Here is a 72,089-nt window from a genome sequence, read left to right on the forward strand (position 1 = left end):
TGTGTTTATTATTCTTTCAGAACAAGTTTTTTATACATATAATAGTGTATTTCTTTTGATATCAATAGGTTGTTGATCTCATAGTGACTTATCAAAGGGATAGAAAGATTAGACTTTTTGATGGAGCTGGTGTGGGGAAGACTAGATTTATTATGGAACTAATGACCAACAAGTTGGCATGAAAGAATCAGCAAGTGAGAAAGAGGATTCAAATGAAATCCTACAAGTTGAAGATTGTGATGGGACTTGGGTTAACAATAATTAAGTGCAATCCTACATGACATGAACCCCGCACCATCATAAGTTTCTAGTCTTTTAGCTATTTGTTCATCAGTTGTAAATGGAGTTTATTTGTTTATTTGTATTGGGATAAATTTTATTTGAATATGAGATATGTTTCTGTTAGTGCGGGAAGCATCTGATGATCGAACTTAAGTTTTGATAATGACAAAGGGTTCAAAGTTAAGGTTATGTGTGATCTAATGGGTTGAATGAGCTTGCAGGAAAGCCCTAACTATACTTAGGCAAAAGTCTTAGTTGCGGATAGGCAGGTGAAAACCCCTAGGGGGAGGTAACCCTAGGTCGTAGGAGGTGGTAACCTTAGGCGGAAAGTCTTGGCGGGTCGAGAACGTCGGGCAAAAGTCCTAGAGTCGAGGACTCTAGGTGGAAAGTCCTGGTGTCGCGAACCAGGTGAAAGATTAAGCGGGTTGTGGAGTGGGCATCCAGCGGAAAATCCTGGAGCCTCGGGCATTGAGCAAAAGTCCAGTTGGCCTGGAGGATCAACTAGCAACAAGTAAACTCTCCTGAGTGGAGTAGGTGGGAACGCGTTCCCCGGTGAGGGAACAGTAGGTGTCGGTTCGACCTAGGGTTTTCGGTCTAAAATTCGAAGTCAGAAACGGACAGTCCGGTGACAGTCAAATTCTTATGTTTAATTTATTTTGTTGTGCTAAACTCAGTCTTGCAGGGTGTGTTTTGTGTTTTGGACTAACGCATCTTGCAGGGGATGAAAAAGAAGCAAAAGCCTCGGATGAACAGTCCTGAGGCACCCTCTATGGAGCTTAGAGGCGCCTCAGGTCACTGGTTGAAGACCTCCGCGCAGCAGGGCAGAGGTGTGAGACCGATGCGGCCGGCTAGAAGGGGGGAGGGGTTGAATAGCCCTGAGTAAAACACAACCCTTTCTCGGACAATTAAGCTAACACTTGAAAGAAAATAGATTAATCAGAAAGTAAAGCATAAAAACGAGGCACCGGTTTTGACTTGGTTACAACCGGGGAGGTTGTTAATCCAAGGAAGATTGTTGCACTAAAAACTCCTTCAGGCGGAGAAGCCTCGTTTACAGCAGTGTAGGCACAAAAAGAAAGAAGCTAATCAAAGAAATGGAAGCACACAAGTGTTGTTTACAATTTCTGAAATGTGAAAGCTTCTGGACCAAGGCTGTATTTATAGCCTTGGTCGGGGCGCCTGGAAAGGTTCCGGGCGCCCTGGGGGGGGATAAATTTTATCCCCCAACGTTCAGATCGAGATAATTCTCGATCTGGTCAACATTACTGTTCAGGCGCCGGAAGGGTTCCGGCGCCGGATGGGTCCGGCGCCCGGATGGGTCCGGCGCCCGGACCGAAAGTCAACACGATTGACTTTTTCATCCGGACCGCTCGGTTCAGTCCCGCCTTGGTCCGGTTCTTCCGCTCGGATCCGCTCGTTTGGGTGATCTCGGCCTCCGGAAAGGGCTCACCGGAACCCAACTTCCGGTCTTCTCGGCGGGCTCTCCTCGGCTTCTCGTCCCTCGGAATTGCGCGTGTTTCCTTCTCGTCCGACGGTGTACTCATGCAATCTTCGTCCCTCGGTCGTCGACCTTCTCGCTACTGCGTCTCTTGCTCCCGAGCAATCTTCGCTCCGGCTTTCGTCCCTCGGAACCACCGCGCTTCCTTCTCGTCCGCCGGTGTACTCCCGCAACGCCTCGTCCCTCGGACGCTGTCACGCCCCGCTATGCGTCTTCCACTCGAGTACCTGTGTTTCTAAGCTCTTGCACACTTAGACACAAGGTTAAATACACAGGACCTAACTTAACTTGTTGATCACACCAAAACAACCTTGGGGTTCCAACAATCTCCCCCTTTTTGGTGTGATCAACCCAAGTTAAGCTAGGGTTAAAATAGACATAAAATTGAATTAAGTAAATTAACTTAAATTGCAATTTAAGTGCAAAAGGATAGAGAAAAAAAATTAAATTCTATCTACCTCCCCCTAGACTTATACTTTCCCTTCTCCCCCTTTGATCACAAAAAAATGGGGTTCCAAGAAAAATAATCTAAGGGTTAAAGACTTAGAAAAAATATTTCTAAAAAAAATCTAAGTTTTTAAGAAATTTAGAAAATTTTTCTAAGTAATTAAAGCTGAGATTTCTAGTTTCAAAAAAATTCTTAACTTAGGAAAAAATAATTTTTGAGAATATTTCTAAAAAAAATTCTAAGTAGGTAAATTGAAATAAAATGTTTTGAATAACCTTTTTCAAGCACTAATTAATTCTTGTATTAATGCTTCATTAGTAAGTTAATTAAACATTTATTTCAATATTTTGCTTTCCAGGTCGTGGCGAGGCACTAGGCCTTCTTGGTTATTGGAGCAACAACCACTTCCTTAGACAAAGCCTCATAAAGAAATTCTTTATTTAATTTTCTCACTTAAAGCGCTAATTTTACTTTTAAAATTAATTTAAGCATGATTTAGGAACCCAATATAGGTTCCAACCTACTGGATTAACTAAAAAGTTTTTAGGGACATATTTTCTAGAGATATTTTTAATTTGTCCCTGGTGATATCTATAATACCAATTCAAATTATTGAACCTTCTAAAATTGGTTTTAGATGAGCAAGCAGAGTTTTTCAAATTTTCTACTTGAAGAATTAAATTTTGAATTTCTAATTTTAATTTTTTATTTTCTAAATTTGATTTATCTAGCATTTCTAACGGACAAGATGTAGCTAATATTGCTTTTAAATCTTTATTTTCATTTTCTAATTTGCAGCAATCTTTTGTTAAAATTTTAACGAATTTAAACATTTTATTTGGAGGAAGAGATCGTACCTCACTTACCTTGTCGATCTCGTTGTCGGTTTCTCCCCCTGAACTGCTGCTCTCTTCGGACGTGGCTCCCCCTTCATTGATGCTTTCGATGCTCATTTCGGAAGAGCTTGATTCGCAGTCGTCGTCTTGATGACTCGCCATTAATGCGAGCCCGGAGAACTCCTTGACTTCTGATTCCGACGACGTATCGTCCCACGTCGCTTTTAGGGCCTTGCGATTTTGGATAGGCTTCTTACCCTTGTCCTTCCCGTTGTTCTTCAGTTTAGGGCAATTGTCCTTGACGTGCCCTTCTTCATCGCAATGGTAGCAGCGGATGGTTCTTTTCTTTCTCCCCTGCGGATGGTTAGATTTCCTAGATTTACAAATATTTTTAAATCGTCTTACCATCATCACCATTTCCTCGTCGTCGAGAGAAGATTCTGACTCAGGTTCGTCTCTCGAAGCTTTAAGGGCGACATTATTCTTGGGCTCCTTCGGACCTGCACATCTTGACTCATGCACTTCAAAAGTTGAAAAGAATTTGTCTAATGAAATTTTTTCTAGATTTTTTGAAATGTAAAAGGCATCTACTAGTGATGCCCATTTTGAGTTTCTAGGAAAGGAATTTAGGGCATACCTTAGCGAATCTCGGTTACTTACCTCTTCTCCGAGATTCGTAAGTCTGGTGATGAGTTCCTGAATCCTCAAGTGTAGATGTGCAATTGTTTCACCTTCTTCAAATCGGAGGTTTGTAAGCTGGTTACGAAGTAAATCCCGTCTTGCAAGTTTGGCTTCGGATGTTCCTTCGTGTAACTCAAGGAATTTATCCCAAAGCTCCTTTGCCGAGTTGTAGGTACCGACTCGATTGACTTCTTGTGTTGGAAGTACACTTAGCAGATGAAATTCTACTTTCTTGTTTGCCACGTGGTCAGCCTGCTCATTCTTTGACCATTGATTTCTTGCTTTGCCCTCTGGTGCTTCATAGCCAAATTCCATTGTTAGTAATAAATCATAATCTGTTTCAAGAAATACCTCCATTCGCTTTTTCCAGCTAGCGAAGTCCCCTTCGAATTTTGGTGCGTGGATATTGGATCCGGCCATCTTGTTGCTTCATTCGGCGGTTAGTCCTCCTGAAGCGCCTCGGCTCTGATACCACTTGTAAGACCGATGCGGCCGACTAGAAGGGGGGGTTGAATAGCCCTGAGTAAAACACAACCCTTTCTCGGACAATTAAGCTAACACTTGAAAGAAAATAGATTAATCAGAAAGTAAAGCATAAAAACGAGGCACCGGTTTTGACTTGGTTACAACCGGGGAGGTTGTTAATCCAAGGAAGATTGTTGCACTAAAAACTCCTTCAGGCGGAGAAGCCTCATTTACAGCAGTGTAGGCACAAAAAGAAAGAAGCTAATCAAAGAAATGGAAGCACACAAGTGTTGTTTACAATTTCTGAAATGTGAAAGCTTCTGGACCAAGGCTGTATTTATAGCCTTGGTGGGCGCTGAAAGGTTCCGGCATACAGAGATAAATTTATCCCCAACGTTCGATCGAGATAATTCTCGATCTGGTCAACATTATTGTTCCGGGCGCCCGAGGCGCCCCGACGGGTCCGGGCGCCCTGGTCGATTCCGGGCGCCCGGACCGAAAGTCAACACGTTGACTTTTCATCCGGGACCGCTTCTCTGGTTCGCCTCGGTCCGGTTCTTCCGCTCGGATCCGCTCGTTTGGGTGATCTCGCCTTCGGAAAAGGGCTCACCCGAACCCAACTTCCGTCTTCTCGGCGTGCTTCCCTCCGGCTTCTCGTCCCTCGGAATTGTCGCGTGTTTCCTTCTCGTCCGCCAGCGTACTCATCCGCAGTCTTCGTCCCTCGGTCGTCGACCTTCTCGCTAGCTGCGTCTCTTGCTCCCCGAGCAATCTTCCGCTCCGGCTTTCGTCCCTCGGAACCACCGCGCGCTTCCTTCTCGTCCGCCGGTGTACTCTTCCGCAGCGCCTCGTCCCTCGGACGCACAGCGTGCCGTCCTTCTCGCTAGCTGCGTCTTCCACTCGAGTACCTGTGTTTCTAAGCTCCTGCACACTTAGACACAAGGTTAAATACACAGGACCTAACTTAACTTGTTGATCACACCAAAACAACCTTGGGGTTCCAACAAGAGGGTGCCCTCATGAAGCTTGAGGGTGCCCTAGACGCTGAGCAGAAGGTGCCCTCATGGAGCTTGAGGGCGCTCTGGACGCTGAGTAGAAGGTGCCCTCATAGAGCTTGAGGGCGCCCTGGATCCTCCTCAGGAGGATCAGCCGTGAAGAAGTCAAGGCTTATCGACGCTACGTTTTTGGTGGGGTTGAGGGAGCCCTCCATGGTGTTGGATGCACCCTCCACAGGTTATAAAAGGCAGTCTCGAGCAGCAGCAAAAAACCAACAACGAAAAAGTGATCCATCTTCCTTGCACTGCTCAAAGAACCACCTGATAAAGCTGTAGCAAGACACCGACAATTTGAAGCCTCGAATTTCCTATTCTTAAAGTTGTTGGTATATTTTCTTACTGTACTTAATTGTTGTACTCTAAAATTGTACTCTTGTGAACTTATGTGACGTTTGGTTTAGAGGTTTGGGAATGAGGGAATGGATTCATTCCCAAACCTTATGTTTGGTTGATTGGAATGGAATCAAGATTTTGGAATGAATCCCAAAAATTTGATATGGATGAAACTCACCCCCTCCCTTGGGTTTTGATGGAATAGGAATAAAAATTAAGTTTGGACAAAAATACCCTTAGTATATTTGTTCAATTTTTCTTTCATTTCACTCTCTCTCCTTCTTCTCTCTTATCATACTTTCTCTCTCATCACACATTCTCTACCGTTTTCTCTCTATATTCTCTCTCATCACACACACTCTCTCATTATTTTCTCTCTCTTCATTCTCTTCTTATTTTTTCATCATACTTTTTCTCTTATCATATTTTCTCTCTCCTCAATTTCTCTTACCATACTCTCTCTCCATATTTTCTCTCATCATATTTTCTCTCTCTTCATTCTCTTCCATCACACTCTCTCATCACAGATTCTCTACCATTTTCTCTCTATATTCTCTCTCATCATACACTCTCTCATTATTTTTACTCTCTTCATTCTTTTCTTATTTTTTCATCATACTTTCTCTCTCATCATATTTTCTCTCTCCTCAATCTCTATTACCATACTCTCTCTCCATATTTTCTCTCATCATACTTTCTCTCTCTTCATTCTCTTCCATCACACTCTCTCTCCTCATTTTTTCTCATCACACTTTCCCTCTCTTCATTTTTTTCACATCACACTTTTTCTCTCATCACATTTTTTCATCATACTTTCTCTCCTCATTCTCTCATTTTCTCTCATCACATTTTCTCTCTCTCTTTATTTTTTCCTATCACTCTTTCTCTCTCAGCACACTTTCTCTCTCATCATATTTTTTCTCTTCTCAATCTCTCCTATCACATTCTCTCTCCTAATTTTCTCTCATCATGCTTTCTCTCTCTTTATTTTTTCCCATCACACTTTCTCTCTCATCATATGTTTCTCTCACATTCAACTTTCTCTTTCATCTAATTTTTTCTCTTATTTTTCTCTAAGGGTAAAAAAAAAAATTTAGATTCATTCCGATTGAAAATATTCAACTAACCAAACATTATTTTTAAGAATGATACCCAAGCTCATACTCATTCCCATTCCACTATACTATGATACCTATTCTCATTCCGATTCCTAGAAGAAAACCAAACGTCACCTTACAGTGATTGTCCAAAGTAAATGCTTAACGAGCGTGGACCTTGGAGTAGAAGTCGCCCCAAGCTCCGAACTAAGTAAAAAATCCTTGGTGTTTACGTTTGTATTGTTTACTTTTCCACTGCATTTACTCGAAAGTCTTCCGAAACGAAAGTGAAAGTCACGAGCACTATTCACCCCCCCCCCAGTGCTTTCGATCCAACAGTTTCTTCTTTTATGATTATAATTCTTGTATAAGTAACATTTTGAATGCCATTGATATGGGGAATATTCTTTCTTTTGTGATTATGAGTCTTTTATTATATATTTATATTGAAATATGATATATTGGTATTAAAAGACAACGGTTTAAAATTATTGTTGTTGTCTATCGCCCTCAAAGACAACGGTTAAAAATCGTTATTGTAGCCCCAAAAATTGTTATAGCTGGCAGCGTTATTAAAAGTACTTTAAACAACAACGGTTTTAAACCGTTGTCTTTTCATTCAAAGACAACAGTTTTAAACCGTTGCAAAACTGTTGTCGTTTTATTTTACAACAATGGTTTAAAACCGTTGTCATAGCCCCTACTTTTAATAACACTACCAATTACAATGGTTTTAAAGGGCCTACGACAACGGATAAAATCCGTTGTCTTTTAATGTTTTTGTTATAGTGCACCATTAGAGGAGGTAAAAGTACCAGGTGTTGATAAAATATAAATAATGAAGCATATCTCCAATTTCATGAAGTGTTGAGTGATGTAGATGAACTAGTGTGGGCTAGTTGTAACAGACACATTAAATTATCACTGCAAGACTATTGAATGTCAAGGCAGAGCATAATGTATCCGAAGATTGTTTTAATGATTTATTTAAGTTATTGGAGAGGCATTGCCACGTGATTAGATAATACCCAAGGATTTTTATAGTATAAAAAAACTTATGAAAGAATTAGGTCTTTCAATGGAAAGAATTGATATTTACAGAGATGGATGATGAAGATACAAATGTTTAATAGATGTTTATATGCGACCACTGATTGCAGAGCTGGAACAACTATGGGATGAAGGTTTTCCTACATATGATATTCATACTAATTATATGTTTGTAATGCAGGTTGCTCTTGTTTGGATCATAAATGACTTTTCGGCTTATGATATGCTATTGGGTTGGAGTACCGCTGGGATCTTAGGATGCTTAATATGTATGGAGAGATCAAAGTCAATCAGACTGAAACATGAGAAGAAGCCAAGTTATTTTAATTGTCATAAATAATCTTTACCACCAAATCATAATTTTAGAAAGAATAAAAAAAAATTCACTAAAAATAAAATTAAAATGTGAGCACCTCCGCCATTGAGATTAACAGGTGAACAAATTTGGTACAAAGTGTTTAATTTTCCATTTATTATTAAAGAGCGACATATTACAACATATGAATATGGAATTACACATAAATGGTCTAAACGGAGTATATTTCGTTATTTACCATATTGAAAGAGTCATTTGATTCATCATAATTTTGATATAATGCATATTAAAAATAGTGTTTTTGATAATATGATAAATACAGTTATGGATATCGTCGAAAAAATAAAAGACAATCTGAATGCAAAAAAAGATATGCGACTCCTTTGTAAATGACTCACTTTTGATGTCGATGAAAGTTAGAGGACCAAAGCCAAAGGCAATTTATACATTGAATTCACCACAATAAAATTACTAATAGACAACGGTTAAAAACCATTGTGAAAGACCAAAAAAATCGTTATTAATTGACACGTTGAGAAAGATAGAGGCTCTCAAAGATAATAGTTACAAACCATTATCTTTTTACTTTAAACACAGCAGTTAAAAATCATTGTCGTTTTAGGAAATAACCGTTGTCTTTTTACTTGAAACACAACAATTCAACTTGAAACACAAAAGTGAAAAACTGTTGTGTTTTAGGTGAAGAGACAACGATTTTTAACGGTTGTCTTTGAGCACCACTATCTTTCTCAAGTGTCAATTAACAACGATTTTTTTTTTTTTTGTCTTTCACAACTGATTTTAATCATTTTGTCTTTGAACACTCTTTCTTTTTCAATGCATCAATTTCCCATGATTTTTTTAGGTCTTAAATAATAGTTTTTAACCTTTGTCATTTGTATTGAAATATTATCATTTTAACCATTTCATTGTTGTCATTTCTCAACATACTAGAGAACAATAAATCATTTTCTATATATATATCATCCCATTTTAAATGATCACTTCTTACTATATATATATACACAAACTTGTAGCAAAACATATATACACAATTATATACAATTCTACAAGTTTACAAATCCTCTTTATCTTTTGGATTTTCAAGTGCAAGCAGATGTTTTCTGAAAGCAAAATGATGGTAACATGTCAATACCCATGCCAATCTCTAGTGATCTTCCTCTATATTGAGACCCTTCTTTGTTTTGACCATGCTTCAACCTGAGGTACTTAAGAAGTAACAACTAATCATAATCTTTATTATATGCAATCATGAGTTTTATATCTATCATGAACTAATACACAAAATATGTTATCCTCTGAATTATAAATATATAAAAAAGTTGAAATTTTTTCATTTTGTCAAATGTCAATGTGTTAAATGTTGGATACTAAAAAGAAAGAATTGAAATTCAACAACAAATAATAAAATAAATAGAAGTGCACCATATACATAAGCCCCTTATCTTTAAATTCAAATTGTTCTTATAATAATGTTGTTTGGAATAACCTTTCTAATCGAGCTAATGCAATATTACTTTGAGTAATTACTTCAAAAGTATTTTCTAAAGATATTACCAAACAACTAGAAGAACAAATCTAGACAAAAATTTATAGATAGTATACTTATGGTGCTTACAATTTGTTGTCTTTCATCTTCACGAGAAGGGCAGAGATCAGATGTAAGGGCCTCTACTTTACCAGAGCGACACAATACAGCACGACAATCACTAACATTGGACACTATCAGAATGTCACCTCTAAGCAAGGCAGTGACACAGGAAGCCCCTCCATCCATTCCTTTCTTCAGGAACTCTGAATCAGTTTTCAAGTATCCATCCCAAACAGCTCGATCTACATCATTGAAGCCTTCTTTGCTGCTCGACAACACTTCGTTTACAATGTACTCTCCCATTTTTTTCGAAGCAAATTCTGCAGCTCCCTTACCTCCATGGCCATCCAAAAGGCCAAAGTAAGCCTAGAAACATCGAAGAAATAAAAAATCAAATTCAAGGTCAAAGATCTACAAAGGCAACGAATTAACCATCCTTTAGTGAACAATTCACGAAAATCTTAACTAGCAAATTCATAGATATCCAAAGTCACAAATTTAAGTCAAATTTCAATTATCAAGAAAGGATTTCTATTCAAGGAAAAATATATAATATGTAATGTCATACTCCTTATCCATTTCAAAGAACCAAAAATATCCTATGCTCACCATATCAATTCCAAATATGCAAATATTTTTTATGAGGATACATTGCTAAAGGTTTAATGCGGTCAAATCTTTTGAAGTTGTGCCATGATGGACTCCGTACACTTGTTCATTTGTTATGCATCATCAAATAGTTAACAAGTTTGCATCCAAACTCAGTGAGGGATGCATGTCTATGAAAAAAGGGAGGAAACTTGGATTGTAGGTCAAATCATGATCTATACAAATATTACACAAATCTAGATTAACAATCATAAGGTGTGTCTACTTGAGTGAACAAAGTGGGGAACGAAAGGAAAAGTGGTGGTGAAAAGAGAAGAAGCTTTGTCTACATGAAAAGAAAGGAAAGCCAAGAAAATGAGATAAAAATTGACAAAACAAACTCTCTCATTTTATAATCCCAAGATATGGACAGTTAAATCTAGTCTTTTCCTCTCATCCTCCCTTATTCCATCCATTTTTAGATGGAGCCAAAAGTGGGGAAAGAAGCTCCAAACGCCCTCTTCCCTTGCTTTTACTGTGTCTTCTTCTACCAGAGTAGATAAGAGAACTAACGCTTTTCACCTTTCCTTTCCCTTTATCGAGCTCCCTTCCCCTCAAGTAGACATGTCCTTAAATATCAATACCAGTAATATCTTTTACCATTTTAACCCATTACAACAATTTTGAATAGCAGCCAAGAAATCAAAATCAAATCCACAAAATCATCAATTTTTTAAAATCACAAGCAAAATATATTTATCTTGAGCATAAAAAGCTTATAGAGAAAAAAAAGTTGGATGCAAAATACCAATATTGGGAAGTTGTTAAATAAACTAATCATTTGTTATAAGAAGAATGATGTCTAGTAAAAAATAATGATATTAAGTTTAAATAAGAAAATGATGATGGATTTAAAGAGATTACCTCCAAAGCTTTCTTAGGATGGCCAAAATGACTATGCGCGAGCCTAGACATAGCAAAATAGTTTCATATTTCCCAACCTAAAATTTAGAGGATGGAGCAGTTGATCTGTTAAAAAGTCCTTCCATCCATGCACTTTAGGGGTTCAAGTATCCAGTCCAAAAACAGGGCTTCTTATTTTCAAAGATACCATTATAAAATATTGGTTAATAGTAATGAACATTAAGAATATAATTCATGAAACTATACTAAATGTGATTCCCATTACATGCAGAATTACTGAGATGGAATTAATGAAGGGAAAATCTATTGGGCGAATTTGTAAAAATAGAATACACATGTTAAATTGATAAAATGAAGCATGCACATAAAGACAACACAGGATATTAAGAATACAAGGATGTGAATTTAACAACTGCAAGAAAAATTGAGTTTAAAATATTATATGTTTACTTAACTTTCAGAAGAAAATCAAAATAAAAATTTGATAGTGGGAATCATTTGATGCTATGATGAGACAGACAGTATCAATCAAAGATCCATTGTTAAGGGGAAATACTTCATTTGGTGAGAATAACTGAAACCAAAAAATTGCTTTTAATGGTTCTTCACTGTAGAAATATCTATATACGAAAACAAAACAAAAATCAGGAGGCTAGAAAATGATATAATAATGTACAGACAGTTAGTTTCTAAGTAAAACAACATTATTATAGCAATGGTATCTGATTCAATAGGACAAACAGGGATAGAGTTTATCATATTATTTAGCCATGCTATTCTTCTAGGAAACATGTTACCAATAAAAGATCTGATCATGAACCCAATTCTTCAGTTGAATAAAACTTCCATGATTTCTAACTTTCAGGTGGGAATAAATATCAAAATCTCATATCTCTAAAGTGTATATGAAGCTTTTCCTTAGCAACGATTGAGCCTTGTGCACTATCCCAGCCTTTTCCATGCTTCTTGTACTTCTACGATGATGTATTAATAATTAAGTTGTTATAATCAATTATAATATTTCTCGTACTTTCATTGACATAGGTAGTTCTGTCAATATTATCTTCAAGCGGGCATTCGAGCAAATGCAGATAGACCCGAGCGAACTCCAACCCATAGTGACTTCTTTGTATAGATTGTAGGATCGAAAACTAATGTTGGGGGGGGGGGGGGGGGGGGGGGAATATCACTCTTTCCAAAATTCTTTTCTTTTCGTAACGACTCATAAAACAAATAACAAAGAAGCAGCGGGAAACAATACAAAAGACTTGAGTGGTTACTTGGTTCGGAGCGTACGTCGACTCCTACTCCAAGATCCGCAATCCTTGATCGCACCGTTGGACAATTCACTATATCTCTTCTTTCCAAAATCCTCGGAAAGAAGTAGTGCGTACAAATATATAAGTAAGATAGTAATAGCCTACTATCTTACAAGTAAATAAGTACAATGCAAGTTAATAAATATATACCGATAGAAGATTAGGGATGCAACTTGTCGGCACTTCTTGGAGCAGTAGCTTGCTTATGAAGACGAGTAGTTGTAGTACGAATAGAGATCAACTTTGAATAGATTCGTTGTTCAGCCTCGAACCTCAAGCTTCACTTTTATAAGAATGGTCAACGTTCGATCGACCGATCCTTGGGTTCGATCAATCGAACCCGCTCCCTGCCTTCTTTGCTGAGATCCAATCCTCGGGCATTAATGATGTTTAATGGTTCGGTCGACCGATCCCATTGATCGGTCGACCGAACGGTGAGCTTTCCCCGTTCGTCGAGATTCTTCATTAATGCGCCATTAATGTCTTTGTTGTTTAGTCGACTGATCCCTTGGTTCGATCGACCGATCAGGCAGTCTTCCTTCTTTGCTTCAGCTCGATATGATCTGTGCTGAGTTATCAAGGTTCGGTCGACCGATCAGCTTGTTCGGTCGACCAATTAAGCTTAGATCACAAGCTGTGTCCTGTTCAGTTCTGATTTGGTCTGAGTCAACCTGGTTCGGTCGACCGATCAGGCCGGATCTGCAAAATAATATTAGACATATAATCCAGCAAAACAGATGTTAACACAGTAATATATATAATGCATGAGTAATATTAGACAATAGAGCTGTCTTGATGTCAACTTGAAAATCTTCCCGATTTCTTCAGTTGGATCAGCGACCTTAAGTTGTTCCTTTTAGGAACACAACCTCACTGTCGCTCCTCCAGTTGCATACCTACCAAACATTGGTCCTCCAGACCTGTTTGGACTTTGCTTACTCAGTGTCTGATCACCTGATTCACTAAGACTTTTCCTGCAATACTATATTAGCCAACAACAATAATAGTAATACAGAATATTATGGTAAATCTAAACTTAGATTTACTGAGATCTGTTAGTCCGGTCGATCGTGCGTGGCCGATCGAAAATTATCCGATCAACCTTGCTTGAAGTTCACTTCTCCAAGACTTCTCGTTACCTAAGGTTATCTCCCCCTAGGATTTTTTCCATCTAGCTTCACTCACTAGAACCTAAGGTTACCACCTCCTAAGGTTTTCTCCACCTAGCTTCATTCACCAAGACTCAGTATTCGGCTATCTAGGGATCAGGTCCTCAAAACCCATCGAATCCATCTGGTTTCTACGATCTATTGAGATTTCCCGTGCCTAACCTACAACTAGGACTTTCCATGCATAACCAAGACTCAGTATTCGGCTACCTAGGGATAAGGTCCTCCAGACCTATCGAATCCATCTGGCTTTCATGATCTATCGAGTTCTCCCTTACCTAGCCTACAACTAGGACTTTCCATGATCAAGCTCTATTAAGCATACTTAAACATATTTGTTGGACATTAAAACCTTGGAGGTCAATTGCACCAACATAGATTCATTCGTAATGAGGTCAAGCTTCTCGGCCAGATAAAATTGGTCATATATTTAGGGGTGGAGCCCTTAATGAGGATATGTTAATCAAACTTCATCATGGTCGACATGCCCTCAACTTATAATGCCATTTTGGGCCACCCTACCCTAAATGAATTTTGGACAGTGGTCTATACCTTCTGCGAAAAATAAAATTCTCTATGGATGATCAGGTTTGGAAAGTTTGAGGAGATCAACTAGTGGCACCCAAGTGCTATGTCAATATAATAAAGATTGAACCCACTCTGCACAGAAGATACAGTGGATGAAAGTCAATGTTATCCAAGAGGCTCCACCCGTCCTCGTCTATGAAGAAAAAGAAGAGGTACAGATTCAGCCCAGCCCGCCTAAAGCTACCACTCAGATAGCGGTTGACATGGTTCCTGATCTCAAAGAAGAGCTGATCAAATATCTGACGTGCAATAGTGATGTGTTCACCTGGATGCCCAAAGAAGTGACGGGTGTGTTGCTCGAGATTATGGAGCATGTACTTCATGTCTATCCAGAAGCTTGGCCGGTCAAGCAAAGGAAGCGGGATTTTAGAGTCGATCAAAACAAGATCATCAAGTATGAGGTGAATAAGTTACTGGAGGTGGGCTACATTCATGAAGCTTAGTTTCTGAGTTGGCTGGCCAACGTGGTCCTAGTGTCAAAGCCGAGAAACAAATGATAGGTTTGCATCGATTTCAGAGATCTTAACAAAGTTTGCCCAAAAGATTATCCTCGTATAGATCAGGTGGTGGATTCCACTTCAAGATGCGAGTTCATCTGTATGTTGGACGCATATCTGGGATATCACCAAGTTTCTCTTGCCAAAGACGACCAGGAAAAGATCAGTTTCATAACTACTAAGGGCACCTATTGTTATAATATTATGTTGTTCTGACTAAACAATGCAGGGGTTACCTACCAATGGCTCATGAATAAAGTCTTGCATAAGCAGATCAAGCGGAACATAGAGGTGTACGTGGATGACACCCTCATTAATTCCCTTCAAGCGGTCAATCTATGTGTGGATGTGGAGGAGACTTGCAACACTTTAAGGCAATATGGATTGAAGCTCAATCCTAACAAGTGTCTGTTTGGAGCCAAGAGTGAGAGGTTACTGGGCTATATTGTGACCGAATGAGGGATTGAGGCTAATCCGAGCAAGGTGCTAGTACTGCAAGATATAGCCCCTCCATGCAATCTGAAGGAAGCTCAAAGACTAACCAGTCATATCACTATCCTCTTTCGTTTCATCTCCTGTTCGGGCAATCAAAGCTTACCTTTTTTAAAGATACTTCGTTGGGCGACTAAATTTCAATGAGATGCTGACTACGATAAAGCTTTCGAGGAGCTGAAGAATTACCTGTCCGCCCTGCCTATACTCGCTAAGCCCATAGCGGGCGAGATATTGTGGGTGTATTTGTCAGCTTATGATCATGCAGTTGGATCAGTATTAGTGAGACAAGAGGGAAAGGAGCAACAACCTGTATATTTTTTAAGTCATCTAATAAAAGGAGCCGAGTGTCGTTATACCACACTCGAGAAGTTGGTGTATAGATTGGTGTTACATATCCGGAGGTTACGTCCTAATTTTCTTTCTCATCCAATCATAGTACTCACTAATAGTACTTTCAGTTCGGTACTATTCAACTCTGAGGCCTCTAGCAGGTTGATCAAGTGGACTACTGAGTTTAGTGAGTATGATATATAGTATCGACCCGGAGCAACCATCAAGGCTCTAACTTTAGCAGATTTTCTGACAAAGGTTCAGAATCTTGAGCAGGAGGAGACTTAGAAAATATATGTAGATGGGTATTCCACTCAGTAGGGCAATGGGATAGGTATTCTCATGATATCCCCCGAGAAGATAGAATGCAGTTGTCCATTTGGTTGAATTATCAGACCACCAACAATGACGCTGAATATGAAGCATTGATAGATAGCCTACAAGCTGCAAAACATGTGGGTGCCGCTCGAATTTTAATTTATTTCTACTCCCAACTAGCGGCACAACAGTTATCGGGCAATTTCAAAATTAATAACAAGTGGTTTAAGCTCTATGCGCAAGCATTCGAGAAAATCAAAGCGGAATTCCAAGAGGTAGTTATACAGAGGTTCCTCGATCAAAAAATCAAATGACAGATGACCTGGCCATGCTATAGGCTTACACTGTCCAGCTAGTAAGAACTTGTTTATCTTATCAAAAACATCAGAACATTCCTCATCATCCCACAGAATTGTTGAAAAATTCTATTATCTCTTGCCCATTTGATCAATGGGGTATAGATATAGTAGGACTCTTTCCCTTAGCATCCGCTCAAAAAAGATTTTTGCTAATAGCTGTGGATTATTTTTTCAAATGGGTGGAGGCAGAGCCATTGGCAAGGATAATCGAACAGATAATTATCAAATTCTTATGGCAGCATATCATTTGCCCGTTTGGGATTCCACATAAATTAGTCTCAGATAATGGAAGACAATTTCATGGCAGAAAAATCAAAAAGTGGTGTTCAGGCTATGGTATTACACAGGCCTTTACATCTGTGGCATACCCTCAGAGTAATGGCCAAGTAGAAGTAACTAATAGGGAGATCGTCCAAGGTCTTAGAACTAAATTAGAACATGCTGAAGGAAGTTGGGTCGATAAGCTCTATGGGCATATCATACAACTTCTCGAGAAGCGACAGGTATAACTCCATTTCATCTAGTTTACGGTGGTGAAGCTGTTGTCCCGATCGAGATTGCTGTGGAATCTGATCGAAGACGACTGTATGATGAAGACAATGACAGCGAGCGTTTAATAGAGCTCAATCTGATAGAGGAAGTCAGAGACAAAGCAAGAGCTCTATTAATGGTGTACCAGCAAAGGATGAGACAAATAAATGATTTATCCCTCAATTTTTTCAGGTCGGCGATATGTTCTGGAAGCGGGTCAAGCTAGTCAAAAATGTAAACAAGCTAGAGCCACAATCGGGAGGACCATTCAAGGTGGTACAAAAGCTCGCCTCTGGCTCCTATTATCTTGAGGATGCAGAAGGCAAAAGATTGGGCATACCCTGGAGTACAAATCATTTACAACCCTATCGTGCTTGACAAGTACACCTATAATTTACTCATGCATTATGTAATTTTTTTTTACACTTAATGAGAATGTACCCAAATTTATCTGAAGATTCTTACAAACTACATATTAAAACCCCGATCTAAAAGATCGAGTGAGTCCCAGACTCTCGAATTGATCGGTCGGGTTATAAGCGAGTATGCTCTTGCAACTCAGATAAATTCAGAGTGACTTAAAGATTGAAATCTTATAAATCCCCGAACCACTCGGTCAGGTTATATGAGAGAATTCACTCATGACTCAGATAAATCCAGAGTGGCTTAAAGACCAAAATCTTATAAATCCCTGAAGTGTTTATTCGGGTTATAAGCGAGCATTCGCTTGTGACTCAGATAAATCCAGAGCAACTTAAAGACCGAAATGTTATAAATCCTTGAACCGTTTGGTCATATTATAAGCGAGCATTCGCTCACGACTCAGATAAATGCAAAGCGGCTTAAAGACCAAAATCTTATAAATTCCCAAATCGTTCATTCAGGTTATAAGTGAGTATGCTCTCGCGTCTCAGATAAATCCAGAGCGGCTTAAAGACCGAAATCTTTTAAATTCCTGAATCGTTTGGTTGGATTATAAGCGAGTATTCACTCACAACTTAGATAAATTCAGAACAACTTAGTGACCAAAATATTTCCAGACTCCCAAACTGTTTGGTCATATTATAAGCGAGTATTCGCTCATGACTCAGATAAATCCAGAGTGGCTTAATGCCCAAAATATTTCCAGACTCTCGAACCATTCGGACGGATTATAAGTGAGCATTTGCTTGTGACTCAAATAAATTCAGAGCGACTTAAAGACTGAAATCTTATGCATCCTTGAACCGTTCGGTTGGATTATAAGCGAGTATGCTCTTGCAGCGCAGATAAATCCAAGGTGAATTAATGACCGAATTATTTCTAAACTCCCGAACAATTCGGTCGGGTTATAAGCGAGCATGTTCTCATGGCTTAGATAAATCTAGAGCGGTTTAAAGACTAAAATATCATAAACTCCCAAACCGTTCAATCGGGTTATAAGTTAGAAGCAAACATATATTATGGAGGAATTTTATTTATTCAACCTAATTATTTCTCTCAGCGTTAAGTCGAGGCCAAGGTTATTACTCAATCCAGTAATCAATTATGGCAAGTTTCTTTGAATGTAGTAATTTATTTGTTCGGTTGTTCTATTCTGTTTAGCGTTACTACCTCGGCCAATTTATTGTGCATCCTAACGTATACTACATGATGAGTGTGCATGGAAGTTACTTTATAAACTTACTAGTGGTTCTGAATATATGCACGAGAAACAAGTGTCATCTAACCTTACTCAATGCCTATTTTATCACATCTTAAAAATACATTTCAATACATCTTGGAGGATAACTTCGGTTCTTTTTAAGACCTGCATACCATTACACATTGGAATACACAACGAAGAAAATATTAATTGAATCTGCTTAAGAGGTCTACAGGGAGCTCGTTAAGAAGTCGATGTTGATCAATAGCTTGTAGGGGAGGATCTGTCGAAAGATAATCACCCTCCTGTAATTGTTGGACTGCTCCTTCGACAGAATGATTAGGTGTGTTCGTGTGGGAAGCATCCGACGATCAAACCTAAGTTTAATAATAGCAAAGGGGTCAAGGTTAAGGTTATTTGTGATCCAATGGGTTTGAATGAGCTTGCAGGAAAGTCCTAAGTGTACTTAGGTAAAAGTCCTAGCTGCGGTTAGGCAGGTAAAACCCCCTAGGGGGAGGTAACCTAGGTCCTTAAGGGTGGTAACCTTAGATGGAAAGTTTTTGCGGGTCAAGGGCTTCGGGCAAAAGTCCTAGAGTCGAGGACTCTAGGTGGAAAGTCCTAGTGTCATGAACCAGGTGAAAGATTGGGCAGGTCGTGGAGCAGACGTCAGCGGAAAGTCCTGGAGCCTCGGGCGCTGAGCAAAAGTCCAGTTGGTCTGGAGGATCAACTGGCAACAGGTATGTTGGGACCGATTATGTAGCTAGAGGGGGGGTTAATAGCTCGGTGCATTTTCGTGCTTGACGTTGCTTGTTTCTTCAAAGATATGCAGCGGAAATACAAGAAACAAAACATACAACACTAACAAAAGGATTTACTTGGTATCCACCTCACAAGAGGTGACTAATCCAAGGATCCACACACTCACGCACCGTCCACTATGAAAAATACTACTTTATGGTAACTACCAAAGGCGGAGAAGCCCTACAAGTTCACATTACAAGAAGAAAGGGAAAGGGAACAAAATACAAGCTAAAAGGTTACAAGTTAACACAAGTAAACCCTAACCCTAGATTTCTTCTTCTTGTTGTAGATCCGCCTCTTGACTTGGAAATGCCTCCAAGAGTCCTCAAGATCTGGCGGTGAGAACTTTGTGGAGTTGCTGTGAAGATCGCTGAAGAGAAGAATTGAAGTCGTCGAAGTTCTGCCGAGAGAACAGCTCGCCAGCAGCTAAATACGACGCCAATGGTCGGATCCCGATCGATTGGATTGCTCCCAATCGATCGAGGAGGCTTTGGATCGATCGGTTGATCGATCCAGAGCGCCTCTGTGCTCCTTGAGTTGCCTGGATCGATCGACCAATCGATCCAGGTCCCATCGCGTGAAATCGTGCCTCCCAATCGATCACCCGATCGATTGGGGGCTCTGGATCGATCGGTCGATCGATCCAGAGCTCTTCTGTTCGCGCGACACTTCTCCCCAATCGATCCACTGATCGATTGGGAGAAAGCTTGTCGCGGGGACTCACCCAATCTATCGGTTGATCGATCCAGCTTCTTGTTTTTGCCCAAAAATAAGTCCAAAGTCCCCTAAACCAACATCTGGTCAACCATGACCTGTTGGTTCATCATGTCTAGCATCCAGTCACCCTTGACCTGCTAGGACTCGCTCACCAAGTGTCCGGTCAATCCCTTTGACCCACTTGGACTTTCCTCCTCGTGCCAAGTATCCGGTCAATCCCTTTGACCTACTTGGACTTTCCACCTCATGCCAAGTATCTGGTCAATCCCTTTGACCTACTTGGTCTTTCCAACACCAGATGTCCGATCAGCCTTGATCCATCTGGATTTTCTCGTGCTTGGCTTCACTCATCAGGACTTCCAACTGCCTAGCTTCACTTACTAGGTCTTTCACCTGGCTTCACTCACCAGGATTTTCAACTACCTAGTTTCACTCACTAGGTCTTTCACCAGGATTTTCCTTCTGCCTGGCTTCACTCACCAGGACTTTCAACTCCCTAGCTTCACTCACTAGGTCTTTCACCTGGCTTCACTCACCAGGATTTCCATCTGCCTGGCTTCAGTCATCAGGACTTCCCATTGTCTAACTTCCTAGTTAGGAGTTTCCATCTGCCTGGCTTCACTCACCAGGACTTTCACCTAGCTTCACTCACTATGATTTCCAGTCAAGTATCCAGTCAACCTTGACCTACTTGACTCTCCTTCACAATCTCACCACATGAACAATTGCACCTGCAATCTTTATGTGTTGTCTACATGTATTGTCAAACATCGAAAGCCAAACATCAAGACTCGAGCTTGACTCAATTCAAGCTCAGGCAACCAAGTCAACCTTGACCTAGGGATATTGCACCAACAATCTCCCCCTTTTTGATGTTTGACAATACCACTGACAATACCACTTTTGAGTTAGGCTAATCTCATAACCTCAACTTCTTTCATGCCAATATATGAACGAGGATTCCCTTCATCCTTCCCTTTTTGCCATAGGGCGATGCACATTCTCCCCCTATTTAGGGAATGAAGGTCTAAATTAAACCCTACATTCTCCCCCTATTGACACACATCAAATCCCTACATGCCTCATCTTTGGGCACATAACAAAAACAAACTCTCCTCCTGAAGAGTTACCCTACGTTGTTCACAACTTCACTCATTGTTCACAACATAATAACGAAGGTCTCATACGCTTCATTATTCTTAACGTCCATCTTTGAGCATATACCACTTGGTATATTCACTTGTTGTATACAACTTCACTCGTTGTCTTCACACATGATTCAAATGAAGGTCTCATACCCTTCATTATCATCAAATGCTCATTCATGAGAATGCACCACTTGGAACAATGAAGATATCCACTCTCCATTGTAGTCAAATGCCCAACCTTGAGCATTTTCACGAAAGAAGGTTAACTACCTTCCAAGGTGTATGAAAATTAAATTTTCATGTCCTTAAAGAGTAACTCTCCCTAAAGATATGGTCGTGACTTCTGTCATTGCACCAACAACGACTTGGAATCACTAAAATTTTAGGAAACCCAAAGTTAGAAGTTTTGAGGTTCAAAAATTCAATATTGAAACCAAACCTCAACCTAAACCTCTACTTAGTCTTCCTTAACCAAGTCATCCTTGTTTTCATCATGAAAACTCCCCCTAAATATATGCATATGTGTTTTGAGGGGTTAGGAGTTGGTTACATAGACTAATAATGGTTTAGAATGCTGAAAATAAGCTTTCCCATCCAAAATCAGCATCCCAATCGATTGGAGTTGGATCCCAATCGATTGAACCCTGCTGAATCGATCCACTGATCGATTCAGACTGCTTGGATCGATCGGCTGATCGATCCAGTGAGCTTCTGCTCGTGAGAACTGCCTTCTCAATCGATCGCCCGATCGATTGAGGCACTCCAATCAATCGGGTGATCGATTGAAGCTTTGAAATTACTGAAATTTCATTTCAGTCAATTTCAGAAACCCCTAGAAAATTCTACAAAATCCCAAAAATCGTGAAAATTGTTGTAGACATTATTTAGGGCATATATTATCATAGAAAAATAGTTTTCTAAGAAAATACTTCATATTTTCCAAGATTGACATAAACTAGAAAACTTGTAAAAACTTTAGTGTTTTCTTTTAGTTTGTGTCTAACTTTTCAATGATGAGTACTATCAAAAGATAGTTTTCACCAAGGTTTTCCAAAACATTTTTGAAATCATTTTCAAAACCAATTTCCAACCATGTTCTTTGGGCTCAATGCACATGACTTGTACATTAGCTTTCCCAATGATTGGAAAACACATAACTATGTGTTTTGATGAACTTGAAACTCAAAAGAATGCACTAAATCAACATCTTGAGTTTTCTTCATCATCTTAACATCTCACTTGTATTTAATGTGTGGGAAACCACATACAAGTCACCTTATAGTTCTTAGTGAGATGTAAACTTTGGTTTTGTCATAATCTAGGGATCATGCATATCTACCTAGACATTTTGAGATTATGAACATCCACCAAGGATGTAATTTGTTAATAAATGTCATTTGTCCTTAAATGGCAAGGAATTAAAATAATGCATGATATGTTATGGCATACATCAAAAAGAAATAATTTTCAAAAGATAATTTCCTATAACTATATGATGTATGTATGCCATGACATGGTATTTTTATATTTTTCATAATAAGATATGAATGCCAAAGCAAATAAATATGATGTCATGACATATAAAAGGCAAGCAATCATGACAAGTTTTAGCATAAATAAAATACCTAGATTACCTATCTAAATATCCTAAAACCTTGGCTAACTTAAAATTTAAGTCCTAGATTGCCCTTAAGTCCCTCATAAAATGCCAAACTCCCAACTTGACATTTCTTTTACTCTTAATTTGTTGTGCAAATTGAAATTAACTATATTCCTCAAATTTTGGCACAATCTACTCTTTCCAAGAGCAAGCCATTAATCCTGATCATTTTTCAAAGGTTAACAATAACCTTGAAAATACTCTTACAGTGCCAACTTTATCATGATTGGGTTAACTACCCTTTCAATTAGAGTTGACACTCTCTAACCCATCTAAGGGGTAGAGAAAATGCTCCTAGGAACCCAAAACCTATTGGTGCTCCTTGGATGCTCTAGGTATTCACTAGGGATAACTTCCCTAGATACCTTCCTAGTGACCTTGTTAGGCTTCTTAGAAGCCTTAGTCACACTTTCTAGGTCAACTCTAGGGATTTCTTCACTTGTGACCTTCTTTGTGACTTTCTTGGACTTCTTAGAAGTCTTAGTCACTTCTGTTGCAAAAATACTCTTAGGAATAACCTTCCTAATATTTTTGACTTGACCATTTGACCTAGACTCGGTTCCATAGCTATATGAAACTCTATGGTAAGAAATTACATCCTTCTTAGCCTTAGGTTTGTATCTCAAACCTCTATGGCTCTTGGATAACCTTTGTTGTACTCCTAGACCTAAGTTTTTCTCATTTTACCCTTTTAGGATATTTTCCATCCTTTTTAGGGTCTTTTCCATTTTATTAAGTCTTGACCTCAAGACTTGATTTTCTTTCCATAAATCCTTAGTTTTAAATTTATCATTAAGTCCATGAGCATTTCTAATTCTAGGCTTATAACTAAAATCCTTAGAGTTATTGCCTAAATTCTTATCTACCTTCCTAACCCTGGATGTGGTAGTTTTAGCATGAAGAGTCATATGATTTCCCTTAATGCTATCATGCTTCCTATGTTTATGGTAAATAGCATTAAAATGATATAAATTAGAACTAGTATACTTTTTGTCATTATTTAAAGGGGTAGGCTCAATAAATGATACCTTTCGTTTTACCTTGGATGCTCCCCCTTGACTTGTGCTTCCTTCTTGAGCCTTGACCGCTTTCTTTCCCTTGAGACATTGACTTCTATAATGTCCCTTTTGGTTGCACAAAAAGCACACAATGTGCTCCTTGCTCTTCTTTGTTGAGAGAGCGGTCTCTTTGGCCTTCTCCTTACCCTTTGGTGCCACTTGACTATTTTTCTTGGCCAATTTAGGGCATTTACTCTTATAATGCCCATGCTCCCTACACTCAAAACATATATATGATTTTTATTTTTATTTGAAACATTTATACCTTCATATGTAGGGATGACATCTTCTCCTTTTGATCCGGAGGTAGAGGCTTCCTCTTGATTTGATAATGATGCTCCTCCAATAGATTCGACTCGATTTGTGGAGGTGGAAGCTTCTTCATCCTCTTCTTCTCTTGACCCGGATGTGGAGACTGTTGGTGCAATCGACCTCCAAGGTTTTAATGTTAGACAAATATGTTTAAGTATACTTAAGTATGTTTAAGTATGGAGTTTGATCTAGGGAAGTCCTAGTTGTAGGCTAGGCAAGGGAAGTCCTAGTTGGAGGCTAGGCAAGGTGAGAAATCTCGGTATATCGTGGAAGTCAGGTGGATAGGTTTAGAAGACTTGATCCCTGGGTAGCCGAATATTGAGTCCTAGTTGTAGGCTAGGTAAGGGAAATCTCGGTATGTCATGGAAGCCAGGTGGATAGGTCTAGAGGACTTGATCCCTGGGTAGCCGAATACTGAGTCTTGGTGAGTGAAGCCAGGTTGAGAAAATCCTAGGGTGTGGTAACCTTAGGTAACGAGAAGTCTTGGAGGAGTGAACTCCAAGCAAGGTTGATCGGATGGTTTCCGGTCGACCGCGTGCGGCCGACCGGACCAGCGGATCTCGGTAAATCTAGGTTTAGGTTTACCATTGTTTTCTGTATTACTATTATTGTTGTTGGCTAATATGATATTATAGGAAAAGTCTTAGTGGATCAGACGATCAGACACTGAGCAGACAAAAGACCAAACATGTCTGGAGGATCATGTTTGGCAGGTAAGTTAAGGTATGCAACTGGAAGAGCGACAGTGAGGTCGGGTTCCTAAAGGGAACAACCTAAGGTCGCTGATCCAACTAAAGAAATCGGGAAGGTTTCCAAGTTGAGATCAAGACAGTCCTAACTGTCATACTCATGCATTATATATTACTGTGCTAACCTTTGTGTTGCAGGGATACTTTGCTTAACACTGTGTTGCAGGTTTGGCCGGATCGGTTGACCGAACCAGAGGATCGGTCGACCGAACCATGATGACTCAGCCTAGCCAGTTCATCATCATCGATCAGCAGCAAAGGAAAGATGGGTTGATCGGTCGGCCGTACCCAAAGATCGGTCGACCGATCCAATCAACATTAAAGCTGCATTAAATCAAGATCACGGCAGATTCTGACGAACAAGGAAAAGCTTGTTCGGTCGACCGAAAAAGGGGTTCGGTCAACCGAATCATTAAAGACCAGTAAATGCAAAAGATCGAGCCAGCTTCGAACTTCAGTCAGGAAGGAAGGGAGCGGGTTCGGTCGACCGAACAGTGGGATCGGTCGACCGAACCTCCAGTAAACCTATAAATTCAGACTCGAAGATAGAGGCTATAATAAGAATCGTTTCTGATCAATTCTGGTGCTACTCTGCAAAATTACTTATGCAACACAACTCCATCAACACTGCAAGCTACTTCACCAGATAGCGCCGACCGAGCTTCGTCTTTCAATTACTTGTCGGTATATTTAATTTTAGCTTGCATTGTAATTTCATTTAAGCAAGATAGTAGAGTGTTACTTGTTGGAGCAATTTAGGTGCCCTAAGTTTTGATGTTTGGGCAAAGGTTTAAGTTAAGTTTATTGTTGTATTTGATATGCATTGTGAGTGTGCAGGATACAGGTACAACAAGGAAAGTCCAAGGGTGAGTCTTGGCGGTGTAAGTCCAATCATGTAGTCTTGGCAACGTAAGTTCAAGTGTGATCTTGGCAAAGGAGGAAAGTCCAAGGATGAGTCTTGGCGGTGTAAATCCAAGTGTGTAGTCTTGGCAATGACTGTAGGTGACACATGTGACTCAAGTTGACGACTTCGGGTCCGGTGAAGGATGGAGCATCCGAGGGACCGTGGACAAGGCAGCGAGGACAAGGGCCGAGGGAAGTGACTTCGAGGCATACGCGAAGGATGGCATTGGGGACAAGCCGCGGGCTTGGATGCATCCGAGGGACGAGAGCCAAAGGAAGTAGGTTTGAAGGCAAGAGGTCAAAGCTGCAAAGAAAGCGTCAAATGAGTCATAAGGGTGAGGGTACGAGTGCATGAGAGATTGTACTCGGAGTAAAAACCTAGTTTTAGGATTTTACTGTAGCGGCACTGTAGCAGTTACTGTAGCGCACTGTAGCAGTCGACTGGTGATGGATCAGTCGACTGATGCACTGTAGCATAGCCGTTGAGAGAGCCGTTGGGCTGGCACCAGTCGACTGGTGGAAGGACCAGTCGACTGGTAACGGGCAAATCAGGTTCTGATTTATTCCAAGCTCTATAAGAAGGAGCTTGGTATGACCGGCCAAGGTGACGAAATTAGACTTGGTTAAAGCCTAATTAGTAGTCACCAAAGTGCTCAAGGATCTCTTGTGTCCAAGTGTTCTTGGTTGAAGTTGTGGTGAGGTTTCTCCACCCACAAGGAGCGGTTTGAGCTAGCCAGAGTTTCCGAGGACTAATCCACCGACGGATTGAGGGATCGTCCACCTTACGAACAGTCGTGGAGTAGGAACATCATCTCCGAACCACGTTACATCGACGTGCATTGGTTTGCTTGTTCTTTTCTTTATCTTTAGCTTTCGTATTCATAATTTGTATTGTATTATTTCGCTTGCGCACTAACGAATACGTAGGAAGCCATCGATTTGGGTGAGACGCTATTCACCCCCCCTCTAGCGGCCACCGATCCTCCAACATTACTATCTTGCTCCATTGTACGATTCACTTCTTTCCGAGGACTTCGGAAAGAAAGATTTTAGTGCTTTGCCCATCGGTGCAGTCAAGGACTGCGGGCCTTCGAGTAGGAGTCGAGCTAGGCTCCGAACGAAGTAAATACATTGTCTCGTTTTCTTATTTCCACTGCACGACTTTGGTTTCAAAATAGGAAAAGATTAGTTTTAAAAAGCGCGATATTCACCCCCCCCCCCTCTATCGCTTCAAATGATCTATCAGAGACTTCTCCTTCTTCTTGATCTGGTGTCATCGAAAATTGCTCCCCCTCAATCCTAGAGGTGGAGGCTTCTTCATCTTCATCTTCCATAGGAAACAAAGAGTATGCACCCTCTTTGCCCTTTTCATTGCATTCCTTTGAAGATGAGGCTTCTTGGACTTCTTCTTCTTCGGAAGTTAAGCATCTCTCAACTTCGGAGTCCTCCTTCTCTTGGTCTTGCTCCAATGAGTCGTCCTCTTTGGATTTATCTTAATTTGGTACAATGGAGGGTTCTTCATGAAGTTTGGCCAACTTGCTCCATAATTCCTTTGCATCTTCAAATTCTCCGATTTTACAAAGAATAGTGTTTGGCAATAAATTAACTAATAATTTGGTTACCTTGTTATTCACCTCACACCTTCGAATTTGTTCTTGGCTCCATTTACTCTTCTTGAGGATTTGCCCTTTGAATTTCTTGGAGTATCGAAGCCTTCCATTAGAGCAAACCATTGCTCTATCTCCATCATCAAGAAATTTTCGATTCTTGATCTCCAAGAATCGAAGCTTGTAGATACATATGGTGGGGGCACCCTTGTGTCGAATCCAAGTCCGTCTTGGAATTCCATGTTGAAGTTGAGCTTGAAGAATTCTTTGACTTGAAGAATTTTGCTCTAACTTCTTCACTCTCTAGCTCTTTGCCCCTTCCGACGATGATTCCGGTGAAGAGCGGCCTTGCTCTGATACCACTTGTTGGGACCGATTTGTAGCTAGAGGGGGGGAGGGGGTGAATAGCTCGACGTGATCCTCGTGCTTGACGTTGCTTGTTATTTCAAAGATATGCAGCGGAAATATAAGAAACAAAACATACAACACTAACAAAAGGATTTACTTGGTATCCACCTCACAAGAGGTGACTAATCCAAGGATCCACACACTCACGCACCCTCCACTATGAAAAACACTCTTTTATGGTAACTACCAAAGGCAGAGAAGTCCTACAAGTTCACACTACAAGAAGAAAGGGAATAAAATACAAGCTAAAAGCTTACAAGTTAGCACAAGTAAACCCTAACCCTAGATTTCTTCTTCTTGCTGTAGATCCGCCTCTTGACTTGGAAATGCCTCCATGAATCCTCAAGATCTGGCGGTGAGAACTTTGTGGAGTTGCCGTGAAGATCACTGAAGAGAAGAATCGAAGCCGTGGAAGTTCTACCGTGAGAACAGCTCGCCAGCAGTTAAATACGACGCCAACGGTCGGATCCCGATCGATTGGATTGCTCCCAATCGATCGGGAAGGCTTTGGATCGATTGGTCGATCGATCCAGAGCGCCTCTGTGCTCCTGGAGTTGCCTGGATCGATCGACCAATCGATCCAGGTCCCATCGCACGAAATCGTGCCTCCAAATCGAGATTAGGGGCTCTGGATCGATCGGCCGATCGATCCAGAGCTCTTCTGTTCGTGCGACACTTCTCCTCAACTGATCCACTGATCGATTGGGAGAAAGCTTGTCGCGGGGACTCACCCAATCGATCGGCCGATCGACTGGGCATGTGCCAATCAATCGGCTGATCGATCCAGCTTCTTGTTTTTGCCCAAAAACAAGTCCAAAGTCCCCTAAACCAACATCTGGTCAACCATGACCTGTTGGTTCATCATGTCTAGCATCCGGTCACCCTTGACCTGCTAGGACTCGCTCACCAAGTGTCCGGTCAATCCCTTTGACTCACTTGGACTTTCCTCCTCGTGCAAAGTATCCGGTCAATCCCTTTGACCTACTTGGACTTTCCACCTCATGCCAAGTATCTGGTCAATCCCTTTGACCTACTAGGTCTTTCCAACACCAGATGTCCGATCAGCCTTGATCCATCTGGATTTTCTCGTGCTTGGCTTCACTCACCAGGACTTTCAACTGCCTAGCTTCACTCACTAGGTCTTTCACCTGGCTTCACTCACCAGGATTTTCAACTGCCTAGCTTCACTCACTAGGTCTTTCACCTGGCTTCATTCAGCAGGATTTTCCTTCTGTCTGGCTTCACTCACCAGGACTTTCAACTGTCTAGCTTCACTCACTAAGTCTTTCACCTGGCTTCACTCACCAGGATTTCCATCTGCCTAGCTTCACTTACCAGGACTTCCCATTGCCTAACTTCCTAGTTAGGACTTTCCATCTGTCTGGCTTCACTCACTAGGACTTTCACCTAGCTTCACTCACTAGGATTTCCAATCAAGTATCCAGTCAACCTTGACCTACTTGACTCTCCTTCACAATCTTACCACATGAACAATTGCACCTGCAATCTTCATGTGTTGTCTACATGTATTATCAAACATCGAAAGCCAAACATCAAGACTCGAGCTTGACTCAATTCAAGCTCAGTCAACCAGGTCAACCTTGACCTAGGGATATTGCACCAATAAGGTAAACTCTCCTGAGTGGAGTAGGTGAGGACGCATTCCTCGGTGAGGGAACAGCAGACGTCGGTTCGACCTAAGGTTTATGATCGAGAATCCGAAGTCAGAATCGAATAGTCCGACGACTGTCAAATTCTATGTCTTATTATATCTTAACTTTGTTTTGCAGGGTATGTTGTACTAACGTTTTTTGTAGGAAGTGAATTGGAGTGTTTGTCTCAAGTAACCTGGAGAAGACCCTCTCATAGCAAGGTGCAAGGGTGACCTCATGGAGCTCGAGGGTGCCCTGGATGCTGAGCAGAGGGTGCCCTCATGGAGGTTGAGGGTGCCCTCAGGCGGATAGAATGTGACCGGGTTGGAACTCATCCACGCTGCAGATTTCGCGAGGATGAGGGTGCCCTCCATGGTGTTGGAGGCGCCCTCTACAGGCTATAAAAGGCAGTCTCGAGCAGTAGCAAGGTTAACGAAAACACGATCCATCTTTAGTGCACTGCTCAAAGAACCACTCGATAAAGTTGTAGCAAGACACCGATAACCTGAAGCCTCGAATTTCCTATTCTTAAAGTTGTTGATATATTTTCTTACTGTACATAATTGTTGTAATCTAAAATTGTACTATTGCGAACTTATAGTGATTGCCCAAAGTAAACGCTCAACGAGCGTGGGGCTTGAAGTAGGAGTCGCCTCAGGTTCCGAACCAAGTAAAAAATCCTTGGCGTTTGCGTTTGTATTCTTTACTTTTCCGCTGCATTTACTCGTTAAGTTTTCTAAAACGAAAGTGAAAGCCACGAGTGTTATTCAACCCCCCCCCCCCCCCCCTCGATCCAAGGGGGAGTGGAAAAAGTTCTTTTATTTACTTGAATTTTTGAAAAATTATTTTTAACTTAAATGAAAAATTATTTTTGATTGGGTGTAAAATAAAATTATTTTTAACTTGGCTTTGAAATGAAAAATATTTTTGACTTAAGGTTGGACTAAATTGGAGTCTAAATTAAAATTAAAAGTTTGAGCCTAGTATTTTTCAAAGTTTTTAACTATCTTCAATTCTCAAAACTTCAATTAAATCAAAAGTTTGTAAGTACTCACTTCAATTTAAATTAGCTTGGTTTTGGTTTGAAAATCTAAATTTAATTTATTAACTTAACTTGCAAACCTATTATTTTGCCTAGATAATATTTGCTAAGTTGTTACTTTAAGTCTTAAATTTTATATACTTTAACTTAGCTTGGTTAAATCACCTTATTTGCATCCTAGGATTTGATATTACCTGATTCATTATAAATCACCTTGTTTGCAATTTGGCAAAATAAATCACTTGTGATTTGCTTCAATTGTTTCTGTATTAATATTGGTCGGAGCTTAACGAGCAAATTTCGTAAGGATTAAAGAGTGTCTCAGGCTTTGATCCTGCGATCGTAAAAAATGAGATAGATTCTCTAAATAATCATGATTCAAATAAAATTAGATAAAAAGTGGGACTGGAACACATTACACGGAGTTTGAAAACTTAGAGCATCCATATTAATTTCTCTATTACTATATCTAAAATTTAGGATAAATGATCTACTTTATTAAATTTAGATAATCATTTTTCATTACACACTATATCAAATACCTTAAAATTTTCATCATCCTTAATTTTTTATTATTTTCTTCTCCTTCTTCTATTTTTTATTATTATATTTATGGAATAAATGGAAGGAGAGAGTTTGAGTGGAAGGAGAGAGATTAAAAAATATATTATTTTATTTTTAAGATAAAAATTTCATTCTCTAAATTTAGAAAATCACTATTCATCAAATCTAATGATTTTCTAAATTTAAGAAATGAGTAGGATAAATAATTTTCTAAATTTAAGAAATGAGTAGGATAAATAATACAACAGATTTTTAGCTAACGTATCTAAAATATAAATAAAATTTAAAATAAAATTTTGAATAAGGATAAGTGAAATGGATGCTCTTATATCTGATAGTTTGAAAAAATGTTTAATTAAGAGGCAGGTAACAAAAATTCAAATATAAAAACTTAATCCACACCGTAGTAATTATTCAAAAGATCTGCATACCTATATTTTCAAAAATAAAAAATAAACAAAAGTACTCATTAATCCATAATCATTTGAGATTAATAAACACTTTTACAATTAAAAAGAGCAAATGGTTAAATGCAGATGGTTGAACGTCTAACAGATAACGAACTTCATGCAGACTCATTTATAAATGTTTAATATTTTTATTTGTTAGGGACCTTTTACAAAGCACCCTCCAAAAAGTGGCGTATGCTGCTTAAAGTGACGAGCACACGGTATTCTTTAGTAAAAGGCGAAAGAATAATTCGCTATGTGCTCACCACGCAGCTGCGTGATTTTGTTTTCTTGAGCTTCGGATCAATTTATAATAACCTATGTGCGGAACTTGGTAAAAGCAAGCGATGTGGGACTAAAACCCAACCTGCGTAATGTTGGCACCGCCAATAGACCTACGGGCGCTACGGCATATTATGACTCGATCTGCTGCGGCGCCCGCGCTCTCCCTGGTTTATCCTTCTCTCGCTTCCACTCCTCTGCCCTCCCCTCGCCCAAGCCACGGACCAAACGCCCCAATTATCTCCGCCTCAAGACCCTAATTCCCATTCCCCAGCCACTCCAAACCCCTCCTCCCCCGCCGCTGCAGACCCATGAGCCCTGGGTTGTGGTTCTCGAAGAGGAGGTTAACGCTGTCGAACATGTGGTACAGGAAGTCGACGCCGTAGAGGTGGTCGAGGATGCGCCGGTGGCGATGCCGACCTTCAGGTGCTCCCTCGAGAAGCCTTCGGTATAGCGCTACGCTTCGCGGCGCTTATAGCGGTACAGACTATGGTTGCGGTCTGGTTTTTGGGCGGCGTCGGAGGCGAGGAGGGGAACGGCTCTGGCATGCGGAAAGTCGAGGAAGGCAGGGTTGGGAGTGCCGCGAGCCAAGTAGCGGAGTTTCAGAAGATCCTGGAGATTAGAGCGATGGCTAAGGAGGCGAGGGAGACTGAAAGGAGGGAGCTTTCCGAAGACAGTGGAGTCCAGGGCGAGTTAAGCAGAAAGATTAGTAGTTTGAGAAAGAGATATCCGAAGGTCATCTTGGACGAGAATGGATTTTCTGTGTCTCTGCGCTGCCCTCCAAGAATGTGCATGAGGAAATGGATGGAAAGAAGCTCAAATCCAAGCAGAACACGGATATAAAAAAATTGAACTACAAGAGAAAGGGTGGTTTTTTGAAATCCATAAGGAAATCTGAAAATGTTCCGAAAGGATTTAATGGATCGGGAAAAAGGCAAGAAGCCTGGCAAAGGAAGCAACGGTATTACTTTTCCTTGATTCATACGACTGAAGATTAGCTTTCTTCCTATAACTGTGATCTCGTTCTTAATTTAATTTTTCTTATTTATTATTCTGATATATTTTTCTCAACCAATGACTTCATTATTGATCATTGCTTGTGCTGGAGATTTTCATTCTGCAGTGGCTAAAGATGAATACGCTCGTCCTCAGCATCTTCGTCAATCTGTCCCAAAATAAATCACGAACGGCTATTAATCTTTGGAATAATAACTAGCACATAAGGGATACATTTACCTCGTCTTTATCGACATTTGAACTCCAAATCTCATGATGACAGCACCTCATAGACTAGTCACTAGATCATCCGAGAGGACAATATGTAGATTTTCATTCTAATATAGTACTCTAGGAGTCTGATTTCCCTAAGTAAAATGAGCTCTTACGATTTCAGTGCTTAACTTTTTACAGTACTTTTATTCTATAACATAGCTTGTATCCATGAATCAAACAAGTTATTAAGGTTATTTGCTAGTATGAGATCCAGGGAGGGTCAATGCAACAAATTTTACCCATACTAGCTACTAAATAGTTTGCTTGTCTATATTAGTGGCCCTGGCTGAGATTCTTTTCAATTATGCACAATGATGAACCATCTCATGTTGTTTTCCAGATACACTAAAACATCTTGTCTTTAGAAATTGAAGAACAGTTCTTTTTATGCTTTTTCTTCACTGAAGGAGGCCAATCAATGTGTAAGGTCTGATGCAAGTATACAACAATCTAGTTAGGCCTTCATAATTGCGAAGCAAAATCATTTTATATTAGCATAGTTTCAAAATTATTTCATGAGCATCTAGTAGTTACTCATGAAAGATATGATCACAAGATAGTTTTATTTTATCATCATATCAGAACTTAGACTTGGTTACCCCTGCATAAAAATTGCGGCCAGTCTTTCAGCAAAATTACACTCCATTGATGTACAAGCTGAAAATTTCAAAGCTTACGTCTAATATCCAGAGATGATATTCTTGTTAAATTTCCAAGGAGATTGTCAATGCCCATGGAGTGCCTTGTTGCTTTCTTCAGCATTATATTCCACAGTGAGCTATGATAGCATTACTATTGACAAGTAATTTTCAATCGCACTGGCTTGACCTGCTGTCTAGATTGGTGATGGACATATATGCTACATGGTCTCTAATTTTTCAGGATTCTCTGAGTGATATGCTCATATAGTGTTATATAAGATGTTTTTGCCTTGTCTTTTGGTGCAAAATCAGCGAACCGCCGGTTCAATCATTTTGTTTTATTTTTTTTAAACGGCTTGAATCGTCGGTTAACCGATGGTTCCTAGCTGTTGGAACCACCGGTTAACCGGTGGTTCCTAGCTGTTGGGGGAGGATGGGGGGTTTGTTTGCGTATTTTTTTCAACGGTTAGGATCATTTGACTGTTTTTTGATCAATGACTATGATTTAGTATCCGTTACTATCAAAAATCTATAAATAAAGAGCTCATTTCATCATTTTCACACACATCTTCTCTACTCTTGATCTCAATTTCGTATTTTCTACACGCTTTCGTTTCTAATTTTCAATTACAATAGGAGGCCGCGGAGGTGTATCATCTCGAGCTCGGAAGGGAAAGGAAATAATGAATCCGCGGGAGGAGAACTCCAACATTCAATCCACCGATGATGAGATCAAGCATCTTCTGAATCCAACACTTGAAACACAAGAAAGTATCGATGCAATTACTTCTAAGGTTCGGGAAGTCTTTTATTTTCACTAAACATTTTGAGAAGATCACTCTTCCGTCGGGAGAAATACGTGGAAAATGTAAGCACTGCAATGCTTCCTACAAATTCCAAGTCGACGACAACTATAGGTCGTTGAAACGACATGTAGAAATGAAGCACCCGACAGAATATGGACTCGAACGTTCTCAAATATAATTATCAAGATTTTCTTCAACTAGCAGTAGTACCGATTCCGGTTTATTTTTATATTCAGATAATAAATTAAGAGAATCATTAGCTAAATTTGTTTCCGTAAAACATCTTTCTTTTAGTTTTGGATCTAAATACATATTTGAAGATTTTTATAAAGAATCTCTTAATCCATGTGCTAAACATGTTCTTAAAACTACACTTATTTGTACAATTAAAAAATTAGTAAAACAAGGAAAAAAGAATTTAATCGATGAATTTAGTAAATTAGATAATAAAGTTTTTTTATGTTCCGATATTTGGAGTGATCATTGACAAACACATTTATATATGGGTGTGACTTGTCATTGGATCGATAACTCTTGGAACCTCCAAAAAAGATTGTTAGCTTATAGAGTTTTTGATAAATCACATAATGTTCATAACATCGCACATTTATTATGTTTAATTTTAAAAGAATCTGGCTTAACTCATAAAATATTTTCAATATCATTAGATAATGCTAGTTCAAATACCGTTTGTATATATGATCTAAAATTTATTTGTCAACCTATTATTGACGGTTTATTTTTTCATATTCGTTGTGTATGCTATGTTTTAAATTTATGTGTTCAAGATGGATTAAAAATTTTAGAAAGTTATATTAAACCAATTAGAATTGTAATTTCTTATTTATGGTCACATCCATATATAATGAAATAATAGGGTAGGTTTTGAAAAACTAATAGAATGAGACCTAAAAAATTTCCACGTGATGTACCAATACGTTGGAATTCAACATACCAATTATTACAAGATTCATTTGAATATAAAGAATTATTATGTTCATTTTTTGTACAAAATACTAATACTAATATATATTTATTTTCACAATAATGAAATATTTGTAGTAGTATTTGTGAAATTTTAAAAGTATTTAATGATGCAACTGAACAACTTTCTAGTGTTTATTATCCTACTGCTCAATTAGTTTTAGAAATTTTTTTAAATATAGTATTAGTTTTAAATGAACATATTAATAATGAATCTTTATCTCCTTACATCTTAGCTATAAAAAACTAAATAGAAAAAATAATTTTATTTTATTCTTGAAATTTATTTAATTGCATTTGCTTTAGATTCTAGATTTAAATTAGAAGTTTTACAAGAAATATTAATATTATATTATGACGCTTTAATTCTAATTAAATATTCTTTTTCTTTAGGTCCAGTTAATATTATATATAATGTTAGAATTTATTTATATGATATTTATAATCAATATTATGCAAAATATGGAACACAAATTAATATTTCCGAAATACAACAAACTACTAATAATAATTTAAACTTACAAAAGCCTAACTTTTATTAAAAGAACGGATAAAACGTTCACGAGGATCCTCAAGTTCCACACAGGAACTTGAGAATTATTTTACGACTTTTTTATTTTAATGAAGCAGATAGCGAAAATTTCGATATCTTAAAGTGGTGGTCACAGAAGGCTCAAAGCTTTCCCGTCTTCTCCGTGATCGCCAAAGAAATTTTACCTTGTCCAGTGTCAATTGTTGCTGTGGAGTAGACGTTCAATGTCGACGGCAATATATTAGATGAACGACGATAACTTTGTCTCCCGACTCATTGAAAGCCCAAGCATTACTGAACGATTGGACCAGATCAGAGAAAAGAATCTAAGGAATGTAACTTTCAGATGACAAAGTTAAAAATTTCGATACTGAAAGAATAAATACGACAGGAACGGGAAATGGAAGTGAGTAACAATATAAAAAAATAAAAATGTAAAAGAACTACTATTTTGATTCCCCTAAGGGGATATATAGGCAACTTAAATAAGTGCAAGTCCTTTTTTATAATAAATTTTAATTTTTAATTTTTAATTTTTTTAACATAATAACCTTGAACTGTGGTGAACCATGACGAATCATGAAACGAACTGTGAACCGACGGTTCCGAACCATGAATAGTAATTGTTTTGGGCAGTTAAGATTAAGAGTCACCTGTCTAGAACCGTCGAATCAGGTGGAGGTATTCCTTCCAGCGACACCTCTCTTCGCCCACACTACTTTTTCTCACGCACACGAAGACACGATGCCGCCATCCTCCTTCCCCCACCAACGGTCGACGGCTCCATTCCATCTCCTCACTGCCGGCCGGCCATGTCCATTACCTCTCCTCTCCATATTCTCTATTCCCATCATCTTCTCACTCAAGCAACTCACGGACCAAGTTCACCCGACGCCAACAACACTACCATCCTTTGGCCAACTCTCCTCTTCGAGTTAGAAGAGGAGAGGGCAGCCCCTTTTGCACTCCGACAGCCCCATTCCCTTCGTCGTAACTCCTCTTTGGGTTAGAAGAGGAGGGTCCTTCTTCACCATCATCCGATAGCCTTCGCCCCTCTCTTTTTCGGGTTAGAAGAGGAGAGGGCAGCCACTCCGCCATCCACAACCCTTCATCGGCAGCTTCCCCTTCTTCTCTTCAAGTTAGAAGAGAAGAAGTCCTTCACTTCATCCGGGTGGCACTTCCTCCTTCCGGCGATCCCATAACTCTGGCTTCATCAAATCCGGCCACAAATAATCCATTCAGCGGTTCCGGGCAGCAACACATTTGTAATGCGTTATTTGATTTTTTTTTTTTTTGTGTGTTGTATATATATATATATTTATATATAGATACACACACACACAAATGTGTCCCTAGGTTTTTATGAGCCCTGGGCAGGTGCCCTGGTAGCCTTGGCCCAGGGTCGGCTCTGCCCTCACCCCTCTCTTTTTCGGGTTAGAAGAGGAGAGGGCAGCCACTCCGCCATCCACAACCCTTCATCGACAGCTTCCCCTTCTTCTCTTCAAGTTAGAAGTGAAGAAATCCTTTACTTCATCCGGGTAGCACTTCCTCCTTCCGGCGATCCCGTAACTCTGGCTTCATCAAATCCGACCACAAATAATCCATTCAACGTCCCGGGCAGCAACGCATTTGTAATGCGTTATTTGATTTCTTTTGTGTTGTGTGTCTAGTTGGCTGTTGACTTGTAACGAAGTAATCCTCCCTTGTTTAAGATTGCATGCATTAGGATTGAATTACTTGATGCTCACTATGTGTTCGATGAATTGCCTCTTACATTCTTGCTACTTTTATTTGTGTCAATGCACTTCAATTCATTTCATTTCAGCAATGTTTTAATTTAATTGGATGTTATTAATGTTTATTATTCATTTGGATGCCATTAGGTTAGATAGATTAAGTTTTGTTAATTGCTCTACGGTTCCTTGCATGCTTAATTTCCCATGCTTTAGATCCGTGCACTTAGCTTAATTTGAATCATGCTTTCACGTTATTTGGCAATATGTTTCTTCCAATGGTTAGTTTTAGACTTTTAGTTGATGCATTTATTTCCTATTGTGTTTTTAATTCTTGTGAGATTTTATTTCATTTAAATGCCAGTGTAGGTTATTCTTTATTCAGATGCACTTAGTTTAGATTAGTAGTCTAGGTTTCATTAATGTTTTACTTCTTTTAATTCTGTTACAGGTGTGATTTAGTCAGGTTAGATTTTATTACTTACATTTTCCCAAATAGTTAACAGTTAAAGTGAGTCCTCAAGTCGGATAGTTACAACTATAAAAAAAAATTGTAATAGTAAGACTTAGTTAATGTAGAATAGGTGATTGGTTGAAGCTCTTCTGTGACTTTTCACTTGTATTTTTGGAAATGAGCTATCATTTCTCTACCTTTGAGTTATTTATATCTTGTTTAATCAATGTTATTATATTTATATCTGTCAATTTATTATTTTTATCTCAATATAATAAATAAAATATAGAAGAAGTATTTTAAACAAATTATCTTTTATTATAGTAATATATTGTTACTCTGTTGAATATTATATTTTTGTTGTCTATTTTATTATTATTAAGATATGTACGTTGGATTACAGTATCATTAGTTGTGTTATATATTTCTTTCTAAATAACTTCTTTGTTACAATCCTCTTATGTTTCAAGGTTTTTGTCATTTCAGGAAATGTTAAAATATATTGTCGTATAAGGCCACCTTTTGAAGATGAAGGTTTTTCTATAATTGAGCTTCTAGATGAATTCACAGTTTAAGTAAACACCAATGATGATTCTCTTGTCAATCCTAAAAAGGATTATGAATTTGATCGAGTATATATATGGCCCTCATGTTGGACAAGGTAAAACATTTTTATTATTCTAGACATTTATCAGGTTCCAACTTCTTCTAATTGTTAACATTTTTAAACATACATGAACAATTGATTGTATGAGCTATGGTTTCACTTATTTTTTTCTTTTCAGATGCTAAATATAAAGCTTAAAGGATAATTTTTAATTAATTTTGATTTTCTGTTCATCTTGTTTTACTATGTACGTGAACAATATTTGTTTGACTTCTCATCACTATCTTGTTATATGCACATTTCCAGGGGAATTGTTTTGCGATGTTCACCTATTTGTGCAGTCAGCTTGGATAGATATAATGTATCTATATTTGCATATGGCCAAAGCGCCTCTTGGAAGAGACAATGATTTCCTCCATTCGTTGGATCCTCTTGATGTCATGTCATTACTTCTCTCTTTTAGCTATATGTATTAAATATGTTATTGAAGGTTGGAGAAGACTTGTTATTAAAAATTGTATATATTTTAGAAATTGAAGAAGGTTTTGTGGTACATTGTGGAGAAAAATGTAAATGAGATATATTAATATTTTGAAATGTAATATGAATATTATATGTTGTTTTGGTAATGTAATATGTTATGAATATAAATTAGTTTTGTGAATTGAAATGTAAATATCGTGAATTGATTTAATTTGATATTGTATTTGGTTTTGGAAATTTAATAAATGTGCAGGTAAAATATGATATAGAATTATTTTTTAATTGGTTCAAATTCGATTTTAGAAGGGGTTTAAACTGCTCCTAATGATATAGGATCATTTTAAAACTGCTCCTGTAAAATATATTCACAAGCGGTTTCTAACCGTTTCTAATGGTAAATAATCAGATGTAGTTATTAACCACTTCTAAAAGTATGCATTAAAAACAATTTCTAACCGCTTCTAATGACAAACAATTAGAAGTGGTTAATAACCACCGGTTAGTTTTATCGCTTCGGTTGTCTTTAGCCCCGCCAACATTTGTAACTGTTGGAAAATTGGTGCAATAGGTTTAGCAATGGTTGGTAAACATTGTTATAAGCTTTTTAAAACCGCTTCTAAAAATTTTTTTTTGTAGTGTTATTTTTTACACTTGAAAAGGGAGTCTTGGCGCAACGATAAAATTATTGGCATGTGACCAAAAGGTCACCGGTGTGAATCCTGAAAACAGTCTCTTGCAAAAAACAAGGTAAGGCTGCGTACAATGGATCCTTCCCCGCGACCCCGCATGACGGGAGCTTTGTAACGACCCGACCCTCTTGGCCCATTTGGCGGCCCATTTGGCGACCTCTCATGTCCTCTAATGTCGTCGATCGACGACCCTTGGTCGTGCCATTAATCACTAGGACTTTCCACCCTTGGTCAGTGGATTTTTGTCTCCTCCAGGATTCGAACTCTAAACCTCCAGGCTTAAGTATTAGAGTTTATGAATCCTGGTAACCAAGTGAGATGATCTCACTTGGTTACCAGGATTCATAAACTCTAATACTTAAGTCTGGAGATTTAGAGTTCGAATCCTGGGGGAGGCAAAAATCCACTGATCAGGGATGAAAAGTCATAGTGAGTAACGGCACGGCCAAGGGTCGTCGGTCGATGACATTAGAAGTCGCCAAATGGGCCGACAACATAAGGGCCGATGGTCGACGACATGAGAGATCGCCAAATGGGCCAAGAGGGCCGGGTCATTACAATAAAAAGGCGCCTTTTTATTGTAACGACCCGACCCTCTTGGCCCATTTGGCGACCCTCGGGTCGTCGACCGTAGGCCCTTATGTCGTCGACCCATTTGGCGACCTCTCATGTCGTCTACCGACGACCCTTGGCCGTGCCGTTACTCACTAGGACTTTCCACCCCTGACAGTAGATTTTTGCCTCCCCCAGGATTCGAACTCTAAACCCCCAGGCTTAAGTATTAGAGTTTATGAATCCTGGTAACCAAGTGAGACCCGACCCTCTTGGCCCATTTGGCGACCTCTAATGTCGTCGACCGACGACCATTGGCCGTGCCGTTACTCACTAGGACTTTCCACCCCTGGTCAGTGGATTTTGCCTTCCCCAGGATTCGAACTCTAAATCTCCAGGCCTAAGTATTAGAGTTTATGAATCCTGGTAACCAAGTGAGATGATCTCACTTGGTTACCAGGATTCGTAAACTCTAATACTTAGGCCTGGAGGTTTAGACGACACAGCCAAAGGGTCGTCGGTCGACGACATTAGAGGTCGCCAAATGGGCCGACGACATAAGGGCCGACAGTCGATGACATGAGAGGTCGCCAAATGGGCTAAGAGGGCCGGGTCGTTACAATAAAAAGGCGCATTTTTATTGTAACGACCGGACCCTTTGGCCTCTTGGGCGGCCCTTGTGGCGGCCCTTATGTCGTCACCCTATTTGGCGTGTATGTTGTACTATGTCTTATTATGTATTAAATTCTATGTCAAATTCTATGTCTTATTATGTATTAACTCTATTTTGCAGGGTATGTTGTACTAACGTATTTTGCAGGAAGTGAATTGGAGTGTTTACCTCAAGTAACCTGGAGAAAACCCTCTCGCAACAAGGCGCGAGGGTGCCCTCATGGAGCTTGAGGGTGCCCTGGACACTGGCGCGAGGGCGCCCTCATGGAGGTTAAGGGCGCCCTCAGGCGGATAGACTGTGACCGGGTCGAAGCACATTCATGTTGCGGATTTGGCGCGGATGAGGGCGCCCTCCACAGGCTATAAAAGGCAGTCTTGAGCAGCAGCAAGGAATAACAATGAAAATGCGATCCATCTTCCGTGCACTACTCAAAGAACCACCCGATAAAGCTGTAGCAAGACACCGACAACCTGAACCCTCGAATTTCCTATTCTTAAAGTTGTTGATATATTTTCTTACTATACATAATTGTTGTACTCTAGAATTGTACTCTTGCGAACTTATAGTGATTGTCTAAAGTAAACGCTCAACGAGCGTGGGCCTTGAAGTAGGAGTCGCCCCAAGCTCTGAACCAAGCAAAAAATCCTTGGTGTTTACGTTTGTATTGTTTACTTTTCCGCTGCATTTACTTGTTAAGTTTTCCTTAACGAAAGTGAAAGCCATGAGCGTATTCACCCCCTCCTCTCTCTCTCTAGCGCTTTCGATCCAAGGGAGAGTGGAAAAAGTTCTTTTATTTACTTGGATTTTTGAAAAATTATTTTTGACTTGAATGAAAAATTATTTTTGATTGGGTGTAAAATAAAATTATTTTTAACTTGGCTTTGAAATGAAAAATATTTTTGACTTAAGGTTGGACTAAATTAAAATTAAAAGTTTGAGCCTAGTTTTTTTCAAAGTTTTTAACTATGTTCAATTGTCAAAACTTCAATTAAATCAAAAGTTTGTAAGTACTCACTTCAATTTAAATTAGCTTGGTTTTGGTTTTAAAACCTAAATTTAATTTATTAACTTAACTTGCAAACCTATTATTTTGCCTAGATAATATTTGCTAACTTGTTACTTTAAGTCTTAAATGTATATACTTTAACTTAGCTTGGTTACAACTACTAGTTTCAAGTAACAAAGCTTCCTTTCAGGGGTAGCAAACTTTCATTTGTTTCCTTTCTACACTTTATATATTTTTTATTTATAGCAAAGGGGGAGAGGAAAGTGAAAATTAAAAAGAATGTAGTTAAATAAAAAGAATGAATAAAACTAGAACATTTTGCTCAATTCCATTTTGTTCAATTTGCCAATCACTTAAAGTGTTCTAGTTTACTTGATTCTTAATATTTTTTGTGTACTCTTGTTTTACTTAACTTTGAATATTGTTGTCATAATTAAAAAGGGAGAGATTGTTGGTGCGAGAAGCATCCGACGATTGAACCTAAGTTTTGATAATAGCAAAGGGGTCAAAGTTAAGATTATTTGTGATCTAATGGGTTTGAATGAGTTTGCAGGAAAGTCCTACGTGTACTTAGACAAAAGTCCTAGCTGCGGTTAAACAGGTGGAAAACCCTAGGGGGAGGTAACCCTAGGTCCTAGGAGGTGGTAACCCTACGCGGAAAGTCTTGGCGGTTCGAGGGTTTCGAGCAAAAGTCCTAGAGTCGAGGACTCTAGGTGGAAAGTCTTGGTGTCGTGAACCAGGTGAAAGACTGGGCGGGCCATGGAGCGGACATCCAGTGGAAAGTCCTGGAGCCTCGGGCGCAGAGCAAAAGTCCAGTTGGTCTGGAAGATCAACTGGCAACAGAAAAACTCTCCTGAGTGGAGTAGGTGAGGACACGTTTCCTGGTGAGAGAATAGTAGGCGTCGGTTTGACCTAGAATTTGAAATCGAGAATCCGAAGTCAAAACCGAATAGTCCAATGCAGGGTATGTTGTACTAGCGTATTTTGCTGGAAGTGAATTGGAGTGTTTGCCTCAAGTAACATGGAGAAGACCCTCTCGCAACAAGGCGTGAGGGCGCCGTGGATGCTGAGTAGAGGGCACCCTCATGGAGCTTGAGGGCGCCCTGGGCACTGGCGCGAGGGCTCCCTTATGGAGGTTGAGGGTGCCCTCATGCGGATAAACTGTGACCGGGTCGGAGCTCATCCACGTTGCGAATTCAGCGCGGATGAGGGCACCCTCCATGGTGTTGGAGGTGTCCTCCACAGGCTATAAAAGGCACCCTTGAGCAACAGCAAGGAACAATAATGAAAATGCGATCTATCTTCCTTGCACTACTCAAAGAACCACCCGATAAAGATGTAGCAAGACACCGACAACCTGAAGCCTCGAATTTCCTATTCTTAAAGTTGTTTGTATATTTTTTACTATACTTAATTGTTGTACTCTAAAATTGTACTCTTGCGAACTTATAGTGATTGCCCAGTGTGGGCCTTGGAGTAGGAGTCGTCCTAAGCTCCAAACCAAGTAAAGCATCCTTGGTGTTTGCGTTTGTATTGTTTACTTTTTCACTGCATTTACTCATTAAGTGTTCTGAAACAAAAGTGAAAGTCACGAGCGCTATTCACTCCCCCCCCCCCCCTCTAGCGCTTTCGATCCATCAAAGTGTTGATGCAAGTCGAGTGGCTAGTTCTCTTTTAAAGTCAGTACAGTCTAAATAAGCTCTCCTCCTAACCTCAAGGCATCCAGTCTGTCTATCTTTATAAATGGATAGCTTGGTCCGAGCATTGCCCACTTCAACCTTTTAGCGTTCAACTCGGTTTGCAGGGACTCTAGTTGGGTTTCTCGTGTATTCAGCTCGACCTGTTGCTTCAGTAGTAAGAAGTTCTTAGTGGATAGTTCCTAATTAGTTCAGGGGATCTGAATGCATGTGAAAGCCTTAGCTCTTCTAGCAAAGTAGTATTGTGAGCTAGGTCTGAAATGACTTTATCTTTCATTGCTCTTTCTACTTGGAGCTTGGACTCGCTGCCTTGTAGCATGAGCTCTAATTTCTTCTTGTCCATCTTTTGAGACTTTATTAATTGATGGCATTCTTGTAAAGTCTTCTCCATGCCAGAAATGATCTCAGCCTGCTCCTTTATTTTTCCTTGCAAATTGGTCATCTCATTGCTAGGAGTAGTAGAAGTGGCCTCTAGTTCTTCCACGTGATCCTTCAAAACTTTGTTGGCCTGCTCCAAGTCTATAACCAATTGGCCCAAATATAGTCCAGAAGAATAGAACTGAATGGAATAACGACAAAGTTATAGTTCACAAAAGTAATTTGAGAAAACTTATCCATGCACTTACCGCAGTGGCATTTCGGTTATGCTCATCACCACACTATAAAATTATGGTCCTTTGTGTGTTTGTCTATGTGATTGCACCCACGACTCAGCTAATAAACCCTTCAACTTAAGTATCCCATAAGGTGAAAAAGAAGTGGTCTCCAACCCTTGTTGGGATGGCAACCTATAGCATTGCTTGAAAAGACATTGAGAACTAGTTGAAGGAGTAGGCCTCGAATAAAGAGCGAGAGGGATCTCAGGCGACTACGGATGAATGGAAGTCAGTTGGACGGGTAAAGATTTTGATATTTGCCCAACTGGCCTAGAACTTTGGTGAGTATTGATCGATTAGATGTACGACCAGTCGATCTTATACTAGGAGTTCGTTTGGCATGGGGGTAGCTAAAGGAACACTTAAAGCTTGTAGTAGAGCTGGCTGAGTAGATAGAGGAGCTGGCATTGTCTCGACGAGCTTGACATCTGGGGTGGTCACATGAGACATAGGTATAAGAACACATGGCTTCTTATAGCAATTGTAAAATGAGAGTGGCTATGTTTTTGAGACTCATGCTCTTTACCTCTAGCAAAAGAGATCTCAACTAAAGCAAAAGAATGTCGTTTGGCGATGGGTTGCTTAGGTATATCTAGGCCAAGAGTCTCTGTTCAGGGCCTTTTGTGTTTAATGATCAGAATAGTATCAGACTCTGAAGTGTTGGAAGAAGAACTATGAGAAGGTTTTGTTGGAGGAAGTGAACCAACAGAGGTGGAGGCCTGTCTAAGCTGATGCTCCTTTAGTAAATTCTAGCATATCCAGTTCAAATTCTCTTTCGACAGCCGATTATTTTTGAAAAGGAGGGTTGGGGTAATGGCTTCCACTACGAAAATAAATGAATGATTAAGACTAGAAACTTTTATAACAAATGGTTAATAAATAACAAATAATTAAGGAAAAAATAAAGATTTTTTCTTACCGAAAGTGGCGCTTAGCTCAAGGTCCATTGGAGTGAGCCTAAAAACGTATAATAAACCTTCAATAGTTAATTTGAACAAGCTAAATTTCAAACTCCTCAGTCGATATAGAGCTTGGCGAAGAAGTGGATCTCTTCTTTGGTTGGAATTCTATTGAATAAAATCGCCTTTGGCAAGCCTGAAAGCGAAATATACCGACTAATCTTGTCCGAGAGTGAGTCGACGGACGCTGGGAAGATGACGCTCACGTTGACTGGATGTCGACTGAAGATGACGCGGGCCTCCAACGAGTTGAGCCTACAACCATAAGTCGTTAGTGCCGAGCCAGGGAGGGGTTCCCGACGACGGTACTCCAATGCTCAAGTCAGTTATCGACGACAAGAGAATGAAGAATAAAGGAGCAGCAGTGTAACTATAGCTACAGTCATGAACATACCTCTGTCGAAGTCTGAGGGTCCTTATATAGGGCTACCAGGAGGTGCGTGCATACTTCCCAAGGTGTACGCGCTTCACAAAGCATACTTGGAAAGGATGTGTCAGAAAAGCGTGCCTGATGCCATACCCGAACAGCCCGAGCATATCCCTAACGTGACTGTGGAAGCTTCCACCATACGATTCTCTGTCCGATCATGCCGCCAACCATGTAGCCCGTCGGTGACACTGGTCCATAGGAAGATATCATCAACTGCCCATTTTGTCTGTTATTGGGCCGAGCGGGAGAGCCACTCGACCAGTTTATCGTCTGGGTGATACAATGGTCGGGTTGAGCGTTCGCTCAGCCAATGATCTGCTACTCGGCTCCGCCCTGCCGAGTGAGGGAGCCTTGCCTGCCGGGTCGAGGCTGCGTCCACTGTTTAGCTGAGCGAGACGACCGCTCGACCTTTGTCCCTCGCTGCTTGAGCTTTATGAGTGTCGAAAGCTCGGTATCTGACTGAGCTGTCGAAATGTCAGATCGGATATTCTTCAGCTGATCGAGAAGGTAACTTGCCTGATCCACCTCATGCCTAGGACGTTGAACACTTTGACCTCCTACCGGACGGGACCTACCTTACCACCGGATCATGTGCCTTCCTCTCAAGACTAGTCGAAGGAGGCTGCAAGTCCAACTGACTGGACAAGTAGTCTGACGACCGATTGGCCAATCGGCCAATGGGTTGGTTGGATCCCGATCAGCCCATGTAGGACTGATCTTTCTTTGCCGGTCGGCGCTTTGAACCTTCATACTTGGATATTTTTTCCTCATTGTCCCCGGAGGGGTGCGAGCCGGGCAGTCAATGCCAACGCCACCCGAATCTCCTCGGGATACGTGAAAATCACCCCCATTAAGGCCGAGCACGCGCCTACGCCCATTAAATGCTGCCCTGTGGGAGGGTGCCACGTGTTGTTGCCGCAGTCGCCGCACGTCCGAGGTGACAACTGCTGATGTGATGTTTGGCTGTTTGAATTCAACGGCTAGATGCGCGCTCCGATTCTTGTGCCCTAGATCGGACGGCTTCGGTCGACCGAGCCATTCTTTATAAAGCCACGGTGTCGACTTCTGTTCCATCATCTTGCGTATGTTGTGTGCTCCGGCGATTGTGTGTTTGGTTGCTCTGGCGAACCTCGGCTCTTTGCTACGGCGATCCACTATTCCCTGCGGCGGTCTTGTCCCTCTCATAAGCTTTCCTCCTCCCTTTCCATCGCTGCTCTTCTGCTGCTTTTTCTCTGCCATTGTTCCAGCGTCTGTCCAGCGTCCATTTTACATTTCTCTCCCCCTTCGTTCGTCGAGTTCTTTGCTTTTCAGTTTTGCGGCAATGGCGAGTTCTTCTCAGCCTTCCGACCTAGCTCCCGATCTCCGGTATAATACCATGGAGACTCGGTTCGACGCGAGCGACGCCGCGAGCCTGATAAACACCTTTAACATCCCTTCTGACCATAAAATAGTTCTAGCCTCCCCGTCCGACCGGTCCAATGATCCGTCGGTCGACACAATTTGTTTCTTCCGAGACCAATTCATGGTCGGTCTTCGGTTTCCCATCCACCCTTTTATAACTGAGGTTTGCAATTACTTTCGTGTTCCACTTGCCTAGCTTGTTCCTAACTCCTTCCACGTGCTGTGCGGCGTGGTAGTGTTGTTCCGAGTACACAACATTCCACTGACCCCTCAGGTATTCCACTACTTCTATTATCCCAAACAGTTTGAGCTGGGCACTTATCTTTTTCAATCTCGGATCGGTCTAGTCTTTTTTGACAAAATGCCCACTTCCAATAAACACTGGAATGAGTACTTCTTCTTTTTGAGACTCCCCGAGCGGCTAAGCTACCGGACCAAATGGCAGGTCGGGCTTCCTTCTCAACCCAATTTGAAGAAGTACAAGACTCGACCAGACTACCTTCATGCTGCTAACACGTTGGTCGGCCTAAAGTTCGGCATCCATAAGTTGTTGTCGAAGGGTATGATGTACGTGTTCGGGCTGAGTCCAATCCAAACGAAGCTCCCGAGCAACCTAGGTATGCAATTTCTCAACCTTCTTCCCTTGAATCAAACTGATTCTTTTCTTCTTTTGCAGCTGACATCATGATGCGCGCTCGGCATAATGAAGGTCAGGCAAGCTGAGATTGAAGCAGCTGCATCCAAGGAGATAGAACGGCTCGGCTTAACCCCCGTCGGCTCACAGGAGGGTATAGGTGGGGAGACCTCAACTGTGGACGAGGGGATCGTCGAACGGACGCCCAGCATAGGAGGGGCGGCTGACCCGCGCCCGGTCTGAGAAGTGCCGCCCATACTGAGGGCTCGGGATCTTCGGGCGATGAGGTACCGCTGACTCGAAAGACACGCCGAACAAACACGCCCTCTCGCTCCGCCACTTCGGCTGTACAAGCTTCCTTGAGGGGAGGCACCCCGTCTCCCGCTGCCCTCGAAACAGTGGAGGCTACTTCCTCTGATCGGACTCCGTCTTTGGCTGAGCTACCAGAGCCGCTCACCATTCAGCCAATCACTTCCTTGCCTCTAGCTAAGCGGAGGATAACACGGTCCGCTATTCTTCCAGTCCCTCCTGCCCAAGCTTCCGGCCCGACAACCTCTTCTCAATCGGTGCCAAGCAAGCGACGATCCATCACCGCCACGCTTCGCCTGCCAACGGAGGACCTTCTTGCGTCGGGCAACCAACCCAACTCTCCCCAGCATCAGGTCTATATTCGTGGTCGGCTCGCTCGTATATGGGAGGAAGCAAGGGCACGAGCGGCCGTGAAACCCCCTGGCGTGCTCGCTGATAGCCATCTGGAAATGTCCACCGAGGTTAGTATTCTCAACTATCAATTCATGAGTTATCTCCGATTGACACTAATGCTTGCTTGCAGTTCTGGGTGGAGAACATTACCATGTGCCAACGGTTGGCTCAAGTGGAGGACGAACTGAAGAGGCTTAAGATCTCTGGAGGTGCTTCCTCTTCCTCCCAGGGGCCACCGATTGCTCAGGTGCAGGCCGACCTGGAAAAGGCCCGACAACTTCTCACGGTGAAACTGCAGAAATCGACTGACCAGGCCAGCAGGTTGGGTCAGATCGAGGCGCAACTGAAGACTTATGACCGGAAGCTCAAGCTGGCTTCCAAAAGGAAACAGCGGGTCATCACCGACCTAGAACTGAAGAACCAGGAGGCTCGTCAGTTGGCCGAGAAGCTCAAGAATGCAGATAACTCCCTGGTTGCCGAGAGGGAGAGCCGCTTGGCTAAGGAGGCTGAGCTCCAGGATCTGGTGAAGTGCCTCGAAGAGGATCTGGAGGTCTCCCGTGTTGCACTGACAGCCTACCAGGAGGCTGAACTGGGCCGCTTCGCGGTCCTAAGGCAACAATATCTCCGCTCAGACCAATTCCTTGAAAAGGCAACTAATCGGATTGTCCGATCGTTTGAGCTGGCCATCGACGCGACGCTCAACCAACTAAAGGCGAACGACCACATCTCTGAAGCCCTGTCTGACAGCGATGTTAACCACGTCCAGCTCCTCGACTCTATTCCTGGCGAAGCTTTTGACTATATCGAGTGTGTGAGGGGTTTGTAGAGAGTAATTTTTGGGAGCCTTGAATGTATTCCTACCGCTCGGCAGTGTTTGACTTATGATCAATGAAGTCTTTTTGTGATTTTTCTTTATATGTTGTCCTTTTGCTAGTATCTAGCTATATAGTCCCGAACGACTGCTACGACCATACTTTCATTACTAATAAATTCGCTAGGATCATACCTCCCGGGTTTAAGGTCGCCACTCGACCCAGGGGTTTATAGTTGTCGTTTGACTCTGGGGTTTAACGTTGCCGTTCGATGGTCTTCTAAGGATGAAATTTAAGGTCGACACTCGACCCTAGGGTTTATAGTCGCCGCTCGACTCTAGGGTTTAACGTCGCCGCTCGACGGTCTTCTAAGGCAGGAGTTTAAGGTCGCTGCTTGACCCTAGGGTTTATAGTCTCCGCTCGACTATGGGGTTTAACATCGCCGCTTGGCGGTCTTCTAAGGCGGGAGTTTAAGGTCGTCACTCGACCGTCGGTGGAGACCTGGGTTTAACGTCGGCGCTCGACAATTTGGTGAAGACCGGGGTTTAAGGTCGTCGCTCGACCGTCGGTGGAGACCTGGGTTTAATTTCGTCGCTCGATGAGAATTTTGATAACCTTTCTTTTTTCATTCCAATCCTTCACTCAAAGGGAACAGGAAAAATGGAAAGTACACCTCAATTACATTGGCACACCTTTCATCCAGCTCGGTACGGTTGGAGATGGTTCGCGCTCCAAGGATGTTCTAGTTGCCGCCCATCTTCATCCTCTAGGTAATAAGCACCTGAGCAGAGCTTCTCCACGACTTTAAATGGTCCAGCCCACGAAGCTTCTAGTTTAGTGACGTCACCGACCGACTTCACCTTCTTCCACACGAGGTCGCTGACCTGGAACAACCTAGGGAACACCCGTCGATTGTAGTTTTGTCTCATCCTCTGCCTATAAGCCATCAACCGAATGGCTATCTTGTTGCGCGTCTCATCCACAAAGTCTAGCTCTAGAAGCCTCCGCTGGGTGTTGTCTTCGTTGTAGTGTTGTATTCGATTGGGCTCGACTCTGACCTCGACCGGGATGACCGCTTCATCGTCGTACACAAGGTGGAACGGGGTTACCCCCGTACCTTCCTTAGGGGTCATGTGGATTGTCCATAACACACCGGGGAGCTCTTCCACCCAGCTCCCTCCGATGTGGTCGAGTCGAACTCGCAAAATCCGCAAGATCTCCCGATTGACAACCTCAACCTGCCCGTTGCTCTAAGGGTATGCTATGGAGGTGAAGGTCTGCTGGATGCCATACTCCTCGCACCACTTTTTGAGTTTCCGTCCGACGAACTATCTACCATTGTCTAAGACGAGTCGACACGGAATGCCAAACCGACAGATGATATGCTGTCAGATGAATTTTTAGACCATCTGTTCGGTTATTCTCGCCAGTGGCTCGGCTTCAACCCACTTGGAGAAGTAGTCCACTGCGATGAGCAAAAATTTTCGCTGCCCGATCGCCATGGGGAAGGGTCCCACAATATCCATGCTCCATTGGTCGAACGAGCACGACACAGTGGAAGCCCTCATCTCTTCGGCCGGCCAGTGGGAGAGGTGGTGGTACTTTTGGTAGAATAGACAGTTAGCTACTGTCCGAGTGGCATCCTCCTGTAGAGTCAGCCAGAAGTACCCGGCCAACAGAATCTTCCTTGCTAGTGACCGACCGCCCGGTTACCCTCCACAGGAGCCTTGATGTACTTCTTGCAGTATATAGTTGGTGTCCCTCGATCTGACGCATTTAAGCAATGGCCGGGAGAAGGCCTTCTTGTAGAGTTGGTCCCCGACTAGGGTGAAACGACCAGCTTTTCTTCTCAATAAGTGAGCTTCCTCCTGATCGGACGGCATAGCTCCCGATCGTAGAAACTCGACTATGGGTGTTCTCCAATCGCTAGGGAAAGTGAGGCCCTTCATCCTATCGACGTGCGCCATCAAAGATACTTGCTCAATCAGCTGCGCAATGATGATCAACGAGAGTGAGCTTGCCAATTTAGCCAGCTCGTCCGCCGCTTGGTTTTCTGCTCGGGGGATCATCTGGATGATCACCTCCTGAAAGTTTGCCTTTAGCTTTTCGAAGGCTTCGACGTACAACTTGAGCCACGTGTTACTGATCTTGAATGCTCCAATCAGCTGCTGAGCGGCTAATTGAGAGTTAGAGTGGATAAGCACCTTGCCCGCGCCGACATGACAAGCGGCTTGTAGTCTGGCTATAAGCGTCTCGTACTCAGCTTCGTTATTAGTTGCCCGGTATTCTAGCCGAATGGACAACTACACCTGCTCTTCTTGCGGGGAGATAAGCAGTATGTCGATCTCATTTCCCTACCGGGTGGATGACCCATCCACATATACTTTCCAGATCGAGTCAGGTTCAGGGTTTTGTACCTCCGTGACAAAATCTGCCAAGGACTGCGCCTTGATGGACGTTCGGGGTTGATATTGGATATCGAACTCGCTGAGCTTCGTTGTCCATTTGATCAACCGACCGGATGTCTCTGGGTTAAGCAGGACTCTTCCCAAAGAGCTGTTGGTCATCACAATGATAGTGTGAGCAAGGGAATAAGGACGGAGCCTCCGAGCGACGAGTACCAATGCAAATGCGAGCTTCTCAAGACTGGTATAGCGAGATTCAGCATCCTTTAATATATGACTCAAGAAGTACAGTGGTTGTTCTTCGTCGTTCGGTCGAACCAGCGGCGAGCCGACAGCATTCTCGGTCGAAGACAGATAGATTCGGAGTGGTTCACCGGCACTAGGCTTAGCTAGTACGGGTAGCGAGTTCAGATACGCCTTCAGTTCCTCGAAAGCTTGGTCACGCTCCTCGTCCCACTAAAACTTGGTGGCTCGGCGCAAAATCTTGAAGAAAGGAAGGCTCTGGTCGGACGACTTGGAGATGAACCGTGATAATGTTGTTATCCGATCGGTGAGGCGCTGAGCTTCCTTCAAGTTTCTTGGTGGTCGCATATCTTAAAGTGCATTCACTTTGCTGGGGTTTGCCTCAATGCCCCGCTCAGTGATGATATATCCAAGGAAGCACCCACTTTTCATGCCGAACAGACACTTATGAGGATTTAACTTGATTCCATACACCCAGAGGGTCTGGCAGGTCTCCTTGATATCTGCACAAAAATCAACGGCTGGGAGGGATTTAATTAGTATGTCGTCGACATATACCTCCATGTTGTGGTCGATCTACCGCCAGAACACTTTGTTCATCAGCATCTGGTAGGTGGATCCTGTATTCTTTAGGTCGAATGACATTACGTTGCAGCAGTACGTACCATCGGCAGTGATGAAGCTGACTTTCTCTTAGTCTTCACGGGCGAGCGGCACTTGATGATACCCTTGATATGCGTCCAGCATGCATATCAGCTCGCACCCAGCCGTGGAGTCTACCATCTGATCTATCCTAGGCAAGGGATAGAAGTCCTTTGGGCACGCCTTGTTAAGATCCCGGAAGTCGATGCAGACCATCCATTTATTGCCTGGCTTGGAGACCAGTACCACATTAGCAAGCCAGCTCGGGAGCTGAACCTCGTGTATGTGGCCGACCTCCAGTAGTTTCTCAATCTCCACCCGGATAATCAGATTCTGCTCAGCACTAAAGTCTCTCTTCCTTTGTTTCACCAGCCGAGTGTCCGGTCGTGCGTGGAGCTCATGTTGCGCGACACTTGGGCAAATGTCGGGCAGCTCATGCGTTGACCATGAAAGACATCATGATTCTTCCGAAGGCATCCAATCAACTCGGCCTTCTGCTCGGCTTCCAGGTCAGACGCTATGAAGGTCGTCGCTTCTGCCGGGCCTGGATGTATCTGTACTTCCTCCTTTTCTTCATAAACTAAAGGAGGCTTCTCGGTTATGGCACTTACCTCTGGTCGGGGCGTCTTCTGAGCGGACTTTACTTCCGTCTTGACAATTTCGATGTAGCAGCGCCGAGCGACCAACTGATCTCCTCTTACTTCTCCAACCCGATCCTCTACTAGGAATTTGATTTTTTTGGCAGAAGGTCGAGACGACCGCTCGGAATTCATTGAGAGTCGATCGGCCCAGAATGACATTGTAGGCGGAGGGGCGTTTACAACGATGAAGTTCATGGTCCTCGTCCTTCTAAGCGGCTCCTCCCTAAGTGATATGGCCAACTTGATTTGGTCGATCGGTTGGACCTCATTGCCGGTGAACCCGTACAGTGGGGTTTTCATCGGCAGCAGCTCTTCGCGATCGATTTGGAGTTGATCGAATGCTTTTTTGAAGATGATGTTGGCCGAGCTGCCAGTATCAACGAATACACGATGAATGGTATAAGTTGACAATTATCGCTCGGATAATGAGGTCGTCGTCTTGCGGCACTTTAACTCCTTCAAGATCACTGGGGCCGAAGTTGATCTCTGGTCCGCTCGCCTTTTCCCTGCTGCAACCTATAGCATGGATCTCCTACCGTTGAGCATAGGACATTTGGGTCCAGTTGGAGTCTCCGCTAGTCGGCACACCAGCGATGATGTTGATTTCGCCCCGTGTGGTGTTACTTCTATTTTCTTCCTCACGAGTGGACGACCTGCTTCGATCGCGTGCAGCTCTGGTCGGATCGGTGCTTCTCCGACGAGGTTGCTGCGGTGATCTTCTTGTGTCCTCTCGCCGATCGGAACGATGATTCTCGTGTCGCCGATCAGGAGAGGGGGGTCGGCGACGATAACTCTTAGGTGCTGGTTGGTCGACCGAGTTGAATCTACGACAGTTGCGGGTGTTGTGAGTTAAAGACTGATGGAATGAGCAAAACAAAGGGGTTCATACCTTCCCCTTGGGTCTCGGTCACTCAGCGGCAACATGCTGGACGGCGTGTGGCCTTGCTTCCTAGTGTGGGCGTATTCCTTCGGCTCGAGGCCCTCTCGGAGGCTAATGGCTGATCGGTGGCCTTCGTTCGGCTGCCAAGGGTGGCTCGGACGGTGCCTCCTTCCTTCTTCCTGCCTGAGCTTCCACTACATTGATATACTCGTTGATCTTCTTTAGCATGTAGTCGTAGTCGCGGGGTGGCTTCCTGACGAGCGATCGGAAGAAGTCCCCGCCCACGAGCCCTTGTGTGAATGCATTCATCATGGTCTCAGATGAGACCGAGGGGATATCCATTGTCACCTAGTTAAAGCGCTGGATGTAGGCTCGGAGAGTCTCTTTTGACCCTTGCTTCATGGAGAACAGGTTGACGCTTGTCTTCTGATAGCGCCTGCTGCTCGCGAAGTGGTGGAGGAAGGTCGTTCGAAAGTCTTTGAAGCTTCAGATAGACCCGTCCGGCAGCCTTCTGAACCACCGTTGAGCCGAGCCAGAGAGCGTAGTGAGGAAAACTCGGCACTTGACTCCATCTGTGTTTTGATGAAGAGTAGCGGCGTTATCAAACTTACTGAGATGGTCATCCGGGTCGGCTGACCCGTTGTATTCTCTGATCGCCAAGGGGGCATAATGCCTTGCCAGTGGATCTTGTAGGATTGCCTTGGAGAATTGTCGATTGATCCACTTGGGAGAAAGACCAGCTTGGCTCGCTTTGCCCTTTCACACGTCTCGCACGGGAGCTTCATTTGATGTGGATCCTTGTTCTTGATTTGCTTGCGCTATTTCGAAGGGCGTTTGAAACAACACCCGGTGAAACGGAATGGGTGTGGGAGGAGCTTCTCCAGGAGTGTCGGTCGGTAGCTTATTCTGTCCCCATATTGAGAGTTGCTCCGGTCAGTCTTCTTGCGTCGCTCGGCCTCTCGAGGCCGATGTTGCTTGCTGCGCTAGCCGCTCGGCTAACGCCTTTTGTTGCTGTTGCTCGACTATTTTTGTCGCCCGTACTTGTATAAGCGTGTCAAGCTCCTCTTGCGTGAGCGTCACGGTGTGGAGACATGATGTGCGTAGATTATATACTGTTTTATGCATGTTTTTACGCACATTTACATATTTTGAGCATGTTTGATCTATGCATTTTTATACTTCCATCTTTTCTTTTAGCATATTTACTCTTTTGGTTCGAAGATCTGCTTTTTGTGCATTTTCTGTACACAGGAGTCGATTTGGTGGAGAATCTACATCTTTAGGCATGCATTGGAGGAAACAAAGGGAGAAAGCACCGGGTCTTGTACCTCACACGGCCCTGCACTGGTATGGAGCTCGGGCCGTGTGGAGTTTGGCACCAACAGAAGAGGAAGATGCCATGGCCGTGTGAACCTCGCACGGCCGTGTCAAGATTTGAAGCCAACCAGAGCAGAAGCCTTACATGTGAGGTTTCCAGAGACCAAGCAGGCTGTGGCCGTGTGCACCACACGACCTGTAGCATTTCCAGAGAGCAGAAGGGTTATGGCCGTGTGGAGTCACACGGCCTTTTAACAGAGAGGGAAGCGGACATGGCGTGTGAATCTCACACTGCCGTGTCACGAGACCGTGTGGCGCCCGATTCCTCCTCTATTTAAACCCTTCTTCATGAATTGAAAGGGATCTCTCCCCTTTGGGAGAAAGCAAGACTTGGTGGTTTCCTCCCATTCTTGGGAGGATTCAGGCGATTCTAAGGAGATCTCAACGATTTCGACTGAGAGGATTGGATCCAAGACAAGGCTTCTTCAGATAAGTTTCTCTTTCCCCCTCTTCTTGTTTTCTTGGATTGGGGATTCAAGGAATGCTTGTAATCTCTATTTCTTCGGGTTTTCTTCCTCGATTCATGGAGTAGATCTTGTATTCTAGGATTAAGGGAGTATTTGTATGATGGATTGATGCAATCTCTTATGGATTTGCCATTTTCTTGTTTCAATGACATTATCTTGCTTGTATCAATTAGATCTTGAATGATTAATGGTGATTTGTGCTTAATTCTCATTCTTGATTGATTGTTTGGATTTCTTATGGACTTTGTAAAGATAAACTCTCACTCGATCATCCGAGGGATCCACGTGACAGGTGCAAGCCCGTGTAAGGACGTTTGAGAGATAATCTTGAAGAGGAAATAGGAATATTCAAGAGAGTAGGATGGATTTTATGATTAGCTTCTTATATCTTGATAGATTAATAAGTTGTGGGCTTCTATGTTGATATCCGAGGAAGGCATAGTAATAGGTGCGCTTCTGTGTAAGGACAACGTAGGTTCATGTCTAATTAATCCTATTTAGATACATTTCTCAGTCCTTAGCCGGTTGTCTATTGCAAGAGGGAACCGGCAACTTTCTACATGTTTGGCAATTGAGGGATAAGAATTGGTGAACCATTTATATTCAAGAAATCTTACAAAGAAACCGAAACTCCTAGAATCTCCCTTTATCATAACCCAAAACACTAAACTCTTGTTTGTTGATCTTTAAGATTAGGTTTGTTTACCTTTACTTTGCTTTTGAAACGATTGGATAGTTGTTTAGCTAATTCGCATTAAGACATTTCTAGTGCTTATTCCAGTCCCTGTGGATACGATAATCTTTTATATTACTTGCGACATTTCCGTACACTTGCGGAGAGCGAACAAGACATCCAACTTCTTCCATCTTCTCGGCTTGGATTCAGGTGTGTTCCCACAGACGACGCCAAATTTGATCATGTCCGAGAGTGAGTCGATGAACGCTGGGGAGATGGCGCTCACATTGACTGGATGTCGACTGAAGATGATGCGGACCTCCAACGACCTGAGCTTGCAACCACAAGTCGTTAGTGTCGAGCCAGGGAGGGGTTCCCCGGTGACGGTCCTCCGACGCTCAAGTCAGTTATCGGCGGCAAGCAAATGAAGAAGAAAGGAGCAGCAGTGTAACTATAGCTACAGTCGTGAACATACCTCCGTCGAAATCTAGGGGTCCTTATATAGGGCTACCAAGAGACGCATGTACGCTTCCCAAGGCATGCGCGCTTCTCAAAGCATATATGGAAATGACGTGTCAGAAAAGCGTGTCTGACATCATACCCGAACAACCCAAGCATATCCCTGACATGACAGTGGAAGCTTCCACCGTACGATTCTTTGCCCGACCATGCCGCCAACCATGTAGTCCGTCGATGACACTGATCCCTAGGAAGATATCATCAACTGCCCCTTTTGTCTGTTATTGGGCCGAGCGGGAGAGCCGCTCGGCCAGTTTATCGTCTGGGTATCGATACAATGGTCGAGTCGAGCGTCCGCTCGACCGATGATTTGCTACTCGGCTCCGCCCTACCGAACGAGGGAGCCTTGCCTGCCGGGTCGAGGCTGCGTCCACTGTTTAGCCGAGCGAGACGGCCACTCGGCCTTTGTCCCTCCCTGCTTGAGCTTTATGAGCGTCGGAAGCTCGGTATCTGACCGAGCTGTCGAAATGTCGAATCGGGTATTCTTCATGCTGACCGGGAAGGTAGCTCGCCCGATCAACCTCATGTCTAGGACGTTGACCATTTTGACCTCCTGTCGGACGGACCCCACCTTACCACCGGATCACCGACTTCTATTTGTCGAGGGAAGAAATAATAGTGAAACAAGCCAGGAGAAAGAGGAACATTGAATAAGCAAAAAACAATAACAACACCTCTTAAGATGCAAAGAGATTGGTGAATAGGCTGACGAAGCGGAATGCCAAAGTATTGGTTAACGTCAACGAAGGAAGGATGCAGGGGTAAACGGAAGCCGCCTATAACTTATTCTCTAAAAATAGCAATACTCTGGTGAAGAAAGATGAGAAAGGTCTTGGTCAATAGGAATAACCATGTAAGATGGAAGCCTGTAAAATATCTGTGCAAGGATGACATGTATAAATTAATAAATCTTCTAAAAATTTTCATGTCATGGTCAGATCTTCCCATGATAAACTAGACATTTAGAGTTTAAAATTTAATTACGGTGTATTATGAAAGATTTTTTCTTTAATTAGGTAGCGGACTCAAAAATATTAATTATCAGGATAAATCTCTCCATGTGCATTTATTTAGATGATAGATAAATTTTTTTTATAGAATTGAATCAGTCATCCTAAAAAAAAAATATGGAATCATCACATTAGCGGTACCCTAGAACCAGTTCCATGGATATGGAAGGAGGTAAATATATGTATACAGTTGAAAGTGCATAGCCGGGACGCTAACCTCAGATAATGACACCCCGAGAATCGAACCCTAGACCTCTCGACTACGAAACCATGCGCCCCCAATTGTACTACGCCCTGGGGATAATCGAATCAGTCATCCTAGATTTGATATTACCTAATTCATTATAAATTATAAATCACCTTGTTTGCAATTTGCTGTCCCGGCAAAATAAATCACTGATTTGCTTCAATTGTTTCTGTATTAGTATTGGTCGGAGCTTAACGAGCAAATTTTGTAAGGATTAAAGAGTGTCTCAGGCTTTGATCCGCGATGGTAAAAAATGAGATAGATTCTATAAATAATCAGGATTCAAATAAAATTAGATAAAAAGTGGGACTGGAACACATTACACGGAGTTTGAAAACTTATAACATCTAAGAGTTTGAAAAAATGTTTGATTAAGAGGCGGGACATATGACAAAAATTCAAATATCAAAACTCAACCGAACTAATAAATTTCGAAATTAATCCGCACCGTTGGATTTATTCAAAAGAACTGAAAACCTATAATTACAAAATAAAAAAGTAAATTTAAGAAATCATTTATCCATAATCATTTGTGATTAACAAACACTTTTACAATTAAAAAGAGCAAATGGTTCAATGCAGAAGGTTGAACACGTCTAACAGAAAACGAGCTTCTTAAAGAAACATTTATAAAAGTTTAATATTTTTATTTGTTAGGGACTTTTTATAAAGCACCCTCCAAAAAGTGGCGTATGCTGCTTAACGTGACGAGAACACGGTATTCTTTAGTAAAAGGCGAAAGAATAATTCGCTATGTGCTCACCACGCAGCTGTGTGATTCTGTTTTGTTGAGCTTCGGATCAATTTATAGTAACCTATGTGCGGAACTTGGTAAAAGCAAGCGATGTGGGACTAAAACCCAACCTGCGTAATGTTGACACCGCCAATAGACCTACGGGCGCTACGGCATATAATGACTCGATCTGCTGCGGCGCCCGCGCTCTCCCTGGTTTATCCTTCTCTCGCTTCCACTCCTCTGCCCTCCAAAGCCAAAGGGCTCTTCAGAGCATCTTCCCTCCCCTCGCCCAAGCCACGGACCAAACGCCCCAATTATCTCCTCCTCAAGACCCTAATTCCCAATCCCCAGCCACTCCAAACCCCTCCTCCCCCGCCGCTGCAGACCCATGAGCCCTGGGTTGTGGTTCTCGAAGAGGAGGTTAACGCTGTCGAACATGTGGTACAGGAAGTCGACGCCGCAGAGGTGGTCGAGGATGCGCCGGTGGCGATGCCGACCTTCAGGTGCTCCCTCGAGAAGCCTTCGGTATAGCGCTACGCTTCGCGGCGCTTGTAGCGGTACAGACTATGGTTGCGGTCTGGTTTTTGGGCGGCGTCGGAGGCGAGGAGGGGAACGGCTCTGGCATGCGGAAAGTCGAGGAAGGCAGGGTTGGGAGTGCCGCGAGCCAAGTAGCGGAGTTTCAGAAGATCCTGGAGATTAGAGCGATGGCTAAGGAGGCGAGGGAGACTGAAAGGAGGGAGCTTTCCGAAGACAGTGGAGTCCAGGGCGAGTCAAGCAGAAAGATTAGTAGTTTGAGAAAGAGATCTCCGAAGGTCATCTTGGACGAGAATGGATTTTCTGTGTCTCTGCCGCTGCCCTCCAAGAATGTGCATGAGGAAATGGATGGAAAGAAGCTCAAATCCAAGCCGAACACGGATATAAAAAAATTTGAACTACAAGAGAAAGGAAGGGTGGTTTTTTGAAATCCATAAGGAAATCTGAAAATGTTCCGAAATGCAACAAATTTTACCCATGAATCAAACAAGTTACTGCGGTTATTTGCTAGTATGAGATCCAGGGAGGATCAATGCAACAAATTTTACCCATACTAGTTACTAAATAGTTTGCTTATCTATATTAGTGGCCCTGGCTGAGATTCTTTCCAATTATGCATAATGATGAACCATCTGTTTTGCAGATACACTAAAACATCTTATCTTTAGAAATTGAAGAGCAGTTCTTTTTATGCTTTTTCTTCAGGAGGCCAATCAATGTGTAAGGTCTGATACAAGTATACAACAATCTAGTTAGGCCTTCATAATTGTGAAGCAAAATCATTTTATATTAGCATAGTTTCAAAATTATTTCATGAGCATCTAGTAGTTACTCATGAAAGATATGATCATAAGATAGTTTTATTGTATCATCATATCATGATGGCAGAAGGCGAATATGCTCGCTCCCAGCGCTCTCATCACCATATCAGAACTTAGATTTGGTTACCCCTGCATAAAAATTGCTGCCAGTCTTTCAGCAAAATTACACTCCATTGATGTACAAGCTGAAAATCTCAAAGCTTGTTTCTAATATCCAAAGATGATATTCTTGTTAAATTTCCAAGGAGATTGTCAATGTGAGTACCTTGTTGCTTTCTTCAGCATTATATTCCACAGTGAGCTATGATAGCATTGTTGTTGACAAGTAATCTTCAATCGCACTGGCTTGACCTACGTCTAGACTGGTGATGGACATATATGCTACATGGTCTTTAATTTTTCAAGATTCTCTGAGTGATATATTTATATATTGTTATATAAGATGTTTTTACCTTGTCTTTTGGTGTAAAATCGGCGGCCCGTCGATTCAATCATTTTGTTTTATTTTTTTAAAACGACTTGAATCGTCGGTTAACCGACGGTTCCTAGCCGTTGGAACCATCGATTAATCGGCGGTTCCTAGCCGTTGGGAGAGGGTGGGGGGTTTGTTTGGGTATTTTTTCAACGGTTAGGATCATTTGACTATTCTTTTATCAATGGCTATGATTTAGTGTTCGTTACTATCAAAATTCTATAAATAGAGAGCTCATTTCATTATTTTCACACACATCTTCTCTACTCTTAATCTCAATTTCGTATTTTCTACACGCTTTCGTTTCCAATTTTCAATTACAATGGAAGGAGGTCGCGGAGGTGCATCATCTCGAACTCGGAAGAGAAAGGAAATAATGAATCCGCGGGAGGAGGACCCCAACATTCAATACATCGATGATGAGATCGAGCATCTTCCAAATCCAACACTTGAAACACAAGAAAGTACCGATGCAATTAATTCTAAGATTCGGAAAGTCTTTTATTTTCACTAAACATTTTGAGAAGGTCACTCTTCCATCGGGAGAAAATGTGTGTAAAATGTAAGTACTGTAATGTTTCCTCCAAATTCCAAGGCGGCAACGGCTATGGGTCGTTGAAACGACATGTAGAAATGAAGCACCCAACGGAATATGGACTCGACCGCTCTCAAACATAATTATCAATATTTTCTTCAACTAGCGATAGTATCAATTCCGATTTATTTTTATGTTCAGATAATAAATTAAGAGAAGCATTAGCTAAATTTGTTTCCGTAGAACATTTTTTTTTAGTTTTGGATCTAAATATACATTTGAAGATTTTTATAAAGAATCTCTTAATTCATGTGCTAAACGTGTTCTCAGAGCCGGTCCTTATTGTTCAAAGGCCCTGGGCGAAATTATAAATTATGCCCCAATTTTATCTAACGAGCATTATTTTTCTTTAATTAAAAAAAACATATATAAAAAAAGAACCATAGAATGAGGGGTCAAACCTAATCTCATACTACAATTTACAAGGACTCCACAGACTTACATATATTCTAAACAAAACCATTTTCTCTATACTTACATTCCAAGAACACAATATAAAATAGACTTTATTTACACACTTTCTAATAAAAATATTCTAACAAATCCAAGATATTTCAACCTCTTCCTTGGAATAAAATCACCAACAAAGAAAACCTTTAGAAATCCACCAAATAAAATTTTACTCAATGAATCAGCCACATATGCAACCCTTCAAAAATATTCATTACTCCACTTTCTTTAGAAACCATAACATGAGACTCCAACAGCAATAGTATCTCACAATCAAAACATATCAAATACTAACCCATATCAGAACAAAACCAACCAAATACATATACCCCTACACTATCAGAATATCACATTTTCTAATAAAAGGAAAGTGCTAGACATTAAAAATCAACCTTTACAAATTTCCAACAACCAATACAAAAAACCACTATAAACACAGCACATCATACCCACATTCTAGGCACATTCTGTAAATAAGCTTCTCCTCCCTGCAAGATACCCACTGCAACATCCATACTCCAGTCGGCCAACCACTAAAAGAAGAGCCACCCAATCTGACATGAATAAAACCTCTTTGTATCAAAGTATATCAAGAATACTCCATAAAAAAGGATGCTCCTTAAAATAAAATTCCCACCACAGAAAATGCTCCATTATTTCCCTCCGAAAGCCACAGTAAACAAAAAAGTATCAATTTATCAAACTATCAATTGATCTAATTACCAAAATAAAAAGAGTATGAGTAGCACCAATTAGCATAAGTATTGGAGTTGTTATGACTTATGAACACTTTAAGAGCATAAATACAATGTCACGTGTACTCATTAGTAATAAAATGTTTACCTACAAGTGCGAATGAGAGTGAATGCAGAGGATATAATTAAATTATCGGTTGTAATACACCTGTAAAAAAACACAAAGGTAACTCATTTAAAGTGTATTCGTGATGCACTTTTAAAGGCAAAATCATTAATAATAACATCATATTCTATGTTTTCCAAAATATTCTTTTCAATGCATAAAATTGCTAATTTATTTAGTCTATCTTGAGTCATTGTGGTCCGCAAATAAGATTTTATTAATTTTAATTTTGAAAAACTTCTTTCGGCAGATGTCACTGTCGCGGGTATTGTTAATAATGTTGGGACCGAAAAGTAGCTAGAGGGGGGTGAATAGCTCATCGCGTGCTCGTGTGCTTCGTTGTTGGTTTCTTCAAAGATGTTCAATGGAAATACAAGAAATAACTACAACAATGCTAACAAATGGATTTTACTTGGTATCCACCTCACAAGAGGTGACTAGTCCAAGGATCCACGCACGCACACACACCTCCACTAATAAACACTCCTTTATGGTAACTACCAAAGGCAGAGAAGCCCTACAACACTCTCAATACAAGAAGAAGGAAAGGGAAACAAAATACAAGCAAAAGCTTACAAGTTATGCAGTGAAAACCCTAACCCTAACTTCTTGTTGTAGCCCGCCTCTTGACCTTGGATCACTAGCAAACCTTGCTCCAAGAACCCTTCAAGAACTAGCGGTAGAGTGGAGAAGAAGTGTGGAGAGCTGCTGGAGAGGATCGGAGATGAACAGTGTAGCTTGTCGAGTTCTCTACAGAAGAAAATGCACGCCAACGACCTTTATCTGCGCCAACGGTCGGATCCCGATCGATTGGATTGCTCCCAATCGATCGGGGAGGCTTTGGATCGATCCACTGATTGATCCAGAGCGCCTCTGTGCTCTCGGAAAATGCCTGGATCGATCAACGGATCGATCCAGGGCTTATCGCGACAAATCGCAGCTTCCTAATCGATCCATTGATCGATTGGGGCCTCTGGATCGATCGACTGATCGATCCAGCAGGCTTCTGTGCGCTTGCGACTGCCTCCCAATCGATCCACTGATCGATTGGGACGAAGGCTTCTCGCGGGGACTCCCCAATTGATCGGTCGATCGATTGGGCTCCAGCCAATCGATCGACTGATCGATCTAGCTGTTGATTTTTGCCCAAAACAAAGTCCCAAGCCCCCAAACCAATATCCGGTCAATCCATGACATGTTGGTTCATCCTGCCTAGCATCCGGTCACCCTTGACCTGCTAGGACTCCCTCACCAAGTGTCGGGTCAATCTCTTTGACCCACTTGGACTTTTTCTCATCATGCCAAGTATCCGGTCAATCCCTTTGACCTATTTGGATTTTTCTTCCTCGTGCCAAGTATTCGGTCAATCCCTTTGACCTACTTGGACTTTCACCAGATGTCTGGTCAACCTTGACCCATCTGGATTTCCCCGTGCCTGGCTTCACTCACCAGGACTTCTTTTCTGCCTAGCTTCACTCACTAGGACTTCTCTTCTGTCTGGCTTCACTCACCAAGTCTTTCACCTAGCTTCACTCACTAGGATTTTCACCTGGCTTCACTCACCAGGATTTTCTTCTGCCTGGCTTCACTTACCAGGACTTTCACCTAGCTTCACTCATTAGGATTTCCACCTGGCTTCACTCACCAGGATTTTCCTCTGCCTAGCTTCACTCTGGGACTTTCACCTAGCTTCACTCACTAGGATTTCCTCACTGCCTAGCTGTAACGACCCAATTTTGCCTATTTCAAGTTCTAAAAGTCCATAAAAATATTTGAAAATACTTTTAAAATATTCTAGAGATTTTTAGAAATTTTTAGAGTATTTTTACGTAATTTTACGTAATTTTTGAAGGTCGTTTAGTAGGGTTACAAAAAGAAAGAAGTTTTTAAAAAAAACGTTGAAGGTGAGATTCGAACCCACGACCTCGGGTCGGACTGACCCAAGCAAAACCAGCCCAACCAACCGGTCTACAGTTGTTTTGTGATTAAGAAGGGAAGCGAATATATTTAATCAGTAAGGAAAAACGGAAATAAATTGAAACAAAATGGTGTGGCTGGGGATTTGAACCTGTGGCCTTTGGCTTGGGTCAAAACTCGGCTGACCAGCTGCGCCAGCGGCCACTACTAATTAGATAGGCAGCGACAAATATATAAGCTATAGTTGGAACGTTTAAAATAAATTGGAAATAAAAGTGCGCGGCTGAGGGTTCGAAGCCGAGGCCTTTGACCCGAGCAAAACCCGCCTGACCAGCTGTGCTGGCGGCAATTGTTAAATAAGGAGAGAGTGAATAATACTTAAGCAGTAGTTAGATAATAAGAACCCTAGTTATAAGAAGAGAACTTAGGTATTTTCCCGTGACCGAAAATTTCCTCACCCCTCTTCTCTTCTCGCGACGGCGTCGCGACTTCTGCTCGGGCGAAAGAGGCGACGGGGCTAGGTTTTTTCTCTCCGGCACCGGCGAAGGGCTTTTCCGGCGGGTCCTCAACCGTGTGTGACCACCATCGTCGAGGAGGATCTGTGGGCGCAAGAAGAAGCCGAAAACTCAAGTTATCCGAACCCTAGAATCCTTCATCTTCTTCGGTTGTAAGTTAAAGAAGCAAGGTGAGTTGCTTCTCACCTGCAGTAGGAGTAGTTCCGCGATTTTGCCTTCATCATTTCCTTGCCGAGCATGAACAATCCTCCTTGTGGCATTGATTTAGAGTTTTCACTTGTTGTTTTTGGGTTCTGCCGTGAGGTTAAAAAGGGGTGTGTAGATCTGGTAGTTAGAAGCATACATGCCTATGCTTCCAGAGGATATGTTCTGGTATTTTTGTTCTATAACGAGAAGCACTGTACTTCACATTCTTTATTGTTCTAGAGTATTAGTTCTTGGGTATTTTAGTTCTTCGCTGTAGCATATTTGATTAACATGTGTTTTAGTTTCATTAAGGAAATTTTGCTTGCCTTCTTGCTGTTCAGTTGATAGCAATTCATTCTATTAGCAGTACATTGGTATCCCTTTGGTATCTGCAGCAGGCATGAACAGCCATTTGGGGCTGAGAATGATCCCTTTTGAAGCTTACTGTTAAGTTCTGTTGTGCATATTCATGGGCAAGAACAACCACCAATTCATAGCGGTTTAGATCCTTTTTGTGTTGAGTTAGTAAGCATGATATTCTGTTAATTCCATGCAGCGATGGTTTCCTTTATTTTCTAGATTCCTTTGTTATTAGAATAACATGAGCAAATTTTCAGTTTAACTAGCATTTTAGTTAGATGTTCCTTTGTAATTAACTAGCACGAACAGCAATATTGTACATTACAAGTTTGATTTTCTTGCTGGTTTGCTAATCATGAACTAGACAACTTGTATGAAAGTAAGCAGTTTAGGCTTCTTTAAGTTCCAGCAAGTTAAATCTTTTGTTGTCATGCTAGTATTCAGTTTTAAGATCTTATTTTTGGCCATTTAATGTTAAGCAGGCAGAATTAGATTTTTCTTGCTACTACACAAGCATGTTATACTTTTCTAGAAGATTATGAGAAGTAATAAGTAAGAAAAGACCAAGGTCTTAAACCTGATCCTAAATTCTAGCATTTGAGGATTAGAAGCACGCAAGGTGCTTGAAGAAGTGCCAAGGCATTTTATTTTAGAAGAGCTAAAAGAATAACAAGTATAAGGAAGTAATAGTTAAGAAGAAAAGAAGTATTTTACTTTTTAAAGGGCATGTACTGGACACAAGGTCCAAGGGATGGGCTCCAAGATGCCCCTAGGCACAAGGCCTAGAAGTTCCTTAGTAGTTTCGGGATTAGCTACCTCGACTCTTATTAAGGATGCGCGCAAAAAGTTGGTACAATGCCGGGCCCAAAAGAAGTTTATTATTATTTTGAAGTATTAAAGTATAAGTTTTGAAACAAATGAAACAAGCTTCAAATATGTTTAGAATTAGAAAGTTTAGTTTCTTGTTATTTGAAGCATGCAGTAGTAGTTTTATTTGTTTCTTGCTATTAGATTATTCAGCATGTTTAGTTTTATTTGCTTTCAGCATGCTGTTATAGTTTTATTCTTATGAGCATGTTTAGCTTTACATGTTTAGTAGTTTTACATGTTTAGTAGCTTTACATGTTTAGTAGCTTTACATGTTTAGTAGCTTTCCATGTTTAGTATGCTTCCCTTATTGGTTTATGAGCATATTTAGCTATACAATGATTAGCATTTCAGTTAGCATGATTTTCTTTGCTATATATGAGCATGAGTAATTTTATATGTTAGCATTCAGTTTTAGCATGTTTTTATTTATATACATGCATATCGAGTTTTTGTGAGTAGATAGCACTCACTAAGCTTTATGCTTATAGACTGCATTTCCTCCTACTGCAGATAAAGGGAAAGAAAAGATACAGTGAAGGAAGGCGACAAGGAGATGCAAGAGGAGTGTGTGATGTGTGGACTATGGAGGTCCTTGGGACTTAGCTAAAGAACTCATTTAGTTTAAGAATTTGTTTAGTTTAATTTCTTATTAAGTTGATAAGAAAATTATATAGTAAGAAGTATGTTTTCGGTTTTTCATTATCTGCATTATTTAAATTATTAAACTGCGTGGTTGTGGTTAGCTTTCATTTCTTATTAAACTGCGTGGTTGATTGAGATATATTTCCAGCCGCCTGTGGCTGAGTATATTATGCTTGTATTATGGAAAATGGTCACCGGTACAGGGGAGACTCTGCCGAAATTTTTCGGTAGGGTTTTCCTAGAGATTTTTAATAAACCGGTTAAGTAGAGTTAGTAGATAAGTAACGGTCACCCTTAGAGAGTAGTAAGAAGGGTGGTCGTTACACTAGCTTCACTCACTAGGTCTTTCCTTCTGCTTGGCTTCACTCACCGGGTCTTTCACCTGGCTTCACTCACCAGGATTTTCCTTTTGCCTAACATCCCAGTTAGGACTTCCTAGTCAAGTATCTGGTCAACCTTGACCTACTTGACTCTTCTTCAACCAACCTAATCAGACCCTGATCAGAGGGGAATTGCACCAAACAATCTCCCTAAATGAACAGCTGCACCTGCACTTGTCCATATCATCGAAGTCTTGTATTGTCGAACATCGAAACTCAAATCAAGACTCAAGCTTGGTCAACCAGGTCAACCTTGACCTGCAGGATATTGCACCAATAATCTCCCCCTTTTTAATGTTTGACAATACCACATTTAAGTTAGGCTAATTCCCATAGCCTCAACTTCCTTCATGCCACTAGGTAATGAAGGCGTAAGTTAAACCCTACATTCTCCCACTAAGAAGGCAACCTCCCTCTTAGATAATGAAGGTCTAACTTAAACCCTACATTCTCCCCCTATTGACACACATCAACAAATTCACTTGTTGAAAACTCTCCCCTTTAAGACTCTCCCCCTGAAGAGTTGTTCATCGTTATTCACAACTTCACTCATTGTGATCAACACGATGATGAAGGTCATATACCCTTCATTATCATCAATGCTCGCCCTTGAGCATTAACAAAGTCCAATAACCCAAATGAAGGTCTCATACCCTTCATTTGTATCGAATGTTCATCCATGAGCATATACCAACTTGAACCACTTGAACAATGAGGATATCCACTCCCCATTAAAGTTCAAACGCTCAACCTTGAGCATGTTCTTAAAAGAAGGTTAACCACCTTCCAAGGTTCATGAAAAATAGTTTTCATGTCCTTAAATAGTACCTCCCCCTAAAGACATGGTCGTGAACTTCTATCATTGCACCAACAATGACTTGGAATCCCTAAACCTTTAGGAAACCCAAATTTAGAAGTTTGAGGTCTATAAATTCAATAATGAAACCAAACCTCAACCTAAACTTCAATTTAGTCTTTCTCAACTAATCTATCCTTGTTTTCAACATGAAAACACTCTTTTTATGTATACAAATGTATTTTGAGGGGTTAGGAATGGTTTCCTAGACTAAACAATGTTCGGAATGTTGAAATCAGGCTTCCCCAGCCAAAATCAGCTTCCTCAATCGATTGGAGTTGGGTCCCAATCGATTGAACCAGCTTGAATCGATTCACTGATCGATTCAGGAGGGCTGGATCGATCGATGGATCGATCTAGGAAGCTTCTGTTCATGAGAAGCTTGCTCTCAATCGATCGCCCGATCGACTGAGACCCTTCAATCGATCGGGTGATCGATTGAGGTCTGATAGTTGCTGAAATTTCATTTCAATCAACTTCAGAAATCCCTAGAAAATTCTACAAAATTCTAAAAATCATAAAAATTCGTGTAAACATTATTTAGGGTATACTTTATCATGGAAAAATAGTTTTATATGAAAATACATCATATTTTCAAAGATTAACATAAACTAGAAAACTTGCAAAAACTTTAGTGTTTTCTTCTAGTTTGTGATGGTGAGTACTATCAAAAGATAGCCTTCACCAAGGTTTTCCAAAAGCATTTTAAAATGATTTTCAAAAACAATCTCCCACCATGTTCATTGGGCTTAATGCACATGACTTGTACATTAGTTTTCCCAATGATGGGAAAACACATAACTATGTGTTTTGATAAACTTAAAACTCAAAGAAATGCACTAAACCAGCATGTTGAGTTTTGTTCATCATCCTAACATCTCACTTGTATCTACTGTGTACAAAACACATACAAGTCATCTTATAGGTATTTATGAGATGTAAAATTTGGTTTTGCCCTAATCTAGGGATCATGCATATCTATCTAGGTATTTTGTAGATATTGAACATCCACCTAGGATGTCACTTGTTGATACTACCTGTTGATAAATGTCATTTGTCCTTAATTTTAAGGAAATAAACATAATGCATGATAATGTTATAGTATACATCAAAAAGAAATAATCTTCAAAAGAAAATTTCCTATAACTACATGATGTATGTATGTCATGACATGATATTTTTGTGTTTTTCATAATAAGGCATGAATGCAAAATACAAAACTAAATATGATGTCATGGCATATAATGGGCAAACAATCATGGCAAGGTTTAGCATAAATAAAATACCTAGATTACCTATCTAAGTGTCCTTAAACCTTAGCTAAGTTAAAAATTAAACCTAGATTGTCCTCTAAACGCTCCAAGAAAATGCCAAAACCTAAATTGGCATTTCTAGTTCTCTTGATTGACTTATGCCAATTGAAATTAAACTTATTCCTCAAGTGTTGGCATATTTCGTTCTTCCACAAGAGTAACACTAAGAAAATACCAAAATCTCAACTTAGTATTTTCTTATGTTTTCCCAATATGTGACATTTTAAAATAAAATCAATACTTCTCAAATTTGGCACTTTTTACTCTTTCAAAGAGTAAATGATAAATCTATTTCATTTTCAAAGGTTAATAATAACCTTGAAAATACTCCTTGAGTGTCAATTTCTTCAAAGTTGGGTTAACTACTCTTCTTCTTAGAGTTGACACTCTCTAACCCATCTATGGGGTAGAGAAAATGCTCCTAGGAACCCAAAACCTATTGGTGCTCCTTGAATGCTCTAGGTATTCACTAGGGATAACTTCCCTAGATACCTTCCTAGTGACTTTGTTTGGCTTCTTAGAAGCCTTGGTCACCTTTTCTAGGTCAACCCAAGGGATTTCTTCCCTTGTGACATTCTTAGTGACTTTCTTTGACTTCTTAGAAGTCTTAGTCACATTTGTTGTTGCAAGGATACTTCTAGGGATAACTTCCCTTGTATCCTTGGCTTGACCTCTAGACTTAGGGTTGGTTCCATAGCTATATGGAACCCTATGGTAAGACATTTCATCCTTCTTAGCCTTAGGTTTGTATCCCAAACTTCTATGACCATTGGATGACTCTTGTTGTACTCCTAGACCTAGGTTTTACTCATTTTGCCCTTTTAGGATATTTTCCATCCTTTTCAGGGTCTTTTCCATTTTATCAAGTCTTGACCTCAAGACTTGATTTTCTTTTCATAAGTCCTTAGTTTTTGATTTATTACTAAGTCCATGAGCATTTTTATTTTTAGGCTTATAACTATGGTCCTTAGAGTTCTTGCCTAAAATTCCATTTACCTTCCTAACCCTAGGTGTGGTAGTTTTAGCATGAAAAGCTACATGATTTTCCTTAACTTAATCATGCCTCCTATTTTCATGGTAAATAGCATTGAAATGATATAAGTTAGAACTAGCATGCTTTTTACCATAATTTAAAGGGGTAGGCTCAATAAAAGTTACCTTCCTTTTTACCTTGGAGGCTCCCCCTTGAGTTGAGCTTCCTCCTTGAGCCTTGACCACCTTCTTCCCCTTGGGACATTGATTCCGGTAATGTCCCTTTTGATTGCACAAAAGCACACAATGTGCTCCTTGCTCCTTTCTGTTCCGGGGTGTTGGAGTGTATACTAAAAGCCTAGCTTTTGTATAAACATTTATAAGAATCACATTGGTCAAGTGTCTACATTTATATATACCAAATGTAAATGTTCAATTAATTTATATTGTAGATAACATAGTGTGTGGTGTCACACACAGAAGATCGTGTTATCGGTTCTTTATAAATTATAGACAGTAGCTCACGACTAAGATGGAAAAGAACAAACCATTGGAATAGTCATAGTATAATTAGGTATTAGTTTATCTTGACTAATAGATTACACTAGTACACTCTAAGTGTATTAAGTAGGACCATTTAAGGTAAGTTCTTTTTATACTGATTTAATAAAAGAACTAGACCTTAGTTATTATGGAAGTGTATGCTCTTAATCCTAATATAATAACAAGCACATATATTTAATATTTATTTCTTTGACTTATCAAAGGGTGAGATTTAGCTCGATAAATCAAAATGCCCGATAAGTTGGGAAATGATGTTCTTATAGTGTGACTTGTTGATTATAGAAGGAAACTGTGTCCTAGTAATCTAGGTTGATAATGTCCCCAAGAGGAGCTCATAATGATTGTCATGTTAAACCCTGCAGGTGGACTTAGTCCGACATGACGATAAGGTTGAGTGGTACTACTCTTGGACTAAGATATTAATTAAGTGAGTTGTCAGTAACTCATTTAA

The 72,089-nt window shown here is 41.1% G+C and overlaps 2 protein-coding genes, 1 long non-coding RNA gene and 2 other non-coding genes across 5 annotated transcripts; 1 reads left to right on the forward strand and 4 right to left on the reverse strand.

Moving 5' to 3' along the window:
• Positions 1-9,161: 9,161 nt before the first annotated feature.
• Positions 9,162-11,233, reverse strand: LOC122019025 (probable protein phosphatase 2C 32). Its single transcript, XM_042576536.1, has 3 exons — positions 11,183-11,233; positions 9,698-10,036; positions 9,162-9,182 (listed from the first exon to the last, which is right to left on the reverse strand). The coding sequence occupies exons 1-3, from the start codon at positions 11,231-11,233 to the stop codon at positions 9,162-9,164; spliced, it is 411 nt and encodes a 136-aa protein (XP_042432470.1).
• Positions 11,234-31,641: 20,408 nt separating this feature from the next.
• Positions 31,642-31,757, reverse strand: LOC122022202. Its single transcript, XR_006122909.1, has one exon. It is a non-coding gene; the product is annotated as a U5 spliceosomal RNA (small nuclear RNA).
• Positions 31,758-37,314: 5,557 nt separating this feature from the next.
• On the forward strand, positions 37,315-39,413 carry LOC122021990. Its single transcript, XR_006122741.1, has 3 exons — positions 37,315-37,630; positions 38,673-38,847; positions 39,100-39,413. It is a non-coding gene; the product is annotated as an uncharacterized LOC122021990 (long non-coding RNA).
• Positions 39,414-50,112: 10,699 nt separating this feature from the next.
• LOC122019026 lies at positions 50,113-50,620 on the reverse strand. The gene is made up of 2 exons (XM_042576537.1): positions 50,269-50,620; positions 50,113-50,123 (listed from the first exon to the last, which is right to left on the reverse strand). Exons 1-2 carry the CDS (start codon positions 50,618-50,620, stop codon positions 50,113-50,115), a joined length of 363 nt encoding a protein of 120 aa, XP_042432471.1.
• Positions 50,621-59,250: 8,630 nt separating this feature from the next.
• On the reverse strand, positions 59,251-59,366 carry LOC122022203. The gene has a single exon (XR_006122910.1). It is a non-coding gene; the product is annotated as a U5 spliceosomal RNA (small nuclear RNA).
• Positions 59,367-72,089: the final 12,723 nt, after the last annotated feature.

The sequence above is a fragment of the Zingiber officinale genome, chromosome 9A, assembly GCF_018446385.1.
Source record: "Zingiber officinale cultivar Zhangliang chromosome 9A, Zo_v1.1, whole genome shotgun sequence".
Lineage (NCBI taxonomy): Eukaryota > Viridiplantae > Streptophyta > Magnoliopsida > Zingiberales > Zingiberaceae > Zingiber > Zingiber officinale.

Excerpts from the sequence above, each read along its gene's own strand:
- LOC122019025 (XM_042576536.1), bottom strand. The coding sequence starts at position 11,233 with ATGTCTAGGCTCGCGCATAGTCATTTTGGCCATCCTAAGAAAGCTTTG. Across the intron at positions 10,037-11,182 it reads ATCCTAAGAAAGCTTTGGAG|GCTTACTTTGGCCTTTTGGA; the intron begins GTAATCTCTTTA and ends CGATGTTTCTAG. Across the intron at positions 9,183-9,697 it reads AAGATGAAAGACAACAAATT|AAAACATCTGCTTGCACTTG; the intron begins GTAAGCACCATA and ends TTTTGCTTTCAG.
- LOC122019026 (XM_042576537.1), bottom strand. The coding sequence starts at position 50,620 with ATGACCCCTAAGGAAGGTACGGGGGTAACCCCGTTCCACCTTGTGTAC.